Raw genomic sequence first — 60,948 nt, 5'->3', positions numbered from 1 at the left:
CCAGAAAATAAGTGGAGTAGGAAGTCAAGGAGGAGAGAGACACGGACAGGTGAGGTGGAAGAAGGAAGGCCGATAGAGGGTCATGGCCCGCTCTCTGACAGACAGAACAGGAGTGGATGTCTTTATGATTCAGCAGAATTCTGGTGGAGTGAGATGATGATGATGATGATGAAGGGCCCCGGGGGTGGATGGCGGTGGTGGTAGTGGGGGAAACAGTTCTGCCCATCTCATTATCTCCGCCTCATTTCATTATGTAATCATGCCGTCTGTTTCGGGGTGATGGTGGACATGTGTGTTGCACTTAAACCACAGCTCAATTATTTGGTATTTGTGGACAAAGCATGTGTGTTTGTACTTCTAAATAGTGCAGCAGCACAAACTTTGATTATTATGTAACTGAGGCCAAAGCACTGGGTCTGGAGGCCATTTGGTGTGTTGATTAATTACACAGATGTAGTTTAAGAATTAACATGCGTGAGATTGAGATGTTAATGAATCAGGGAGGTGAAGGTGGATCAGTGTGTGTTTTTCTCTATTAAAGATTATCATCTAGTTTTGAAAAGTTTTTTCAAAACGTCCATCTGACCAAAGCTATCGGCTTTGGTCAGATGGACGGGAAGGCTAACGTTACACATCACGGCTCGATGTAACAGGACTGGCTGCAGTGACTCCTCACTCCACCAGTCACTTTATTCTTAGACACTGTGGGAAACTGTGGGCCTTCTCACTGACACAATAGATGACTCATCACAAAATTAGACACAGTGCTCACATTGGTAAATTTCCCCACATAGTCTCAGTCTCAGTCAACAAAAGTGGCTTCAGTGCTTTCCTTAATTTACTTTTATCTTAAACTCCTGAACATGAGATCAGTGCCTGAGATAAGATAGTTGATTATTAAACACAATATTTGATTAGACTTCAATCTTTTACATTTTAAATAATCATTAATCACATTTACTTTATGGCAAGAATACAAAATACAGTAGAGAACAAAGAAAATCTTTATTTGTTTAACATTGATCAAGAGGATACCCAAAGGTATAAAAGTGATAGAAGTCAAGGCCCTTTGAAAAAGATATAAATCTGCAGCTGAACCAAAGCTCTCAGAAAAATTAAAGCGTCCCGTTGAACAGCTGAGGGATGAATTGTAATGGGACATGCGTACATGCTAAAACCAATCCATATTAGAACCTGTCCATCACTTTACAGAGACTTGTAAAACATACTTGGCATTCATAACTCTTTCAATATTTAGGCTATATACACTGAATGGATGTAAAACTTTGAAATACTGCATTTTGTGGTCCTATTGGTAATAAAACTTTGATTTCTAATCACTTACTCGCAAGACGTTGAAGATAAAATAATGGTAAATATTCAGCTTTTTGGGAGTGTCTCATTTCTCTGCTCAGAGGAAACTGAGCGACGTTAAAAATAAGCTTTAAAAACAAAATTAACAGATCATTTGACACAAAAATAAAATCCCAACTTGGTTTCAATCATTACTACCTATTTAAATGTACCTCTGCTGACTGTCTGATGCTAGTGTTTAACTCGAGAGGCTCATCAGTCATCAAAGAGGCGTTTCATTGCGTTTCTGTAAAGGAGTGCACCAAAAACAAAACGGTACAAAGTGTTTTTAAAAATTCATAAGTCATGCAATCAATGTGCCAATTAAATAAAATAAAATTACAATAGCGATGTGCCTCATTTTGAATATCCAAATATTCCTAAAATGAAAGAAAAATAAAACATTTTTAAAAGCGAAAGCAGTAACACCACAATTCATTTTCAAAACATACCCGTACATACATTTACACTGGGTGTTCCGATGGTTAAGGCACGGTAAGTGAATAATCTCTAATGGTTTAAAAGCTGAAAACAAAAAACTGTGCATCGTTGTCTAGAGGGTCTAAAGCTGCTGGACTCGGTGCAAAAAAACCCAAAAACGTCTTAACGAAAAACTGATTACAGTGACGTGAGTGCTGACATTCTTCCTTACAGTTTCTGAGGATCGCTGTTGGACTTGGGCGCTCATGGATACCATGTATAACTGAGGCTGAGAGCGAGGCCTTTTGTCAGAGAGACGCTGCTTCTCTGCTGCTGCTACAAAGTTACCCGGGTGTTTTAGAGGCGACAGCATCTTTGTATACAGCAGAATATTGTAAGTGCAAACCCATTTTGTAATCACAATGCTCACATCCATGTGGATGCTCAACCAAAGTAAATTCAAACAAAGAAACACGCTTCCACAAGAATCACAAAAGTCTACTTGCCAGCCAACAATGCATGTACTTGTGTATCAAGTATGGTCCACCAGTAATCACATATTGTCACTTGCTTGAGAGAATTCGGGGTTTTAGACACACAAGGTGAATGTCAGAGCTGAGGCACATGCATCTCCTCTTTTTTTTTTTTTTTTCCTGGTGGAAGGTGATAACTTGTCCATAAATATTCCCGTTTGGGCTACAGCATCTCCACATAGTTTTCAGGGATGAGGCCCCTCTTTCCCTCCAGCTCGCCCTCCAGCCAGCCCGGCTCTCTCGACTCGGTCACTGCAGGAGAGGACAACAGCGTCACAAGGGGGGGGACAACAGCACAGGGGAGGGTGAGGGTGGGGGACAGACAGAGGACACAGAGCCTCCGGTGTGTATATACAGTATGTGAACATGTGAAAGCGGAAACAGGGCACAGGTCTGAAGTGGATACAGTGATTGTGTGGTGACTACTGATTGTAAGTCGCTTTGGATAAAAGCGTCTGCTAAATGACTGTAATGTAATGTAATGTGACGCTAGACTCCACTGTGTCTACTGTACATTTCGAGTTCAGTTTGTGTGACTCATTTTTCTTTGAAAAATCCCTGTGCTTAACCTCAGCAGCAAAACGGAGCTCTCACAAGTCGTTTGGTATGACAGTTATTTCAGAGAAGCCGTCTCAAAATCCTCCCAGGATTCTTGATTTGCCTACAAAGTGAGCCAATTTAAAATTTTGAGTGCACTCACAAGTCAGCAGTTACACAGATAAATTGTCGGTGAGGACTTCTAAGGTCAAACCCGAGACATGAACTTCCTCAATATTTCTGTTGTTATAAAAACACGTCTCAGCCTGCCTGCCGACAGCGCTCCTCTGTGTCTATTCAACACAAAATGAACAAGGAAAGCCAAACTTTCATACAGGTGTGATCAAAAGGATTCACCAGCTACCAAAATTCAAAGCAGGATTTGAACCTGCTTTCAATCCCGAAAAGACTGACAGTTCCTCTAACACGAGGGCTTCCACAAGGAAACAACTCATTCTGCATTATGAATGTTTTCCATCGTTGTTTAGGTGTTTTAACAAAAAACACACCCTTACCTGAGCACGGTAACAAATTGCTATGAGGTTATTTTTATTGCAATTTATATTTACAACCAAATGTATTTTTTTTAATACATTTCATTCATTAGTCAATACATAATAAAGGCTATCCTTAGATTGAAGGATAGATTTTATCTACACTCATTCATTATTTCTAATAAGCACAACTAAAAACATGAGAACTGGTGTTTTATTTTACACGCTCACCTGTTTTTACATACTTTTACCTTGTGTATTGTACATGTTCACACTAAAGAAACTAGGTTTGGTCAGTGTATGTCTGTTTTATGCCACACTTAAAGTGAACTTAACCAAACCAACAAAAGAAAAGTAAGTACAGACTTCCCATTTAAGAAAATAAAAGTTGTCCTTTCAGTTTTAGGGGTCAGGAAGCATCGACATATGTTGATTTTTTCTTTAGACAAACTGGATGTACAGCCGCTCGCTGAAATATTCAGACCTCTTGACCTTTTTTGCATATTAGTTATGCACATAGTTCAGACAAAAAATACTAATAAATACATTTAGAAATAACTGAATAGCGCGGCAACATATGCATAATGTCAAGGGTCCTCAAGTTACTGCAGATGTTAAGTCAAGAACAAACACATCATGTATTAGTATTTCATATCATATGTATTTTCTTTTTGTATTCGTTATAGTATTGTGATTTTTTTTAAATATTATATAGGTGGAGGCTTCAAATAAGCCCAGTGGGCTTTCTGCCTCTTCCTGCACTGTAATATAATTTATCAATGCTATGTTTTTTATATTTTTCAATTGTGCAAATAAACTAAACTGAACTAAACTATGTAACATTTATGTAACGCGGCAGTCCCTTCATTAGAAGCCTCGGTGTGGACTGACAGACACAATATAATAAAACTACTCAAACTCTGCAGCAACTGGATATTAGAGCGGAGATCCAAAAGAAATAGACAACATCATTCAGTAATACAAAACAATTAAGATCCAAATTAATTTCAGAATAAGAGAATGGCCTTTAGAACCTAATCTAATTTAGTTTTTGAAAATGTGATACTTTATTTCTTTTATGTTTATTATTCTTCAGATAATACGAGTTCCTATTTATGATTTGGAAATCCGCTCTCTAATAAATACAATTTTGCAATTGTAGGCGTTCATCCTGATAGGAACTCTTTCAACTAACAATAAAGAAATTATGGCTTTCATGCGCAGCCATTAAAACGGGAAATAGTGTACGTACAGTAGATAGAAATGTGATTAAGGTGAAGTTTCAGTCCTCTAATCCATATCTATTAATGGCAGTTGTCAGATTTTGATGTTAAGATCATTACGTCTTTGATGAAGGATGGTTATGTCTTTAGGACAGTGGAGGTATAAAACATAAAAAAATGATGTGCACCCTTGAAGCAGAATGAAAAAAAACCAGCCAATAAACTGCAATGCATTGTGGGATCCTATCAAAGACATCACCACGTTTCCCAGTGAAGACTATAGAATATCTATAGCCAAAAAAAAAAGGCAAAAACAAAAATAGGAACTACAAAATCCTCATTTCCTCTGAGAGTGATTAAAGCTCAGTCGAGCCTCTTCCAGACACACAGAGGAGCAAATATGTGTCTCCTGCCTCCCCCAAACCCCCTCCCCTCCCCGTTCTCCTCGTCTCATCTCTGTTCGATTGAAGATCAGATTGGTTGTTTCGGTTTTTCCCTCCAAATCCAATATGCCAGGGCTGGTTCTGAGTGAGCGACTGGTGTAGGCGATAACACTTACCGGCGTTGAATATTGCGCCGACCTCGAAGGAGAGCTCAGAGTCGTGCTCAGCCACACATTGGTACACTGCCTTGGCTTTCCTGCTGGTGACACTGAAAAATGAAGGCAATCAGTGAGCTGGCGGAGCTTTGGGGAGGATTACCGCACAGTTCAATCTGGGCCCGGGGCCTGCTTGTTCATTCACTCACTAGCCTGAAACAGCAGAAATGGGCCAGGCTGGAATATAAGCAAAAGTACTAAGAGAGGAGCCGGGCCACTACACACTCTAGTCCTGCCCTATCTCCAGTCTAGACAGACTAGGGAGCTAGTCAGAACGGACCCACGTGCACCCTTGTGCGTGCACAAACACAATGAGGTGCAGCGCTGTTTGTTGCAGGTTTTGTACAGCCGGAAAAAAAAGGCAGGCACACATGAGGTCCGCACAGCAGACAAGTAACTCTGGTGAGATAATTAAAAAGTGGCGAGGGGGATTCTAAAGCAGGTTTGCACACAAACAGAGGTGGAATACAAAAACTTGCTCCACGGTGCTTCAGCTTTTTAAATTCACATTTGTGAGCTCAGAAGCTGCATTTTAAATCAACTTGATGTAAAAGGGCGCCGTCAAAGAAACCATATTCATCGCTCTGAAAACGTTTGTAAAAAAGCGAATTTATGCAATTGTGCTCTGGAAAACATAAAAAAGCCCGTTTCCACAGAAAGGTTGTTTTGCCCACCATTGCAAACCGTTATCTCGAATGCCAGCAACATTACCATGTAGAAATTGTGCCTTCAACACACGATGCCCTGATAAATATTTCATATTCTTTCTGCAGAGCAGCAACAATGTAGGATGAGAGAGGAGAATAGAGGATATACAAACTGGAAAAAAAAAGTTTGTGGTCACAGAGTTGTCAATACAACAATGTTCAGCCGAGTTTTTGAATTCAGATTTTGAAAAAAAAAAAGAAGTACTCTCGTGGAACTGCATTTGGAAAAAATGAGGATTTGTATTTCTATGAAAATAACATTAATGGATTGCCCACAGAATGGCCGAGCTGTTTACAATTTTTCTCGGTAACATCTGAAAGCACTGAAAATGAATTCATCATTCGGTCTCAAGGAAGCACAGCAATAGATCAGTGTAATGGGCAAACTGTATACACACTCCATCCGGCTTTCTCAGATTCCTCTGAGTGGATCTAGGGTTTGACTGAAAAGGGGAGAGGGTTGCTGCTATAGCCAACGCTTTGCATTAAGACCCCTCAAACCAAATTAAAGGCTGGTGAATGTATGAGAAAGTCAGGGGAAATACTGATGTGCAAGACTGCAAGAAGATGTGAGACGAGTGAGGGAGTTGGTGATTCTGTTGGGTGAACATGGAAGATAAGACGAGGGAGCGAGTTATGTGGGTGCAAACAGAGAGTGAAAGAGTCCCAGAGTGTGACATTCAGCCGGTATGTGAGTGTAAGAAATGACGACAAACAGATAAAGACAGGAGAAAAAGTAGTCAACTGCAATTATGAAATCCAGTTGGGAGAAAAACAGGCAATTAGTCCGAAAAGGGAAACCCGTCTTACCTCTCCTCTGGCTTTTCTTTTTCAGAGGCAGCTGTGGTACAATCAGGTTGACCCTCTCCTGAGGATCCAGTAGTGGACCAGGAGGATCCTGCTATGGGGGCCCTGCAGATAAAAAATAATAATAATACACACCTTAGAAATCACAGATCCTATGGAGTTGACTACTGACTGCAAACATGGCTTATCCGCCCTGAAGACTCAACTACCACTACGTAAATATGAGGAAAACACACAGAAGGCAGTAAAAATGTGGCCACATGTTTCAAAAATGTTGAACCTGGAGTGTTTTTCAGCAAAGCGGAGAAGGTGAGAAGTTCACCATGACAAACAGATGCTGTGGTCTCATACAGCTTTCTCCTAAATTGTTAAATTGTTCACTACTAGCAGCAACCTCTGTAAGTGGTGGTATCAGAACAAGAGGTGAGATAAACTGAGCAACCTGTTGTTATGGAGACAAGGTGAGAACACATTTCTAAACAAATCCAGAGCACTCGTGAGGAATTCAAAACAAAAGTCACGAGTAGATTTTGACGCCATCCTCAAGCATCATTTTAACTAGCTGCCTCCACATGTTCGTGACATTAGTGACACAAAATTGAAGCGGAATGAAATCATTGCAAACTTAGGTCAATTGAGGTCACAGGCCACAAAACATTAACATGCAGTACAGAAGTTTCAGTCAATTCAGTTATATAATTTTTTCTAAAAATAAGTACTTTATTTTAAGATGTACATTTCTTTTCTGTTATGCATTCAGCCCTTATTTTAATTAAAATGAGAAAAGAACATTTATTTAGTATATATTATTTATAATTAATCCAGTTAAATTTAAAAACTGCCTTTACATATTGTCGAGATATTATTCAATTAAACTTTTATTTATTTCATTTGACAGTCAGTTGTTGACTATATTCAGATGTTGATACAACTACTACGCTACTACAATATACATGGGACTTAGTTAAACATTTTTGTGACATTTTCTCTTACTGGACCTCGTTGAATATTAATTGAATACTCTGGAGTAATGACACTTTTTGGTCACCCATACATGTACATTCAGTTCCTACAGGAATATTTAGAACTCTGTATGTGTAAAGTCAAACGATAGCACGCCAGCACTTTCACCAGGAGCCTCATCTTTTACAGTAGTAGCTGTGCTTTACACTGGCTGGTATCAGGGCCAACGATTTTATGGTGGACCTACAGGATGGAGGTAGGGGTCCTGGTAGAGGCAGAGAGGAGCAGGAGTCTAAGCCAGGCATCCCTCTGTGTTCCATGCCTGCCCCGGGGCCAGTGCTAATACAGTACATAATGAGCAAATTGCTCCTAGCTGCCGCTCCCATAGAGACGTTAATAAAGGCAATTAGAGGAAGCAGCTGGGGAGGGGCTGGAGGTTGGGAGGATGTTGTGAGTAGCGGGTTACGTTGGCACTGGTGGGAGAGCAGGCGGGGCGGCCTTAAGGGGGAACATGGTAGGGGATCTTATGTGGATGTAGGTGAGCACTCGGCACTGGGCTCACTCTCCTGCATCACCTCCTCCCTCCATTTCTCCCCCTGCCTCCCTCATAGTGCGCTTGTCCATCCCCAGCGGTGGCTGTTCCGTTCGGGCCGGGCCTGACTGTGGGTGATTTATAGCTCTGCAGCAGTGTGGGGGACACTGTGGTGCTCAGCTGCTCCACATCAGCATGGGGGGATAGTGCGCTGCAGTGCAGCAAATCCACTCATTAACCTGGACCCAGGCACAACAACTGTCTGCCTGGGTCACAGCCAAGAGAGGGGGGAGCAGAGGAGTAACAACACTTCACCCACCTGCAGGTGAACCCACTCAGATACAAGCAAAACCCCTGACTACTATGAAATCAAATGCATGCACACACACAAACAAACAAACACAGAGTTAGGGAAAGTCGACACATCTAACTGCTTATTTCTGTTGAAAGAGGATTAAACAGATCTTTGAAGATCTTTGAAATAAACAGACATCTTAATAATTATAGAATAAACAGTAAGGGAAAAGCAGTGAATGCCACACGGCTGCCCTAGAAACTTGTTAAATGTACCAGAGGTAAATGGATTCATCCCAAAATTGCTTTCACAATTATAGCTAAGCCAAACCGAGGGAAATCGTTTGCCATTTCTCTCCAACAAAAATAGCATCAAGCTTTGAATTGCTCATCCGTTGTTTTCACCCATCACAGGCCTAGCTAAGCTTCTTCTACAAACATGATTAAATACAGTAAATGGGACTCGCGTATAATGCACTGTATGTGAGGCCCTCATGAAAACCTCTCTTGAGCTGTTTGTAACAAGTTTTAAAGAATATTCAGTTGTGAGGATTTTGGGGCATTTATACATATAATATGCAAGAAAATTGATATAACTATACATCATTGTATCCAACAACATTGAATTCCAAAGTGAAGTGCAACTGGAGGTCATTTGGTCTATAATTTCAACCATCAGGGTTTTCACACATGATCTCACACTACCAGGTTAGTAGCACGGAGAAATTCATCAACAAGAGTAGACTGCTGCTTCTCATTACTGCAGGAATTTCACCCTGCAGCATCCAGGCCTTGTTGATCCTGGCGTGGAGCTAACGCCGGGATGAGCGGGGCTATCGACTGTCTTTAGTCTAAAGACAGAAGGCCAGCGGTGGGATTTAGCAGTGTTTCTAGTAGAAAGTGGGATCAAACCGACAGCCAAGCTGTGCGCAACGCCACCGCCAGTTTGGGTGGGCAGGAAATAAGCTCTGATCCACCATTTTATGATCCACAGCTGTCTGCCAGCGAGAGGCATGGAGGGCTGAAGGTAGGGCAGGAGAGAGAGAGAGCAGGAAAAGTGGCCAAAAAAATGTAACCTCATTGGGCATGACTTGAGGCAACGGTACCGCTGGGAGAAGCTGTGACTGAATTTAGGGAGAAGAGGAGAAATGAGGCAAGACATCGAAAATGACGGAGATGATAAATCATGCCAGAGTCCACAAAAGAGTCATTGCATGATATAGTGAGTCAGGACGCACTTGTGTATGACCTGGCAGATTTTTGCTGCAGCTCTCCTGCAAGGAAACAGACAAAAAAAAAAAATGCTGCTTTCCAGGTGCACTTTTGAACAGTGCAGAGTGCAGATAATATATTTCTGAGAGCGGCTGGAAGTACTCTAGCAGTTGCCTTCCCTACTGCTCTTTTTGGCGAGGACTGAAGCTGAATCCCTGGGTTCCAGGCCAGAGAGCTGCTGTGCTAACAGGTCTCCACCATCTCACATGCTAAGATTTATGAGTGAACAAAGCCAGGGCGACACCCTGTGACATATGGCGCAAGTCTTCATAAAGGGACAGGGGCTGCGGCTATAAGGGTAAACAAGATGAATATATCCCCAATGTCAATACGATTTGCACGGCCAACGCACGGCCACCTGTCTCCCAAACAAATAAGAGCTGAGATTTACGACCTCCTCCTGGTTGCTCCTTCCGTCCTCCAACATGATGCCACATATGTGGGAAAGTGCAAAATAAAATACCCGCAGGAGAAAAAAAAAAAAAAAAAGTAGTTGGTTGCATAAGTACAATACTGTAGAACCTTGTCTATCTAATCCTGCAAGTTAGAGAAAGCACTTGATACGCACATGCCTACACACACAGGTGGGCACATACCCACAGAGGTCAAAGTGAGAAGAGAATCACATTGTCCTCTGTCAAGTTGTGAGGTGGATTTGTTTTTTGTTTTACAGCTCTTTTCAGCTGATGGAAAAGGAGAAGGGGACAGTGAATGAGGGAAATAGTCTATTTCAAGGTGATTCTGTAGACACGACACAGCAGCGAGTCTAACATCTGCAGCATAGCCCAATAATTCATCTCTCACATCAGCATTCAAGACAAGTCATGGGCTGGAAAGACAACAAAAAGGACCAAGGACTTAGTAGAGAGTGAGAACAGAAAAGGAGAAGCCAGAGAGATGCAAAGCACCAAACTGTTGAAGGTTTTTCCGTCTTGTAGTCTTACAAGAAACCAAGAGAGTACAACGCATCGGGGTTGACACTTAAAGTTAATTCATTTTATCTTTGTTAAATTTTTTGATTAACTCTTAACGACTCTCAAGAGAATTGAGACGCTTATTTGCTTCGGTTCTGAGCCACTTAACAATGTTCAAAAATCAATTCTTGTTGGTTAATAATAATAGTGACAGGTTTCTACTTGGTAAATACTCTTTTTACCAAGGTGGAAAAGACGGAAATGTGTTGCAACAACATAGTGCAGTAAATGTAACTACTATGATGCTACGTAGGAGTAAAAATGTATAAAAACTGGTCACAAGATGGTCACATGAATTAAGCGACAATATCTTCAGGCTCTCTTTGAGTGCGCTGATTTTTTAATATAGATAAATAAATATATATATATAATAAAGATTTTCTCATCATTTTATTCTGCTGCAATATGAAACATAACTGGCAGTTTAGGTCTTTATCAAAGTTACAAAATGTAACTGTAATATGTCCCTAATAAGAATACTAACAATACTTTAAACATTACTACTGTTACATTAACTTGCATAATGCCAATAATGATAATAATGCCACCAAAGAAAGCAAACAAAACCCTACAATAGAAAATGGTTTTACATTATAGATGTAGTTCCCTGTGTAGTGAAAGCACTCTTGCTTGAAGTCAAAGCTGTGTATCTTGGTTACAAACCATTTTAGTCACCGCCCACATCTCTGATATGTTCCGCAAATTCATATAGTGAATGAATGAAGTGGAAAGAAATGACAACTCAGTCTGATAATCAGGCCGACAACCATGTTTTGGAAGCAGAGACCAGTTAATATTAACATGCTCAAATCAAACACTAGTGACTGTTTAGGCAGTTTACATGTGAATGTGGTATAATTCACTTGATGCACCTTTGAGTAACATTAACTGTTGATGGTAAAATAGTGATCAAAATACTAAAAATATTCAATTCCATTTGTAATTCATTCAGTGCACACAGCCCACATTTGGTTTCATATATGACTCTACTTGCTTCAGGACCAAACACCTACATTTTCAGTGGTGCACAGTCACATATTGATTTGGGACTTCAGCAGAGTGAACCACTCACCTGGAGTTACTGCCTGAGCTGAGGCTAAGTGGGACATGTTCACTTTTCTCAGGCAACTCTGAGGCCGAGGCTGACGATGACTGGGACGACACGGACTCATTGCTGCCCATTGATGTCTCATCTGTAGCTACACTGGAACCATCTCCCACTGGTGACACAAAAAAAAAAACAGAGTTTGTTATAATTACTTACATCTTTTCATTATATTTTATTCCACTGTAAAAGATCCCAGCCTCTGCCAGCATACTGATGATAGCTTGCCTGAAAATGAATAATTTATCAATACATAAGGCAATGCTGCATCAACAGGGGATTTTATGAATCAAACTGCTGTCAAAAAAGGCGAGACTTACAACCAAGTTTGTATTGTTCATGATAATACACTTCTGCATTCATAGACAGGAAACACGAGGGAGATCCAAGCTCTTTTATTTAAATTTGACTGTCAAGTAATGATCCTGCTTTTGGGAGAACAGAGAGGCACAGAGAAACAGAGTTTGTTTGGACCATTTCTTTTTTTCCCCCTAGCAAATACATATCAAAGCATTTAAATCAAAAGCCCATATCTAATTGAGATTGAATTTAAATGCTGCTGGGTTTATGGCTGAATTATTATCAAATGTATTAACATTATTTATACATTCTAGATGGGCCATAGATGCATGGCATCTTTTGTTTCTAAACGGTACCGTTTGTTTATCGTATTTAGTTTAAACTTTGATTTATACCTTAAAAGGAATGACACTCGTTAGTTTAAACGCTTTGTATATTAACACAGGTGTTGTCAGTTGTGACTAATTAGACCTCAGCTCCCGTTTAAAGCTGGATTGTGTAACTTTTTTCTTCCCCCTCTGGCAGCGAGATGAATTACACAAATGCTGTCGACGTGTGCTCATGCCTGTAGGGGAGCTTTTTTTGACTTTAATGCTTCCTGTGAATGCTAAGCTTCATTTTATTATCTAGACCATCCATTCCCGGAACTTTTTTTGGACGCTTCTTTAAATTTTCCGCCATACTCCTTTGGCTGCAGCTCAGTCGCTATCAACTCAACCCTTCTTCCTGCCACCTTTAGCTCTTGGTGGTTCATAAAAAAACACATCAACCACCACGGCATAATGTTTGTATTTCACTTTGCTCTATGAATTTGTTCTATGTCCTTTTGTGAAGGACTTTGTAGCTCTTGCTGGAAAAACACATCCTTTTCATAATAATTATAAAATAAAAATGCATCTAATTAAAATGTGAATATAATGTGAATGGGGTCACTTGCAGTGATGAACAGACTTGATGAAAATGATCACCTAAATCTGCAGCTCCCCTTGGCTGAAAGGAGTTCTGCTGTCCGGCCCACATCTTTACTGTTTTGGTCCACACATTGCATAGTTTTCGCAGACAGATAACTATCTAATAATTAAATTGGAGCCTTTAGCATTGGAAGTTGCAGACATTTCCTTAAGAAGTTGGTAGAGACCACAAACAGAATACTAAAATACAGTTAATATTTGACATACATTTGCCGTCTACACAGAAACATGAATACAAACGAATGATAATGTTGCACCAAGATGTTTGGTGAGTAATAAGTAACTGTTCGCCAACAAGTTTGACATATCAACCTAAAAGTTTATTCTTGTTTCCCCCAAAGGGTTTAAGGGAATCATTAACAAATATACAACTGATCTGAAATCATCTATTGAAAGATTACTTGTGTTCTCCTACTCTATAACTATTGTTACGCTTCATGATACATTCTCTGATTTATGCACTTCCCTTGGCATTGTATGTTGTCATGTATGTTTATACATCTCACAAGAAGACTCACATGCATACACAACACTCTTCTCTTTCTCCCACATCATCGTTTTAAAAATTTGCTTTTACCCGCTGAAGGTCGAGACAACTTACTTTAAAACAATCATGAGGGACTCAAATAAAAGACACCAAGGTTAAAAACGGATTATGCCTTTCATCCCTGATATTAAAATACCCCGTGCTAAAAGCTGGCGCGAGGGAGGAAAAGAGAGGCAATCTGGTAAGCAGATTTAGATTCCTACTGTATTGGGGGAGGGGAGGGATTTGACTGGCCTTGGATCACAAATTGCTGAGGTCAGATTGTCTGGGTCACCGGGTCAGGTGATCAGCTCACCTGATGCACAGGAGAAAGCCCCTATCATTCTCATTTCATCAAGTATCAGAGGAAACTGGTGTCAATTTTAAGCATTTTAAAGAAATGAACACACAAATGCAAATCCCTCCACACAGTAATACAGAGAGGAGGCTACTGAGTTCAGTGTGTCATCTGTGGACACTGCTACGGTTTATAATGGTCACTAGGGAACAGACAGACTAACCAGGAGTGAGGGAATTAATTCAAAGCCAAGCAGGAATCCAGTGTAAATACACTCAGATGTCAGTTTATTAGGTACAACTAGCTAAAACTACAGTAATGCAGTTGAATACAACAGCCCTGCGACACATCCAATCTTTACGAAGGCTATAATGTTTAATTTTTAATGAAACAGTTTCAGGGAGGTGTTGATTCAACTTCATGGTCCTTTTAGAGGATGTAGTTCCTGGTGCTGTTGAACTGTATTGCATTGCACAGAGAGGTGTTTCTGTTATATCGCTCATTGAAATAAATGAGCTGTGCCTAATAGTTAACTGGCAACTGAGTGTATTTTGTTAAGTAGTGCACACGAGTTTCTCAGTTGAGATCTAAACATAACACCTTCTGTACACAAATGAACAATTAATACCCTTGAATTGCCCTAAATGTGTGCTCTCTATAAACTCTAAACAACTATAAGTGGGATTTGTGATACTTCCCACTGGTGGTATCACAAAAGACACTATGGCAGAGAGGAAACACACAAAAAACACTTAAAGATCATGGAAAATTGAAATAATAGTGGGTTCACTACATTGCAGTTTAATACAGATTTGTTTTGATGTTGGACCAGCATAATTGTATGTACTTTTAACCAGGTTCAAGGTTACCTAGCTAGCTAGCTCTCCAGCTACCTACAGTTGCTAAATCCATGAAAATAGACCCTTCACCCAGTCATAGAACGGTGAACAAGGGTTTAATTGATAACATTAATTATTATCCCATTCTGTTTAGTGTGTCAAAGCCATTCCAGTGAGCCAACATGCACAATACCGGGACCCTGGCCAATCTAAATAGAACAGGGCCATATTTAATGTTAGCAATTACACCTGTGTTTATCCTTCAGTTACATTTTAAAATGTGATCTTTGTGAAATACCGCTTTATGCTAACTGCTCCTAGCTATTTCTAGTGTAGCTTCCGTTTCAACTGATATATGTGGGACTGATATGTCAACCGCTACTGACTGATCGGGGTAAAACCAAGTACTCCCCTTCCAACCAGAATCTGAAACCCAGAACAGATTATCAGGATAAAATAATGAAGAAAAACATTATTTAAATTCATGTTGAATACCAGCCTGAATATTATATATTTCTTAAACATTTCTTACAGGATGACAGGCCGTGTATGTTCTGTTAATTTGTGTAAACCAGTATTTCAAGAACAGATATTACAAGTTCGGGCAAACCATTTATTAATTTAATAGCATAAATAAAAAATTAGCGCGAACAAATTACCGACCAGTTAACCCCCCCACTTACCTGTGGGGCTCCATATGTGAATAAATCAATATTCCAGTTGCATTCTTTTTGGATCAATAAGGTAGTTTACATCTTAATCAGTTTATTTGCTAGAGTATCTTATAATGATCTTATAAGTCTTTTGTCCAACTGAGTTCCTTTAATTTATTCAGAGGTATGAAAATATACAGGTGCAGCTGTGTACGTCTCTTACCATTCTGGATGTCTAGGGCTTGTGGATTGTAGACAGCCAGGGGCCGATTCTGTCGACTCTGCTTCTTGGACTGCCTTGTGGGAGCAGATAATACTGGGCCAGCAGGTGAAAGAGGGCACGACTCCGGAGCATCTGCAAAGATCTGAATACAAAACGTGATTACAGTAAGTCTCTAGCAAGACTTAAAGCTCAGTGCAGTTAAGAGTTTGGAACAGCAGCAGCGTGTCCTTAACTGACCTCACTCAATGAACAGGTTTGGAAACTCAAAGGCTTTATGTAGTGGTAGATTAATGAAAAAGGCCATTTGCAGCCACAGCATGTGCTCCTGGGGAGAGCCGGGCAGCTCATTGATTGGACCCTAATAACTGCATGTGAGGAGATTTTGTTTGTGCCCAAAACAAACAAGAGCAGCTCCACATGTAACGCAATCACATTCTGTCCAGAAATTTTTGGTCCATGTTAAGGTGACATTTTCTCCACAGAGAAACTGACCCACTCTCTGAAAGAGTGGAGAGTAAAATAAACAGGGTTTGGACTCGAGGAGGGCCGGCCAACTGGCGCAGCCTGTTTACACCGGGCCGTGTTTACATATAAACTTCAGATGCAGAGTTAAAAGAGAATAGGGCTGCAGTGGAGAGGAAGTCTCAGCAGAGCCTCATAAAGGATCACAGAAGAGGAGAGGAGGAAGGTAGGGAGGGGAGGAGAGAGAGGGAGAAGAGAGAGAAAGTGAGAGAGTGTGAACGAGAGAGGCAGACACAGAGGAGGGGGCCTATGAGAGAGAAAGTTTGCAGGAGAAGGCAGCTAGAAAAAGTGAGAAATCTGATATGGCTGAGAGTTTCTGCTGCCTCCCTCGCTCTCTGCAGATGGAGGTGAATGTAAAACAGAGTCTACTGTTGGTATCTGGGGGTATCAACAGTCTGGAGTGGGACTAAGCTGTGAGAGAAGTTAATGCCTGCCTGTCTGTCTGCTCAACTTTTCCCCTGCTCTACAACACGCTGTACTTTCCAAAATGCTCTTGCTGCATTCTAACACTACATCCTTTATCACCTGGACGGTGTTGGATACCTCTGGGTAGTCTCGGAGACCAGCAGTATACACCGTGTTGTTTTAGCACTTTTGTATACCCCGTTGGGTTTCACCAAGCCTCTGTATTCTCTCACGTCCCATTTTTAGATTTGTGAGCTTGGGTGGAGCTATTCTTCACAGCACACATCATATTTCATTTAATGAAGCTGGAGGAAAATAATTTAAAAAAAGAAGAAGAACACTAAAAGCTCTTTGGTTTCATCTGATTCTACGCAGAGTGCAGTGCTGGTTCAAAAAGATTAGAAAACTTATCTCAAACCTTTTTCTCTTGTGACACTGACAATTATCCCCTTTTGAGGATTGACACCGATTAATGCCATCCTGAGGAGATAACATGATCCCATAAACTACAGGTTATGAAACAACTCATAAGCTAAATAAATGCATTTAGGCAGGCAAAGGACCTTCCAAATTAAATCAAATGCATACGATAATCTACAGAATAACCAACCTACTGACAATGAACAGAATAAAATATGTTTAATTCTAGTGTGAGCACTTGGGGCTCCCCCTATTGGCCAAATCAAATATTCTGGACATTAAACTGCCGTGTCGCTCCTCTTTACATGAACAACTGGGTGAAGGGTATGCTGTCCAAAGGGTTAAAGTTTGATGTGATTCACTTCTAATTTTCTGAGAACTTAATTTCTGCTCATTATTTTAAAGAACAAGCAAAAAACAAAATTGCTAGAACATTTGCTCAAAAAGATGAATTATTAGATGGAGTAGGCACAATTTTTAGTATACAGAAGTCCAAACAGCCTTAAAAACGGGGCATACAGTAAAGAACAGCTTCCTAATTTAAACTCTTAGTCTGCCCAAAAGAAATGCTGGTGTCAGACATAGTACAGTATGTGCACTTCTCTGCCAACAGTAACTGCCAAATTGGAACTTAAGAAAAAAAACTAAACTTCTAAACATTGTAAGAAAGCGCTAACTGCTGAGAGACCAGGACTTGGAAACATTAGATCTTTTGCTTTGCTTGCACATTTATTATCCTTCAGTATCAGTATCAAGTAATTACATGCCACCCAGGTGGATAAACACAAAGGTGCTGTTTGTCTCATTCAGATATGACTTGGTGTCATCATTATACCTTTTGTTGCCTAGAGCGCCTATTTTTCAGTAAATAGAGATCTGGATGGCAAGTGGAAACATAATAATACGCACAATGTTGAACTGAAAGAATGAATCATTAATGTGAAGGAAGTGCAGTAAAGATTTGACCGATCAAACATTTTGGGTGAAAATAGGACATATTGCATCAAAAATACTTTTTCTCTGTTCCTATAGACATGGTACTAATTACTTCCACTGGAAGTTATACTGATATGACTAGAGAGTTTATTTCCAGTTTCAAGTGCTTAACTTTGTGATTGTACACTCCACACTGCCCTGCATGTTTGACAATTCCCAGTCTTGAGTTTTTTACCTTTTCATTGTGTTCAATGAGGATCTCCACCACAATGTTCTGGAACTTCAGATCCATAATGGCGGCGACAGTCTCCTCCTGTGGCCTCATTAGTGTGGGGCCGAACACCACGCCCAGGTTGGCCACGGTCATCAGATTCTGTTTACTGTGAGCCGCCACACTGAGGAAGATAAAATCTCACATTACACACATTTTTACTACAACTCACTAACTCAGTTACACGGATATGACTACTCTACCTTATTCTTGAAGTTCTGGATACAATATAACAAGTAAACACTGAACACTTGACTGAAAAAGGGAAAGATTAAATACGAACGTGTTGAGTGTTAAGCCACCTTTAGATGACAGCCTCACTCATTTAATACACAGTAAGGCATTTGCTGTGCAAAATTGCTCCTCTGCTCTTTTTCCCTAAATGTCAATGTTTCATTCATCAAATTGTGATTTAATGTAAGTGTTTTTATGATGTTAACAGAGAGGTGGTCTTTCTTTTATGCTAAGTGACTCCCTGCTGCTAAAAAGCACTGCAGGAAACTCTCAAATATGTATTGTTTCTACATAATTTCACACTTTCAAAATGGCTCAAAGAAAACAATGAGATGTTGCTATCTTTAGGGATTGCTCTGAACTTTTCTTGCTATTCGGATTCAGTGTATTATTGCCTAGTGTTTTTGTTTTGCTCACATCACAGAAGCACTGAAAACTGTGAATACATAAAGCAGCCACTGCGTTTTGAGATTACATGACAACGAAAAATGAGGGATTTAAGCACATTTTATGACATTTTTTGACAACAAAAGTAAGCTGTTGCAAAACCTCTTCAATCTAAACATTCAATTTTCCTGCATGTTCAGTTCCCATTGATTGTTCCCTACACTGAATATAACATGAAATCAAAAAATGAAGTATTTGTGCTAGGCGTTTTTTTGTCAAACATCTGTTATGAAGGTAAGGCTTTCAATAACAATTCCAACAATAACTGTGAGCACTTCCGACAGAAGCTATTCAGATTATTTACAACCTACTAATTACACTTGATAAAGAGGAATGATAAGTATTTTTTTTTTTAATGTCTTCCAAATTAGTTTTGTAAACGCAACACCTTCAGTAGATGAAACTTTATGTTAGGAGGTCAAAAAATGTTGAAAAAAAAAACTTAATTTGAAGAGAAAGTCACGTGGACAGGTGAAGAGATTTCACACTCAAAATATGATGATACGCAGTGGAGCAGCTGAGACAGTTTAAATAGCTTCAAAGGATGCCTTTGAAGACAAAAACATTGGTGACAACTCACATTTATAACATCTCTGAAACCATTTCAGATAGGAGTGTGAAATTCTGGCTTTGCTTCCTTCCCCTGCAGGACATGCACACACGCCAACTTCAGAAAAATATTCGAGTCTCTCCAGTCTGGAGAATTTCACGCTGGATAATCCAAATTCAATTTCAATAGCGCTGCCTTTTTACCAGAGCCTGATTCTGCAGCGGGTTTCTATGAAATAAGATCCACCAGACTTTCACTGCCTCAGGGAAGAGGGATTATTTACTTATCTCCAATTTGCTCATATTTAGTTTATAAAAAGCTTGCTGAGGTAAAAGCTTGTAATGTTAGCTAACATTATTTCTTAAATCTATTTTTCCTATCTAATCTCACAAATGGAGTGATGCACAATAGTGGTCTATCCAGGGGTGTATTCAGTAATCTCAAGAGAGGACTTCATTTAAGAGGTCCATTTTATTTCACTTCACTGGTGGACTGCACGACAGCATTCTAAACAGGTGCGTTAGGCTACACAATTCCCCCTCCACAACTTCCAGTCATTTCAAAATGACCTAAGAAATAGCAAAGAAAAAAAAAGAATGTTAAGATGCTAGCGGCATAATTTTTCTTAGCCATCAGTCAGTGAGTAGACAGAGAGGAGATGGAGTGACAGCAGGGAAGGGGGAGTGAAGAGAGTGGGAGTGAAGGAGAGAGAGAGAGAGAAAGCATGTGGAGTGAGAATGAGGAGACAGACAGGAAGAGCAGAAAGAGAGAGAACTGAGAGGGAGAGGGGGTGGAGATTGGCTGAACTATGACCAAGGAACTATGAACACTCACTTGGCCAGATGCTTCATGAGCAGCCCGAGGACTTGTCGATTCCTCTCCGGTAGTTTGTGGACCAGGCAGTGGACACCTTGGATGCGAGACTCTGGACTACCGCCCTCTGTTCAAACGCAGGAGCAGACATGCACTTGCATTAAACTACAAGGATTTCTCTGTGTGCTCCTCATGTGGCCAAGAGCCAACACTACTGTACAACATTAGCAAACAGAAAATTTAAAGACATGATGATACACAATGTACACTGTCGATCTGGTACACCACATTAAATAAAAGTAATTCAGCAGAATAATTGAACCCTCTACTTCTTTTAAAGTCCTGGATACATTCTGGAACACAAAAAAAATGAGAAAAACGCAGTCGACCTTTAAGGACGCAATGATCAGAGGCTATCACCTCATGGATTGGAGGATGATACATTCCAGTTAAAATAAGCGAAGAAGGGGTGTGAAAGTGATATATAGTCTGAAGCCTCCAAGAATTTGGCAGCGGGGACCACTATGCTGGCGAAGGAGATAGCTTTACGTTACTGTCGCTACCGTATAAAAGGGTTGTGTTAAAACCCCCAAAGATCATCTCTTAAACATTTCCTCACACATGGGCATCTGACCGCCCACTCACAAACACACACACACACACACACTATCTCTCACACACACACAGACACATAAAACATCATTACTATGGGAACGACAAGGATTTAAACATGGAAAAAAAGCTGCTTATGGATGCTGTCATCCATCAAAAAAAAATATTCGTTGCTAATCCATTTTTTCCCCCTCGTTATGAGGGCATTGCGAGCGCCTGATAAAAATGTCAACCTGATCCAATTATAGCACTTGTTGTAATATGATTCAAGTTTGGCTTGCTTTAAAAAAAACAAAAAACATTTCCCACATGAATGACGTTATGTGGGCGAAAAATGAGTGTCTTTTTGCTGTTCAAGGTCACTCACTGGACCATTTGAGGGCATGCAAATTACAGCATATTTATCATTTTAAAGCTTTCAGCTTTAACCTTAAATGGCTTTATTTGGCCACAGGTAGACATTAAATGAAGATGGGCAGTAGGCTCACATGGAAAACAGTGTGAAATGTCAAAAAGGTATGTCTAAGCCGTAGTCGGCTGGTGAAAAACAGGGAAACAGTGTCCTCGAATGTTGGGAGTGCACATTTCTGAAACTGATTAAGAAGGCATTAACGTACTGTTTAGCATAAAACATTACACTTTTTTGAGACCACTGTCAAGTGTTTGAAAGTGTAAAGATGAAGACAACTGTGGATAGATCCTCATCAGCATTCTAGACACACACAGACCAATAGCTTTCAGACTATGAATCTTTTACTTAAGAGGATTGGCCATCTACCCACTTTAAAATATTGGTAAAAGTTTACAAAAAGTTAATAAAAGTAATTGAGCTGTTTTTCACTTGACTGCATATTTTCAATAACTCACTGAAGGAAAAGAAACACTTGACTGCTAAACTGAAGTCCATCCCAGACTGACACAACACATGTGTACACTGTTATGGTCTGTACTCAGTGATGGTAGAAGAGGAGGTCAAACTTACTCGCAGGGCTAATAAACTCTTTGTAAAGTCCATAGGTCATCAACGGCTCCGGCAGGCTCCTTCACAGAGATAGAGAGAGAAAGAGAGAAGGGTTGGGTGTGGGGGGCATTGGGTGGAGAAGTGAGAGCTGAAGTGAGTGAGGGGGGGGACAGAAATAGCCGGCGTACTGTTTTATAGGGTCTGCACACAGCAATGATTAATGTGGCCGGGCCAGGGGATGGAATTAGATGGTGCACACGTTGAGATAACCAAGTTCATCTGAAGGTACTTCCACACTGCAGTTGGCAAGTGGCCAAAGGTACTTAGCCTCAGAGGAAAGTGAGGAGATTGACCCTGCTTTATCCCAGCAGGCCAGCCACAGTCAGAGCAATGCTCAGCATGGTTTAATATGGCACAACAATATGGATGAGCTATGTTAGCTTAAACGGTGTTTGCATGATTAAACACATCGATGATACTTTGGGAGTCGAAACCAGAGGAGACAGAGTCGTCACGTCCTGTTACAAACCAATTCCTTTAAAGGGTGAAAGCTTAAAATTAGCCCATCATAACACGATTTTAACCCCTTTTGAATAGGACTTGTTGTTTACAATCTGATCAGAATGCTTGTTGATGGATTATAGTCTAATCCCACACTGTTATGCAGCAGTGGACATTTCAGATTACATTTCATGGTAGCACCTATTTAACTTTAATGAACTGAGAGAGAAACTAAATAAAGCCTCAACGGCTTTGATGCGGTTATTCGTTATTTAAACTTTTAGCACTCTCAATTTTATAGTTGCTACCAATTATTGGAAAAAATATTTTACTTTTTCAATGTGACATTTTGATCTGTTTATTTTCACAATGATAAAATCTGACAGGAAAATGAACATAAATAAACAAGATTAACTGTGCCGGTTAAGATGTATTGCTTTAAATGTTTCTTTTTTATAATTGGATTGTTGTTTTCTGATTGGTTAGTTTTTCTCCTTATTATGTAAGCTTCTTGATGTCATTTTTTCTTTTTCTAAATTATGTTAGCTTAGTTTTTTCCCCCTTCCTTTTATGATAGTTTTGCTTGAGAGGTTCAGGGGAGGTGCACTGTATAGGCCTGTGGCTTCTTGACCTCTCCTGTAACTTTTTAGATTTTTGTCAAAAATCTGGATTTTTTTGAAGTCTTGTGTGTGCACTAAAAAAAAAACTTAAAAAATAGAGCTTCTTGTGCCTATTTTTACTGTGTTAATAAGGAAAACAGGCCAACTCCAAACTTAGAAAACACATCATTGATTTAATTTTAACAAGCAAAGCCAACTAACTGCATACGTTTACAAAAACAAATTGGCATTTAAATGAGAACTGCCTCATCTTCTTGCAACCAAACTACATTTTTAATCTTTGAGCTTCACCCACTCTATCTGTCAACCAGGAAGGAGTTGGTGAATGTGGAACAGGCATACAGTAAGCAATGTGACCTCGCAATGAGTTAATTATTCAGTGGCACTTTGCATAATTAACTCATTTTATATAAAAGACAGAGACGAGAAGGGATTGAACGTTTCATATTCAAGTGAACAGAGCCTCCATCATATTCATCAAAAGAGGGATATACAAAGAAAATGCTCCATTAACCACTGGGGTTGTCTGAGGTCAGAAGTGGATTTGCTTCGACACACAGCAACTCAGAATCAGTTATGCACCAGGAGTCACGTCATAACCTCCGTTTGAATGCATGAATACAAGGTTACGAAATCACGAAACTTAACTTACATCTCAACATGTGCTCAGGGGTAATATTAACCTGAATGTACAATCTTGTGAGTGACAGGAAGAGTTAAACTGATCACAACAGATAACAATATCATCAATTGTTACTGGGTAGAAACTGAAGATTTTAGGGCTATAATTTAGGATTATTTTCAATATCAATGAAGATTTTACTGTTTTGTCCATAAAATGTCCAAACATACTCAAAGATTGTTTGTTTTATTTGTCAAACAGTCCAAAAGGTATGAAGATATTCAGTTAACATGACAAAGAATCAGCAGAAAACTGTGAATATTTGAGAGTTTTTGCTACAAAATATCTAAAGCAATGAATCTATTAACAAATTAGTTGCCAATTAATTTACTGTCAACCACCTAATCTATTATTAGACACCTTAAGATGGTTTGCATATGTTCGTGTGTCTGTGTGAGAGTGTCGTTCATCCCGCTGATCCTTACCTCAGATAAAGCTTCAGTGCACTCGTTACGGTCTTAACGTCCCAGTCCTCGCTGGTAGACAGATCAACTTCATTGCTCTCCTCATCTGAATTAATCACAATCACAAAAAATATTCTTAATGGAATATTAACACGACACAATGCACCAGCTAACTATTGTTCTTCAAATTAAGCAGCCAAAGACTCTGTGTGATTTTGTGGGCAGCCTAGAAAGTCAAAATATGTAATATAAATATGTTACTAGTAATAAGTCATATGAGGATAAAAGCAGAGCTACCAGCCTTGGAGGTCGAGTCTAGTCTAGCCCCAGTGGATATTGAAGGAAGCTACAGCTTCTGCAGAGGGCTGCTGGTTCTATACTCATTACAGGTTTAATTAATCCCTCACTACTTCGCTGGCTCCACAGGGACTCCGGAGCTGTGTTTTGCTGAGAATTCAGGTGGCACATTATCCTGACAGTCACTAACTTAAGTCACCTCTGATTAATTACAGAGGATTTGGAAGTGTAATGTGTCAGTGAGGTGCTGTGAGTCAGTAACATGTGCTGCACAGGGCTCAGGTCAACAGGCAGATTTGAGCTTGGTAGGTGGTAGGGGGTCTGTGTTACATGACATTTTTTAAAATATTATTTCATCTAAGCACCGCAGCCAGGAGGACTGTGTGTTGCTCAGCCGGCTCTGTCCAATATCAACTTCTGAGAGCAAATGTTTTTTGAAGAGTGTTTGTAGTCAAAGCTGCGCCTCTGCATGTGTGTATGTGTTGAGATTAATGGGGTTTGCACGGGCTCTGTAGTCTGCTCTCGCACAAACAGCCTCGGACATGGTTAGGTCAAGGACACAAAGGAAAATGATTGGCAGTAGCAGTTGGAGTAGCATTGATTATGAAACGGCTGAACACAAAGCAGTAGCATGTTCAAAGATAGAATTATTTGTTATTTTACCTCAGTTGTCGGCATTAAGCCCTTGGGGACACAACTGTACTGTGTGGTGACTGTAGCATAGCAGCTAAAGTTAGAATTGCAGCTCCCATGACATCCTCAGATGCAGAAAAACATGTTGCCATACAAATCCATCAGGCAGGTCTGTTAAACTAGAAGAAATCATCTTGCCCTTTCAAAACTAAGGAAAGGCGGAATGAAAAACTGGTCTTATTAATGTGCAATTAAGTCCAAGATGAACCAAATATCATGCATTGATCTTTACCCAAATAAACAATGGGGTGTAGAAATCTGTGTGACATGTGTGCTATGGACTTGCTGAATTTATTGAAAGAAAGATAGATGTAATCAATTCTAAAATGTACAACAAGTTTTATCCAAATAAATATTCTGCTTCAGTCCGTATTTGTTGGCGTTTAGCGTTTAAAAAAACAACATTTTTGCTGCAGTCAAAGAACATGTCTCCAGCTTGCACTAGCGAGGCACGGGTGGTGCAGCAGCAACTAACAGCACCATAAACTACATTTATAAAAATTCATTGGAAAACCTCAATCAAAGCTTCAAATGTAAAAAAGTCCTATGCATAACGTTAACTTCTCTTTAAGAGCGCAGAGCAAAGTCTTGGTGAGTTGGCATATGGAGAACGGGATGCAAGTCGTCAGTTCCAAAACGAGAGGGCAAACTGGTTTGTAATTAAGGATTTAAAATGTACCGTTTGTGATTAAAGGATCACAACAAGCAGACATGCCTCTCCACCAGAAAAACATCACTAAATGCACAGTAGGGCGAAGATTCTATAGATTACTTTTTATAACATCTTGGTTCTGTTTGTAAATTTGTTAAAATCCCCTTAATATCTTTGACTGTAGGAAGAACAATTGGCGATCATCCCTTCAATTGATGATAAACGATCCAATCGCCAAATCAGCAAAAGCCCACTGTGTGCTTCCGGATTAGGGGAGCTTTGTCTGACCATTACTTCAACTTTCCGACATTCACGACCACATCACACTTGGTTGGCCAGCAGTGTGGAGGTCAGTAAAGAGGCAGAGTTTTAACTTTTCTCTCTCTAGCTCCTTTTATTTCTTCTTTATGGAACCATTTCTGTCACTTTTTATGGGAACAAATGAGTGCAACCCTATAAATGTCCTCCAAACGAAACCGTCTGAAAATGCATTCTGCAATATTGAGTCTCTCTCCTCTCTAAGGCCGCCAGCATCTAGCTCCTCCTTCGTGTGTGGCCATTCGTTCGGTTTGAGCAAAACCCGATTTGCTTTGCAACCTCTTGTGGGAGTCCAGACCCTCATGCTGGAAACCACCGGCCTAGAGGGCCCAGGCTGACCCGGTATGAACTGAGCTCAAAGAGGCGAGCCCACTAGCCACAGTGTGAGGGGCGTCAACGTGGGAAACTATGTTTCTTGGAATTTCTGTCAATTAACCGTTTAAAGTCATCAAGAGTTGTTTCAAGATTTTGTTTTGAAGCGGATATTATTTAACAAAAGTAGGAAGGAACAAAAACATTTGAGCATCTGGTCAGCTCTGTGGAATAAACCCAGTAATGGTCCCCATTAAAAGTAATTTCTGCCCTAAAATGTGAAATGTATCGAGCAGTTCTTTGGTGACATCTCACAGCATTCCTCGAATTTTGCCTCACTCTGCAATTATATCTATAGAACCAAGAAGTCTAACTCAGCTGATAGCAATATCCCGACCAACACCACACACACCCCTGCCACTTACTGTCCAAGGGACAGGTCAGAGACAGAACGCAGCTCACTTCTTCTTCCTGTTATAGTGTTGCCTGACATTCAATAGGGGCCGCTCTCTTTGTTCGTACTGTAATGTGATGGGAGACTCGTTTTCTATCACTCTGTCCTCTCTGATTGGACCGCGGCCATGCCGGTGGGTGAGAGATGAAAAGAAGGAGGAGTGGGAGGATACGAAGACTTTCTTAAGGGTTTAAAGCTCGCCTCACCCACTCACTGTGAACTGTTGTATAAAGGAAGTGTTTGCGAATGTGTTGGTTTGTGTAGAAGTAGTACCACCTCTGTCATTTTAGGGATAAAATATAAGTTTGTTTTTATGAAAATATCTTATTCTATATGGTCAATCAGTGGACAAACATTTGCAAACATAAAAGTGCAAGCAATATCTGTATTTTCCCCTCGTTGACATTTATGTGGAATGTCCACAGCCCACAGACAAATGCTTCTTTTACTTAATTCAGGTTTTAAATAAACTTCTTAGAATACAGCAGCAGAGTGTTAATGGAGTCTACAGCATGAGTCGGCAGGTTGGGAGGCTGGAAGGTTTTGGAGAGGAAGCTGAGACAGGCTGACGGCTGCCCGAGTTTGTTGTTATTCTGAACACAGAGCTGAAAGTGAGCTGGTGTCTGCTGGAGACGGCAGGAAACCAGAGAGCAGACAGGGAGCAATGGAAAGGACAAAGGGACCGGCTCTATAGAAAACGAGTTGAGCGAAAAAGGATTCGAGACAAGTGAGAGGCATAAAGGAAATCGAGAAAGACGACTGATAGCCTGTCACGAGTACATGAGAGGCGGTTTTTAGTGGTGTGTTAATGAAGCAAAAGCCAAAAAGTGCAAGGACATTGGGGGGGGGACCCTGTCTGGTTGTCTGAGGGACATAAAACTGAAATGAAGTGGGGAAAAGATGCACCCAGGCACTTGTTGCACATTAGAGAGACATGCTTCTGATAAGCTGAGTCATGGGCTGATTGTCAGTCACAATCTTTTTAATATCGTCCCTACAGACACATCCATTACGTCAGCACATTCAGCTAACTGGGGGCGACTTCATATCACAGAGATAGTGCAGTGGCATATAAATTAAAATTTTAACTTTATTCAGCTCTTACCAGAAACAAAATGTATTTTAAGAGCAGAAAGAAAAGAATAGAGTTCAACTTACCAATCATTAATGAGAGGAGCTTCTGGACCTTGGAGCTTACCCCAACAACTCTGTACAAGCCTTGGTCATTAATACCTGAAAACAATAATGAAACTTTATTTGCATTGCGCCGCTCTTAATAAGGTTGTTAAGTGCTTTACAGGGAAAAGAACACACAAAGCAGACTAAATGAAAAGACAAACAAAAACAAACAAGAGTAAGAACAGAAAACAACGCCATAATTGCAAACTATACATTAGATACATGAATATGTCACTGCAATGTAACCAACTTTAATAAATTAGATAGGATAATTAAGCAAATTGTGTAGCACTTTGGTGCTACAGAATGAATGCTATTCATATTATCTACAGTACATGCTGCCTGCAGTACCTCCCAGTCAGCCTTTATTTTCAATATTGGAGCAAGTCTGCCCCCTTGTGTACAGATAACAATACTGCACCTTTGTTACTATTCACCAACTGTCAGGTTAAAATTCCCCAAATAAATAACCTTCTCTCAACTGAGCTTTTCCTGTATTGACATATCTGAGGCTCACCTCTCGTCTCTATGGCGCTGATGGAGTTCTTCATAAAACGCAAACCCACATCATCCAGCTGGGCATCAACTGCAGTTGGAAGAAGAAAAAAATAAAATAAAAAAAAGGTGGTGAAGCATTGTGCTCATGAAACTTTATGAGATTATTTTACAGATACAAAGTCTGGTACAGCTGGATTGCTTACTTCCTCTTTCTTTAGAAAAAGTCCTTCCAAGAAAGTGCCCAGTCTAAAGAAAAAAAAAAAGTATACTTTTATATACTATACTAAAGTATACTTGAACATTGTGATACACATTAAAGTGAAGGTATGTGGAAGTATGTTACATTAAAAAGAATAGTTTTGATGCCAGTTGCACAGAGTAAAGGGGGGCTACATGACTAAAGTGTGAGTGGTGGATGATGACACAGTGCAGGCGGCTGACTCACAGCTTCCTTCCCACCCATGGCCTGCATCCAGAACTTGTGGTCATCCTCTGACAGAGCCTGTACTGTCAGCACCGTACCCGGCCTGAAAGAGCCATACCACATCAACATTATGCAAAGCATTAGAAGTACAGTTCAGTAAGGAAATAATCTTTGTCAATATAAAACATAAAATGAGTTTAGCAATCTTTGAAACAAAAAAAAAACACCCTCTGGCAAGTGAATTTGCAACTCGGACAACTACAAATATCAGCCGTATTAGTCATCCCTGCAGGTTTATGAGACTTCTATCACGTCAGATAGATATCAAGTTACTCATCCAAATCAGATGGATGTGTGGACTCAAATTACCATACTAAATCTGGGGTATTGCTCTTCTATTAATACTACATAAAAAAAGGCAGGGCAGAGTTAAGTTGAGTGACAAAATGAGATATCTATTACAGCACAGCACAGCAGGGTGTGACAAATTATCCTGGCTAAGTGTATGAACTCAGCCTTCCAACACAAATCATGCTGTTCCGCCCTCAGCAATCCAAAACACATAGAGCAGCTACTGAACAAGGTTTTGGGAGCTATGATCTTTAGCAATGCTGTTATTGGGGAATATCACAGCAGATAATCCATGTGCTCAGTGGCACATGGGAATATTTATACAAGAGTCATCCAGAAGAAATGTTCAAACAAGTTACTGTGTGACTTGTGACATAAAGTAAAATGATAGCTAAAACAACAAGCACCGTTATCATATCACAAATATCGTTTTAATGTGTTTGGAAAAAAGTGTTAGGCGATGATGTACCGATCTGTTATGTCAAGTTCTAAGCAGAACCTCCTGTCCAACACGTCTGTCGTTTTGCGGAGGCAGGATTTGAGCGTGACAGACTCTGTTTCACCCTGAAAAAAAGAGAAAGCCTTTACTGTACAAAAAAAAGCATATCATTCAGAAAAGTGGTTGAGATTTCATAAAAATGGTGCGGCATCAATAACTCTGCTACATATGTTTTAGGATTACTCACAATCTTGCCACCAGATCTGTGGTCGAAGGTCACCATGTGCAGAATCTTCTGCTCTTTGACAAATGTGCTGTAGCGTTTGACCCAACTAGAACCAAAGGGAGGTGGCCCTGGAGGAACAAGGGTGTGACACAGACATTCAACACTATTTGCATAGTAACAATCAGAAATTCTTTTCGCAGTTGTATCAGGGAAGACATCCGGAATAACAATGTGTGACGCAATTAGAGCCACTTAAAAAAAGAATAAATAAGTTGTTCAGTTTGTCTGTATTTCAGCAACATTTTGCAGGTGCATCATGTTGCATCAACGCCCACATTTTTTTTCCATTATAGGGATGAAGAGAATTACTTGTCTGTCCAAACTTCCTCTTCCACAACAACCCTTTAGATAATGTCACTAACAACCCACAGTATGTGAAGAAAACATTTCATAAGTTATGCTTTAATGGTCAAAAAACACTCCACTTCCACACTTTTACAGGAGTTAAAGGAAAGCTAAAAGTAAAAGACCCCTTCTGACCATGACATTGGACTATGTTCCCTCGCAGCAGTGCGTGTTATGAATGGGTGTAATATGACACCCCATAATAAAACACCTTTGAAATACATAGAACTCTTACGTTTTTCTTGTACATAGAGGTAACCTTCACAACTGATGGGGCTGGTCTGTCTGTATTCTTGAGGTGTCTCCCTGATCCTCTTCATTAGCTCGTACACCTCTGACCGCGCACCCTCAAATCGACCCCTTGTCTGTGGAGGAGGAGGAGGAGGAGGAGGAGGAGGAGGAGGAGGAGGAGGAGGAGGAGGAGGAGGAGGAAGTAAACAAACGCTCCAGGAAGTCACTTCCCGATGCTCAGTGATCACATAGCAAGACCTTCCTAATGAGAGGTCAGGCAAAACCAAAACTTATGAGCTTCCCTTGGAAAGGCCCTTTATCCCCATGACAATTGAATGAATAGTTGGCAGTAATCGAAAACTAAGAATGAAACCAAGAGAAGACTGTAATGAAAGTGCAGAACAAAAAAGAACCAAAGTTCCAAGGAGGTGGTGGCCAAATCAAGACAAAAAGGCAAGTAAATATTGGACTTGCATCCAACAGGTAGAAAAAGAGGACTTTAATGCCCCATGATGCTCTGTTTTTAGCTTTAGTGGTTCTGTTAAGTAGGAAATGATTTTCAAACAGGTTAGCTACAAGATCTTGATAAGCTGATAGTATATCAAGGTTCTGTATCACCGTCCTTTCTGCCCTTGAATTATCAACATTTTATTTTATTCACTCTGGCTTCCATTACGCCCAAGATGTTTTCAATTCTTTGGGCATAACAAGAACACACACATTGTATACAAGCAATTGCTGTCATGCTTATGCAAATTTAACAGGAAAACTTTCATATTTCTTACATTCTGAATATTGATCTGCAGTGCTCTTTTATAATGGTCAAAGTCCTTGGCGAGCTCGAAGCCCTGGTGATAAAAGGTGAAGACTGTCTGAAAGAAGGCCAGCATCTAAAAAAGATCACAACACAGGAACAAACCGATAAGAGATGTTAATCTGACGAGTCAGCAAGTGACAGAGAAATTCACAACAAAATGACTCATTGGTTAACTCCATGGGACATATCCTTGATTACCATCTGCTTTTATTAATGTGAAAGACAAGCCACATCAGTGCTGACAAGCCACAAGGAGTCACTCACCGGCTCCACACACTCAAACTTCTTTCTCTCCTGGATCTCCTGCAGTTTGCACACATAGTCCAGTGACTCCTCCTGAAAGTGCTGCCTCATGGTTTCCACCTGGATGTCTGCCTGCGGGGTAGAGAACACACATCGTGATGATTATAGTGAACGACAGACACAGGGAAGCCTAGACGAAACACTGACATCTCTGTGACACAGTGGAATTTGGCATTATGTTCTTACAAAAAGGGAATATTAAAGGTGGTTAGGTCTATATCAAATACTGTTGATGTTCAAATCATGTTCATTTATATAGCACCAAATAACAAGTTTGTCTCAGAGGGCTGTATGATCTGTACAACATACCACACCCTATAACCTTATACTGCCGATTCAAATAAAGAAAAGCTACACACACTTGCTGTTGCGACACCAACACTAACCACTGTGCCACCCAAGAATTACAGTCAACATCCAAAAAAGTTTGCAATGTAACACAACTAAAGCATCTTTAATTGTAATACTTGATATATCTTCTTACTACAACAAGATAACTGGCTGATATCCTTTCTTACTAAATAAGAGCTACTGATAAGTAACATTTTCTATTCACTGTGAGATGAGTTAAATCAACAATCACATGGCAATGCTTTCATAAGATGAGCTACTGTTCGACAAGTTGACCAACAAAACTGATGATGTGTTGATGAAGTGGATAACTCTTGCTGCTGTGGATGCATCAATGGGTCCATTTATTCAAGTCTGATATAAATCAGTGTTTGTAGCACACGAGTCACAGAGAACAGAACAGCCTGCAGTCATCATGTCAACAATTTCAAGTGTCCTCTCTGGTTGGTGTATACAACATATGGTTAAGCCTTAAATGGCTACATGGCAAAGACGAGAAGGCAGGAAGGTTGTTTAGTGAGGAGGTTGCTAACTTCCCCACAACTCAAAATGCCCATGCTTTGGTACTGTAGCGTGGATTGTTCTCCAAACCACAGCAACCAGTTTTGACCTCGGTATCACAGCACAAGTGAGCACACATTTCCTTTCCCAACAAGCCAGGAAAACTGTTGCTGCAAGGCATGTCAGTGGAAACTCTCATGGTCCGACGGGCTTTGCAGCGAGGCTCTTCCCCCGCGGCACCAAAGTAAAGAAAACCAAAGCTAAACAGGGTTTCTCAAACTACACAAAATACCCGTTTCCATCCGTTTTGCTTTCATTATGAATTGTTATATTCTGCATGTTACAAGTCTGTCGGGAGAGTTCAAGCAAGAATAAATACCTCTTGTAGCTGTGGCTCTTTCTTCTTTGCTGACATATTCAGAAGCTTCTCCAGAGAGCTGTAGTACTTCTCTGTTTCTTTCTCATACTTCTTTCTTTCCGCCTTAAGAAGGAATATAAGGAGAACAAAATACTCAATTATTCTTGGGGACAAAGGAATCAAAGCTGTGTGTGCAGTACAATTTATATGTTATTAGCATCCAAATGTAAAGTTGTAGATTGTTTTATTTGTTTAATCATTAGGGTACACCAAACATGTCAACTAAGAGCTTCAACACATTTTGGGAAGAGAAACCATCATACATTACCCTTACTACACCAAGATGGTCTTTCCTGAACTTCTCCAGAGGTTTCATTAAGGTTTCTGTGATGTTTCTCATCTAGACAGACACCATAACAAAGCCTTTTATTATTGCTCAACTTAGTGACAAACATTGATCTTTCATATGACACAACAACATTTTCCCAGTACTGAGTGTTTGCTGACTCCGGTGAAGAGTTGCTAGTGCTAGATTACATAACTGCAATATGACGCAACTATGAATATAAAAAGATCGTCTTCTGATAATGAACCCGTCAAGTCACTGTATTTTCTCTCTTTCCTCCGGTGGTTCTGCTGTGCCTGCTGCAGGACATGTCTGTGCCTGCATGCCCATCCTACTTTTCCTTACTTTGCACTGTGATGTCATCCCACTATGATAAGCAGTGCTGTGCAGAGCAGTGTTTATCCTTATGGTCTGAGCCAGGCGCTAAAACAGTCATCTCAGTCAGCCACTGATGATGGGCCCACTCCCTAAGCTCAGACACGACAGACAGACAGACAGACAGACAGACAGACAGACAGACAGACAGACAGACAGACAGACAGACAGACAGACATTACAACAGAACGGCTGTTCATAGAAAGTTCCAGGCACTTTATTGTGTGTCCCAGTCCAAAGAAGTGGAATGTTTTAGATTAATTATTTTGAAAGTATTTTTCCAAACACTGCCCATCAAACTACTGTCTAAACTAAAATCAATCGTCAAATTGACAAAGTACATCTACAGAGGCCACAAATAAATCACAGAACAAGAAGGTGCACCCTCTCCATACCGCAGTATAGTGCACATTCTGACACTTTTAACTCTTTAGGGTAGCAGTTTCTAACCCACTGTCACCATTCAAATTAAAGATCCTTTAAGCATGTTATACCTTCTTCCATGTGGGATGTTGTGATTTTCTGTGATTTATAAATTAGCAACTTAGACAGCGCTGCATGATTGCCCTCTGCATGATGGTGTTGTGTCGTAAAGGGCTGTATTGTTGTGGGACCTTGGTGTAGCAGCTTATGTGAGTCTGTCTTGGTATTTAAAGCTTGGCTGTGATAAAGAGGATCCTGTCCTCTTGGCAGCCACTCCCAGGCAAGTGCTGTGACAGTGACCATAAGACAAGCACAACTGTTTGAACACTATCAACAGATATCCACCCACTGGGGAACAGGTTTGCTCTGCCTGCTGGATGCAGTGGTTGTGCTGTAAGTCGGAGAAAATGATATTCTGAGTGCCTGTCTGGATCTCTGGCGGATGACCGAGTCAGACATTAATAGATGCAAGTACCAAATATGGGCAGTGATAGGTGTAGGCTGGTTGGAAATGCACAAAGTGCCGGCATACAAAGTTAAACAATTCAGGTTTAATACACCACAGACACACACACACACACAAAGGTATTTCCCCTGGCGTTCAAGCAGGTTCTGACTGGTTGTTCTCACCATCAGCTCTCTTTGGTCTTCGAGGTTCTTGAGGAATGAGGAGAACTCTTGCAAAGATTCATCTGAAGAAAAAAAAAAAATCAAAATCAAACTGAATCTCTCTCTCTCTCTCTCTCTCTCTCTCTCTCTCTCTCTCTCTCTCTCTCTCTCTCTCTCTCTCTCTCTCTCTCTCTCTCTCTCTCTCTCTCTCTCTCTCTCTCTCTCTCTCTCTCTCTCTCTCTCTCTCTCTCTCTCTCTCTCTCTCTCTCTCTCTCTCTCTCTCTCTCTCTCTCTCTCTCAGACACAAGCAGCTGAAAATACATTGTGATTCACGGCTGTTACCACCACAGGTACACACATTTACAGTGCAAGTCTGCGTGGTGGTTACAAAACCTGTGGTAAGTTTCCATCATGTTATGAGACAAACCTCAAACTGTAAAGCTGATTGAAAATCCCACACTTACCGATACATTTCTCATCATCGGTCTTTGCATCGCCGATGTACTCAAACTGAAACTCTCCCAGGCACTGGGCAAACTTTCGCTGTGCCATCCCAAGCTCTGAAAGAAAACATAAAACATTTAAAAATGAATTAAATGATAAAAGAAGTGCATTTAAAGAGGGGGCAGAATGGTTCATATGATCTAAACGTTTTACTGTCCTGCCTTGAGTTTGTAAAAATGGTAACACAATATCAGAAACCATGAAGAGCAGGTCTGATGCTCGGCACAGTTAACCACTTAGCAAACATCCTGTTAGTCTGCATCTGCTACATCCTGTTGCACATCAAGCCCTGGTGTATCAGGAGGGTAGTTACCACAGGTTAGCAAACGCCGAGAGAGCAAACTATATTCAATCCTCTGTGTGTGAGTCATAGCTTATGCAAATAAAGAGAGAGAGGAAAATAGTATGATGATACAAACATATGACCCAAATGCTGTATAACCCCAGAAGTGGTTATAAGACCCTACAGTTGTTCAATATAGGCAAAATATCATGTTTATTTTTTGGGTTATTAAGTAATATGTTAGTATTTAGCTTTTACAGCTTAAGTAACAAAAATGAAATATAATGCTAGCCTTCCTTAAATAAAATGAACACTACATTTGAAACATTTTACTGAAGCAAAAGTCTAATCCTATTTGTTTTTTTTACCACACATCCCTTCGTATTGCCAGTATAATATGTAATTTGACGTGTGTAAAGGACATGTACATCCATACCACTGATCACATAAAATAAAAATTGCATTGCATTGCATATCTAGCATCAGTAAACCTCATATTACAGTGTATTTTCCAGCCATAATACCCTAAAAACAGCATAAATCCTCCATTAATCAAAAGGAACACTAAGCAACACAACCAAAACATCTGTTATGAAAGCCCCTTCCTGCTTTTACAAGTTGTTCTGCACTGTGGCTGATTTCGAAACCAAATGGCGTAGATCTACATGTAAGGAAATCACTTTACATCCATTTAATGGTGTTGCTGTTAACCTCTTCAACAAATGAAAGAACGATATTGCTATGAATGAAAAGCCTAACCTCAGGTGAGCACTTAGAAGGGTGACTACTATCACAAAAGCGGACACAGCCATGTAAACCCTGCATAAATGCTCCTAATGCTGCATTAAAAGACATTTCTGATTTTGAGAGGTGGATACATGCTGTTTAAGTCCTCCCTCTACTACACCCCATTGCACACAGCAAACCAGATCTATTTCCAAACAGTGAAGAGATTCCCCGAGGTGGGATCTGTGACCCATGGCAGTCCCCCTAGGGAAGCATGACAGAATGCAGCATGGGTATTTTAAGACTGGAGCTGTGAGCGGTACACTGAGGAGCAGTGTCATTAGATTGGGAAGCTGGGACTCTACGGGGAACAATCAACTCAGCTGCACCATTAAATAGAGCTCTGACTCTGAAAAATCATCTGTCACTGGTAAAAAACGATCACAACAGCTGGTTGGAATGTAGAGCTGCAACTAAAGACTATATCTCTAGTGATTTCAGAAAATATTCTGCATATCATTTATTCAGTTGACAGAATCCTTAAAACAATTGTATATCTCATTGGTAAACTACATTGTTTTGCTTTTCCTCCAACAAACGTCCCCCCACTAGATTTAAAGTGTGAATGTTGTAGTAACGTGGGATGCATCTTGGTCAACAAGGCGACACAACACCTTGAATCTGTTTTGTTAATGATGACACAGGCCTTCCAATATTCTATGATGGAAAAGCTTTGAATTCTCAGAATCTTAGCGATTCCCAACACTTCTACAAATAAGGTACTTTCTTTGTAGAATAGCTATTAATAAAATGTCACAGTAATTATTATAATAACATTTAGATAAAAGCAATCCAGCACAATCATTTTTAATTCATTTATTTGAGCTATGTCTTTTTAATTTCAATCCCTGTCTGGCCTGCTGCTTACAAACACTCCAGGTTCTCTGAGCGGTGTGTGTACACATGCTATGGATTAAATCTACAGTCAGGGCCCAAAGCCCAAACATGTGAGAGGTGTTGGACAATGTCTCCCTGAGCCTGGCACAAAGGGCAAACCCTCTGCCTCAATGATTTATTTCAAACAGCCTGAAATCCACAACTGGTCGCTCATCTCAAATCTTTACAATCCCAAAGCACACAAGGAAATATGGGCAAGCAAACACCTGCGGTTGATTCCTTTGGCCAATTTGTGTAAATCATCGAACTGCAGGAAGCTAAGGGACGCAAAGCAGACAATGGGACGGCTTGAGTATTACAGCATTTACAATTGTTTGTCCTTTGAGGAGGTCTTAATATAGCACTTGGAGGAAATGTTACTTCTTTACTTAGGAGTGAGGTCATTGTTGTTCTTAAGAAATGAAAAGTGTGAGCAGCAAAAAAAAAGTAGTAAGTTACATAAGCATATAAAAAGCAAACTGACGCACTATTAAAACTACAAATCAAATACAGCTTTTGCAGGGGAATGTATTTAGTACACTAATAAGTATGCAAAACAAAAGTATTCATAACTTGTTTATTGGTCCTGATAACTCATTTATTGGCCAATGGACTTCTGCAAGACACAGCACAGACCTAACTTTAGATATTTATTCAAGAGTGGCGAGGTTCTACATTTGTGGTTTCCGCAGAGACCAAAGAGACATGGTAAACAAAAATCAGGCCACTGCACAAGCAACATTTAGAGACTGACAAAAGCAGTAGAGCGTCTCAGGCACCAGTTTAACGGCAGTATTTTAGTGAGGTTTGTTGAGCAGGCAGTGTTATGGGAGGCCTTATTATTGTCAGCTTATAATCAGATGTGAGTTTATTGCAAGAATTCATTAGACAATAGTTTAGAGTAGAAAAGTTATATTATAAACTTGTGTCAACCACACCAAATCATTTTGGAGCTCATATTACTTACACACTACGAATCCATTAAGGGCTTGTCACTTTGTGGCCAATATGTTTCTGCCACAGAGGTGACTTCTAGCTGTTGTAAACACAACCCGATGAACTGCTATGTGGGAGTATTGAAGTGCGGGTTACGGGCGTTCTTTCCAAAATAAAGGTATGGCAGCTATACGCCTGTAAGGTCATTATTTTGGGAGCAAACACTTACTATGCTGAATATTGCAATTTTCTTTGAAGTGACTGTAAAATCTAGAAGGAATCCAAATCACACAGACAGCTAAAATCCAGACCAGGGTGTGCAAATCCATAAAAGGTGATTCTGGTCACTCTCTTGTAGGCAATAGTCCATCATTTGCAGCACATGGAGTGACTGCAAATCAACCTCTCCTATGGTAGTATGGTCTGTCATAAACTATCATTTTATAAGTCCGGTAAGCAGGAAGGAGATAAGACTTTGTAATTGGTTCAAGCATCTCATACCTCTCCTAAATTTAAATTAGGAGTATATATATATATATATATATATATATATATATATAGATGGATGCATGACCTGAATTCCTCTAGTGCTGACTGCTCCAATTTGAATAAATTTCAACCTTGCTTCTGTTTTTATTGTCCACAAGTGAAATCTGATTTACACTTCTTGACTTTTCTTTTTCTCCCGTTTATTCCCCCTTTTCTTTTTATTTATTTATTTTTACAAACTTTTTTACTAACTTTATCAGCATGGAAAATCCTTAAAAAGGTCTTATTTGTGGTAATAGGATATTCTAACAAATATACTATTAAGGAAACCCTGTATTAACCTCATTTTATAGCTCACCACATTAGTGAGACTATTTAGCCAGACAAACTCAAAACCTCCTCATCCATGCAAACCCTGCTGACTTCTAGAGCTTCTCTTGACTCTTTTCCCCCAAAGGCATTCTGGTGCTGAAGTCGAGCCACATGATACTACCAGTTTCCTTAAAGCTGAACAAATCAATATTTTTGTAATATTATTATAAAACCATTGGATCAAATCGACTGCCTTGTTTCCAGACACAGCTGGTAAACATATTGGAGAATTTAGACTTTAAAGAGACAGATTTGTTGTAGCTCAAAACAGATAAAAAAGGAGGGTGTATGTTGGACTTTGTTGGGTTGCCAGAAACTGAACTCCAAATAAATACCAATGTTGCTCAGTGATTGTTCAATGTGTAATTAGGCAACTGTTTGCTTACTCTTGTTGTTTGCCATCACTATACCCCATCATAGTGACATCATTTTGAAAATATAAAATTAACTTTAATTGCTGCAACTCAATAGTCTTCGTTTTCCCCTCTAATGATCCTTCTATCCAGGCTTAAAACTAAGAGTGACCAGGTTTCTGCAGTCTGCGGCTCTCTGTGCTTTGAAGCAGTCAGAGGAATGTGGGAAGACGAGTGTGTCATCTTTTAATTCCCTGCTTTTATAAAAAAGCAATTTAAGAAGCTGTACGTTGTTTTATCTTTTGCTCATACCATGTCTCTACTACTCATGTCTTTTCTAGTGATTTTTGGCTCAGCTATTGTTCGTCTTTGTAGCAATATTTCTAAAAAAGTACATGTTATTATCTGTTTTGTTGTTAGCAGCAGCAGTAGTAGTATGTGAAGTTCTGTAATGGTTTGTATTGTTAAATTGAGCAACAAAAAAAAAACATAACATATCATCAATTCTCCCCCTATGTTAACCAGATGGGTAATCAGTGATTGTTATGGAATCATTGTTGGTTAACTGCAGTGCTCAAATGATCAAAACTCTCATGAATGTAGAGTGGAAAGTTCAGCTACACCCCCTAGATAGTAGAAAACATGTTTTGGCAACATCACACTGAACCTTGGCACGCCTTAACAAGGCCTCGACACAACACATTGTATCCGACGTAAAGTCATGGCAGTATCCAACCGCTCTCTATATTGTAAAAGATAATGAAGAGCTGATGGTATTATGACGGTAAAAATGAATGCCATTCACATATTCTTCAAGGTGTTATAAGAGTCCTACAGTGTTTTACCGTGCTAGTTTTTTTTATTATCCAGATATATCTAAAGCAAATTTGGGTTTAATACATTTTACTACTGCACATTATGATAATGTTAAGGGGTTTCTCAAGAAATATGGCATAAAGGTTAAGGTCACTGTGGACAATTAGTGTGTACTCAAAGAACAGTGATGTCAAGGGATAGATTTGCAAGCTCTTTATTGGAGCCATATGTGAGCGTGGCGCACAGATCACACCCATCCACAATCTGATTACACAGGCCGCATGCATGTTTAACTCACTGCAGGGTGGACAGTTAATATGAGAATATATGAGGCCAAGCTGTGTGGACTTCATTACATAAGGCATGAAGAATGAATGTTATCCGGTTACATGTCGCTCCAGAGTTAATCGACGGCAGGCAACATTCACAGAAGGAAGGAAAAAAGAGAAACGGCCACAGCATCGGTGTCCCTGTGCAGCGTCATGTGAAGCTAAAACAGCATAGATCAACTGGATACAATCAGCCGGGCGATAAACAAAAGTGTCGGATGAGAGGTCTGCATAACAGATTGAAATGATAGCTGCTGTACCGGAGGAAAGAACTATCACAAGATAGAAAATACCACACACGCTAGGGCTCACAAGTCCAACGCAGAGGCTTCGTCTGCTTTTTGCCTTTTAAAGCAAGGCATTTCAGAGCAAACCTGGGAAGTGTCAAACTTGGCTAGTTTCTCTGCAGAAAGCCAGAGACCCCAGTCTACTGGCTTCAGAGTGTGCGTCATACAGACCCCACCTTGCATATATCTGATATTACAGGCCAGATTGTTCTGTAATAAGAAAAACATGAAACAAATGCATACTTCTGTGATTCTGTGATCTGCTTCTGGATCAGATTATCACGTAAATTCAACAATCAAATCATAAACATTCAAGGGTCTTGTTGGACAACGTCATGATTATGACTGCTAGTGATTATTATTTAAAATAACTGATGTTTTACTTCATTTTACTTAAACTACACTTTCACTTAAATCCACCTAGTACTTGTAATAGTAAAGTAAAGTACACCCTGGACAGGTTGAAGGACTGACACATAGAGATAGACAACCGATCACGTTTACATTCAAATCTACTACAGTTCAGGGTTGTAGTTACCTAAACAGACACCAAGTCATGAGCTAGACCAGAGTGCATCAAGGCTGAGACAAGACCAAGACTCTGAGGGGTTGAGACTGAGTCAAGACCAAGACCAGACTAGGGCGAGTCCCACATTGCATGACACACTTACGTTTAAATGGAAAAACCCGAGGAACTCCTCAAATTGATCCGAAAGATGAACATTCCCATAAAAACACCCACAGAAAACAAATGAAGATCCCTATGTGTTCACATCTTTTATTTCCATATATACTGCGTGTATGAATGAGTTTACAATGAAAAATGTCTTGATTAAATAATCAAAAGGCATTGTAGAGGGCATTGCAGAATAGATATGTATTCATTATTTTCACATAACTACGGGTTCCATTAAAACATTTGATTAAACTGGCTTGGGATGACTATAGGAAACTGCTTTTCAAACAAGGATTGGCTTGCAACTCTGTCCATGTGTTTTCCAATATGTGACCAACGTAAAGTAGTAGTTTGTTTTTACTGTGAATACTCTTGAATTTAATTTGCCTTTTTCTATGCTTAAACTCCCAGGCTTCTGTGACATTGGGCTTTACATGGAATATAACATTATTGTAATGTTTACTTAATTACAGTTGTGCTGCAAAACATCATATGCAGCACATTTTCATATGAAATTGTTATTTCCACATAACAAAAGTTATTGTACCCAGGATATTTTTCCACTTTATGTATCTTAAAGCAGGAAACTCAAACTTGCATGTTATGCTGCTGCAGAAGTTCTTCTCCAAAAACAAACCAGAAAAGGTATGTGCAAGTCAAAGTTCAGCTGCTGAAGATGTCCACAGTGTATTCATTGGCGCCTGTCACAGTGATGTTTGTTATGATTTCTACAGTCTCATCAGATGTGCCACTTAGGTCACAGCTTGCCTGGTCCAGGCCCTCAAACAGCAGCTAGCGTTTACATGCTGGGCCTTTCCAGCATGTAAGTGGAACAGCCCTTCCTGTTCCACTCTCCCATCTTTTCCAGTCCCAACCCCAGCTCCACACTCACCTCCCACCTTTGCCCTTTACAAGGCCTTCCCACCCATCCCCTCCCACAATCCCCCTCACCCCAGATCCCTACCCACAAAGCTTGCATTACTTCATTCAGGACTTCCTGATCCTCAAAACAAGTTTGCAGGGTGAGGCTGCACTGAGCAGGATCCTGTCAATAATGATCAATTGGCAAATGAAAGATATATCAGAATCTGTTGGCACATATTCAAAAAGTTACAGTACATGATGCAACCAAAGTGCCTCAAATAGTTCTCAACACTTTGTTTGCACCAAAAAAGGAGCCCCGAAAGCTTAACTGTGCCATCAAGCATTACTTTTTATAGTAGGTCTTGTTCTCTCTGGAGTGAGAGATGAAAAAAAAAAAGCCCTCCTCCCACATGACTTTGTCTTGTGCTAATGCGATTTTAATGAAAGATTGTGATGTGGCTCCTTGGCAGAATCAGTAACGTGATTACAGAGAGAGCAGCAGTGAGCCAAAGCAAACCGTGGCAGGCTACTCTTAAACCGGGCTGCCAATGAAAAAAAAAAAAAAAAAAAAAAAAAGACCTTCACATGGCTGGGTTTGTGGAACCGAAAGTGAAGACAAAAAAAAAGTATTAATCATATTGCTTTATGAGCCAAAATGGTCAATTCACCAGAAGAAGTCCAGCTGTGGAAATGACTATGATTGACCCCAGCGCAACTCAATCCAACTTCACTTTTTCAATGATTGTAGCAATAACAGAACATGCAATACATCAACAAAATGAGACTAACACTGTAAGAGAAATTCAGAAATGGAGAGCTCATATTTTCGTACACAAATGAGAAATCAATGCGTTTGTTGAGGACAACAGCGAGGGGTGATTGGGAGGGTACAGACGGGACACAGTTCCTGTGTAGGAAACCCTCTGAAACAGAAGCACATCTGCATGTTGCTCCACTAGTGGGCACTTCCATGTCATGGCTCACTGGCCCAGGGCCCCAGCTATAAGGTTTCCTCTCAGAACCAAGGTCTTTCCGTAGTGGGACATCCTCCCAGTCACTGACGGGCTGAGAAGGGAATGGGATGTGGAGATCAACAACTGTCTTTGGCAGGCCAAAACAGCAGATCATTCAGAGGTCAAACAAAAAGTAGTAGAGCAATCCACTGCATTAACTATAAGTTTTAAGCAAGACTAAATCTGTCAGTGTTTCAGAATGCTAGATCAACAGTGAGTGTCGGATCTTATAGTGTGATCCTTGTATACAGAGAGGATTACAAAGCTCAGCCTCCCCAAATCAACTCCACTTATCAAAAACAACTGTCTGAGCTTCTAAAGCTGCAAACCACAAACAAGGGAGATGTAGAAGGAGAAAAAAAAACAGCTGGGCTATTTTGTATGATCTCTATGAAGAGGAGAACCAAACACAGGGTCACGTTCTCATAAAACGAGATTATCAGAGTACCGTTCCACTAATAAGAGCAAAGCAGGAGGTGAGCTCCACCCAGAGAGTGTAAATTAACAATGCTGTCAGTTTATAAATGATTTATACTTGAGATATCGCTACACTACTGTGAACTTTATAATACCACTGTGCTTACTGAAAATGTAGGACTACAAACTTCAATCCCCATTAGCTCATTCCACATTATAATAAATGATCAGGCTGAAGGTCCTGGAAATTAAACCAGGACTTGTTGAATTGTAAACAAAATCACAATTGGAAATTGTTCTCACAAGATGAAAGATTTCATTAGTTTTTTCTAATTTCTGGTCACTGGAAGCTAACAATTATGTTCATTATCAACCGTTTGGTCTCAAGTAACCAAAGCAAAAGGTGACATATTATTGTTCCAACAACAAAAACTTAAAAATGTTAAAGTTACTACCATATAAGACTAAGGAAAGCAGGAAATGCTCACATTTAAGATGTTAGAACATCAACAATGTTTTTTCCATTTTTCCCTAAAAATATATGATACATTTTTTGATGCAGATTATATTTATTTACTAATTGTTTCAGCTCTACACGCAACATGAGTTTTATCATTCAAACACATACAGATGACAGCTACTCAGCCCATAATAGATTAATCAGCCTCACCTTAAATGAACCTTCAAGGTATGAAACACCCTTTGTAAAAAAGTAGTGTACATTTTTTACTTCTGGACAACTTTGAAAAAAACAGCCAGGCCATGTATTTTGCTGTGGTAGCTGGATAATGTTTAAGTTTCCCTCCCACTGCTATTTTAGGAAACACCTCTTGATAACAGTTATCAAAGAATGTAAAAAACAGTCATTTGCCATAAGAAGGGAGAAGGGACAGGACACATTTTCAAAAACTATTTTCACAGGCTGGGAAAAACATCGTTTATGTCCGAACATGAGAACATGACCATCAGTTCCTTCCTGAATTTTTTACTGACTTTACAGCACTCCCAGTGGGAGTGTATGACCAGGGTTCCTCAAGTCTTGTCATATTCTCATAAGCAAGAAGCTAACACCAACCAAATGAGGGTTAACAGCCTTGTAACGAAACTATGTGCTATACGTCACATGTTGGATACATAAAAAGTGACACATAGTTTAGCAACAGTCATTTAGGGAATGATATACAAGACATGACATGTCTTCCTGAAACGGGATACGGTGTGTCAGTTTACACCAACATGGCAGGAGCATCAGTATCAACTCATCTGGGAGCGACAGTGAATACCAGTGTTCAACATGGTGCTCCTTGGAAGTTTGCCTGGTAACTCCACGTGGCTGCAAAAAACTTGAGGCCGAAGAAAGTGGCATGTAATCTCCCGACTGTAAGTCAGAGAAGGTAAATGAATCACAAGTAGAAAGGATGAAGATAAGGTCAGGAGGCTATTTACTGCTTACTAGAAGGTTACGAAGGCAATGCTGAAAATGTGGTTTAATCACTAAGCTTAAAAATCAACTGACCTCCTCAGAGTTTTACACAAATTTATGGATCAAAAGTGTGATGAAGTTGCAGTTTTGGGGCAATATTCAGCTTGATGGGAGAGGTCATAGGGAAAATGACAAGACTAACAATAGACCACAAGTATGCAACATAACAGCTTAGCACAGCGGTAACGTACAGTACAGGAGGACAGTGTGTATGCCTGGTGTCAACAGTGCAGAGGTTCATTTGACAAACATGAGGATCATAAATACCACTCCTGCTTCATTTGAATACAACACACCTAAACAACGCAGCTAAACAGGCGAATCCCATCAGGACCTTTTGACCCTGTGTCAAATGTATACTTTCCACCAAATCGTGGAGCACCTGCTGATTTGAGATGTTTGTAAGGCCTGACGGTGATTTCAAGTGAATGCAGAAACCAGCAACACTCTCAGAGCTCAACCTTACTAAAAAAAAAAAGCCTTCAGGATGAAGCTGCAGCATAAATCGGCCTGAGGCTGAGGATTACTGTTGAAATCACCATGACAGCCTAAAACCTGAAATATTCCAGGTGTGCTGCAGCTCTGGATAACATCAAACTCTTTAAATAAGTAAAACTAACTTGAAATGGAAATAGTTTTAACTACCATTTGCTCCAAATCCTTCATTTGGAAAACACAATCTGGTTGATTGATAACAGGAAATGATTATATCCTGAAGACATAATAAATGACTAAACTAAATTGTTAAGGCCGGGTAGGGACTTAGCTGAACTTTCACCAAGTCTGAAGAGGTTGACGTTATTGTCAACTTTACAGTCAAAACGACCCATTTGTGGCCTGGACCCCGATGTAGTTCTTTAAACTACAAGTGTTAAATTGTTTCCAAATATGATGAAGTAAATCTCTCTGGTGATTTAAGAGTAGAAAAACATGCTGTAAGCACTAAGCAATGTTAGCAATGCTGCTGGAACAAGCCTGAAGCCCTTTCCGTCAACACTAAAGCAGAAAAAAATGTAAAGACAAAAGAACGGTGTCAAAAGTTACATTTACACAAGACTGAAACTCTTTAACATTTTTAAAATGCTTTTAAAAAGACTGCCTCAATAGTATACGACTTACTTCTGCAATACAACTTTCAGCAGCTGGAGATGTTTCACTGCATTTTGATTTAATACAATTATAAAACATTACAAGAGGCTGGGAGGGGGTTTACAACCAGACAGTTTGATGACTGGGTGTTGAAGACTGAGCTGTAAGCACTGTGTGCACCTTTAGAAAACAAGCCCAGCCCACAAGACTAGAGTTCAGAGAGATAACAATCTAATCATTTAACCCTGTGGAGGTATGTGACTGAGAGCAAATATAGCAGGGGGTTATTAAAAGACTTTGGGGCCTTTTGGTTCTCAGGCTCACACGTGAATAACAGAAGAAAAGCATGCAACAATCAGACAAAAGGAAGGATTACTCTGTGGTCTAGTTATCATGACAGTCTTATTTGACAATCCTCTGTTCTGTAACTCTTAAAACAAGCTGTTTTTGCCCCGGTGTGTGAAGGAGAGGTACCACAGGTCCTTCACTCCTGCTGCTGTCAGGCTGCACAACCAGCTCTGTCTGCCATCCCAGTAGACCACAAAACAAAACACCAATACATCTGTGCAATACTATAACTATAATTATTCTGTCTGCATTTATAATTAATTTTTTTTTTTTAGTTATTGTGGATTTTATTTTTTTTTCCTCTTACTTACTTATTTAAAAATAATTGTTAGTTTTTTCTACTATGTACCTAATAAATTATCTCATCTTATCTCTTTCATAACATCCACAAATGGATTAAAAAAAAAAAGACAATCAAGATGTTGCACACAGGAGGACCCAAAGACTGTCTCCTCAGTCAAGAGCGTGACGTCGTGACCGCCCGCGGACGTTCCTGAAACCAACTCACGCTTCGTGGCGTTGATGAGGTTCTTCCCATCCTTGTACAACTCTTTGATGAATCTGTTGGTCTTGTCCAGCTCCGCTTCGTGAGCCTTGATCTTCTCCCTGAAGCCGGGGCTGTCCAGGTAGCACTCACTGAACTCCAGCGGGTGTAGTCCCATTTTGTTTCTGTGACAGATTTGATAGCTTCGTTTTTTTGCAATAAACCGGTCCAAACGAGGCTGATTGTGAAGCTTTAAGAAGCTTTTAGTCCGACGGAGACGACATAGCTACGTGAAACAGCGACAGCGGCTAACGGCGGTTAGCATTTGGAACTCCTGACACGAGCGCGCGGGTGTCGTTCCACAGTTGTCATTAACAACAAGAGTAACCTAGTAACCAGGTAAAAGCGTTAAAAGCGGGTCGCCACACGCTGACGGGTGAAGTGTTCAGCGGGAGGCGGCTCACAGGAGTTGTCGGGCAGTCATGGAAGCCTGTATCCTATTTTTTCCCTCCCTCCATCAGGCGTACTCCACCTAGTAAAGTGACAGATTGAGAAACTCTGCTGACATCTGAGTAAGTGCAGCAAAACTTTAACCAAAGACCGGGTGGCTACCGCAAGATGGTAGAGTCCTATGTACTTCCGGCTTCGCTTCGCGGCCCTGAATCTGCAGGGCGAATGATGTCAGCAGTGGTGGAAGAAGTATTTGGATCTTTTTCTTAGTTAAAAGTGACAACAACAGACTGAAGTATACGCAAAAACATCTTACACTTAAATATATAAGTATATAATATATAAAATATATAAACAGATATATATAGTATTTGGATCTTTTTCTAAGTTAAAAGTGACAACAACAGACTGAAGTATACGCAAAAACATCTTACACTTAAATATATAAGTATATAATATCTAAAATATATAAATATACAGTACCAGTCAAAAGTTTGGACACACCTTCTCATTCAATGGTTTTTCTTTATTTTTATTTTTATTTTTTTCAAACAAACAAATGCTCAACAAACCAGAATATGTTTTATATTTTAGATTCTTCAAAGTAGTTGAATGAGAAGGTGTGTCCAAACTTTTCACTGGTACTGTATATAGTATTTGGATCTTTTTCTAAGTTAAAAGTAACAACAACAGACTGAACTATACTCATTATTAATAATTCATTAATGTGTAAGTAGCATTTTACCGTAAGCACCATTAGGTAGTCATAGTAGTGCAATTTAAGTAGAATGAAAAGTACAATATTTTCTTCTAAAAATTGGGTAAAGTTGAAGTATAAAGTGGCAGAAAATAAAAAGTACTAAAGATGTGTACCCAAATGGGAGGCCCTAACCACGGCCCTGGGGACTGCTAAGCAAAGGCTTATAGTAAGGCAGGGGAAACATAGCAGAGAAGGAGAGGCTCTCCAGTGATTACATTTGATCTATAAGATGCAGTACCAAGCCAATATGGATCCTTCAGTGCATACAGTGGCTCTTTGCAAGGCCAACAAGCAAGGTAAACCAAGAACACCCGAAGCCAACTCAAAACCACTTACAGGGGACATAAAAGTGTTGCATTTAATAATCAAACTACAATGGGTTACGCACTCAAGCTCCAGAATAGTCAGTCAGATCATCACAAGCAGTTGATGATCGCAAGGTGGCCGGTTCAAACCCTGGTCTCTTCAGTCTACATGCTGAGGTGTCCTTGAGCAAGACACTGAACCCCAAAGTTGCTCCCTGGGCGCTTCTTAGCAGCCCACTGCTCCTCAGGGATGGGTTACATGCAGAGGGTTAATTCTGTAATTCCATAATGTATTTACAGTACCAGTCAAAAGTTTGGACACACCTTCTCATTCAATGGTTTTTCTTTATTTTATAAATAATAATACTTAAGCGAGCACGAAAGGGCTTAACCTTATAGAATGCAACATACAAGGCACACAACAAGGGTACAAGCACATGGACTCATTTGTAGTCAAACACTCATTTTAAGAACGTTTCTTTCATGATCTGCTTTAGGCGTTTTCACGGGTGGGAACTATTCAACTCTGTTGTACTCTTTGATTGTGTTTCAGGATTCGCCATACATTGGTTCCATCAGGGGAAAATCTAAGGCGGGAATCTTTACTGTGGCGTAATTTGTCAATAAAAACGGATATTATTGTTCGCCATGTTATCTACAGATGATATAATAGTTAATATGGAATGTTTGTACATTTCAAATATATAAAACTTCATTACAATTGCACGTGGAACCTTGTCTCATCACCATGTTTCCGACCGAGCTGTTAAGCCCGCGGACACGGTCCTTGTTTAGCGGTAGCAGGAATGGGATTTACACATGTAATCAGCATCTGGCCGTTGAAGCGTGGACGTTAACAGATGCAGTTTTTATTTCTCTTACATGCAGTTTCCTCTCGTGAGCCCTGTCAGGACAGATATGTATCACGTGCTGTAACGTGGGGCTGCTACCAGAGGAAGGAGAATGATGCTAACCACTTTATTGGACACATCCGTAATGTAAACGTGAATTAGCGCCATAACTAAACAGCAGTGATCTTTATCCGTGTATCTCCCTCCATCCCATAACTGAGCCCAGCCTGAGATCTAAAACAACTTACAGTAAGTCAACCTTAACTGTCAAATATTAATATTATTATTATTATTATTATTTTTATTATTATTATTATTATTATTAACGTATTTAACAGCCCACTTACTTCTTACTACGTTATATGTCTTCTTCATGCTTAAGTTATTATGATGATTATTGTAATTACTCCACAAGATGTTGATAAGCATGGAAGACCATTTCCAGGAAAATGAAAAAAAAAAAGATAAATATAATGGAATAACAAAAATAGAAGAGCATGTAAGTCAAAAAAAATGAGATCGCCTGAGTCAAAATTATTAATTAATTTGTCCACATTTTGACTCCTTTTCATCTGTTTTTGTCTTTTCTTGTCCGAAGCACGCTTCCATAGTCTGTGGGTCATACAGTGCAGTCATATGTGGAACCTTGTAGACCAAAAGTGGAATTAATCTGTATATCATTTTATCAGACATCATTTTCTAATAGACTCTCTACTCTCCTTTTTTCTGCAAGGGATGCCTAATGCCAGTGCGAAGCCGAAGCATGGCAGGAGGACACGGAGGCGACGCAGAGAGGACCCTGCTAGGAACGAGCTGGTCTCTAGTTCCCTAGAAAGTGCCCAGCAGTGCCTCTTCAACCAGGACTACGGAACCGCGTTCGTGCACTACCTCCTGGTCCTCAACCTTGCGCCTATGTTTAAGGACTTTGCAAGGGTAATGACTGTTTACACTGATAACCTGCCTGCGTACAATCACTGCCCAACATTGTGCACACTTAATGACCACAATCATACACACTGCAGTCTGTTTTTTTACTGCTGCTATTTTTGGAACCTCAATTTTGTGACATCTTCCTTTTTAGGAGTCCTTCAGGTTCACGCTCTTCAAATGGACGGAGGAGCTGGACTCTGTGGGCCGCATTCAAGACCTCTTTGACTGCTATGAACAGGCACTGGAACTGTTTCCTGCCGATGAGGTTATCCTTAACAGCATGGGTGAACACTTGTTCAGGTATTATCATCTGCACAAATGTTATCAGTGCTTGGATACATGTGTTTTTTAAATTCCATCACCATTTTCAGAGCACAATTAGGCTTTATATTATTTTCATGCATTATCTGCTTGTACATTTTTTTAACCTTTTCTTATCCAGAATGGGCTTCAGAGACGAAGCCGCAGGTCATTTCCATAAAGCCTTGAAGCTGAGACCGGACTATCCCGAAGCCAGGGAGAACTTCTACCGCGTGGCCAACTGGCTGGTGGAGCGCTGGCATTTCTTAATGCTCAACGACCACAGGAGGAACCAGAAGTACCAGCAGGCCATCCAGAAGGCTGTTCAGAGCGGCTGCAACACTGTACTTGACATAGGTACTGGCACTGGGATCCTTGGGTGAGATATTTTCCATGAGTTTAGAAACTCTTTATTCTTTAAGTTATGGAGTGTAGCTTATTTTAAAGTTAGAACTCCTTATCAACCCAAACCCGTTCTTATTATTTTGGCTGCAGCTATAATAGGACCTGTGTTTCATTGCATCAGTATTATTGTTCTGATTTTCTTATTCTTTTTGGGAAGTATGTGTGCGAAGAAGGCTGGGGCTGCTGAGGTGTATGCCTGTGAACTGTCGAAGACGATGTATGAACTGGCCTGTGAGGTGGTCACTGCTAACGGAATGGACGATAGCATCAAGATCATCCATATGAAGTCTCTGGAGATGGAAGTGCCAAAAGACATCCCACAAAGGTACAATTTATAAAGAAGTATTTTACTAGAACAAAATCTTTTGTTTGTGCTGTCATAAAAGGCATGTCTTTCTTGTGTTTTTTTCTCCATTAAATTCTTTGTTTCTCTTAGAGTATCCTTGGTGGTGACGGAGACGGTGGATGCGGGGTTGTTTGGAGAGGGCATCATTGAGAGTCTCATTCATGCTTGGCACCACCTCCTGCTACCTCCAAAGGTAACTTCCATTATTTAACACAAACACAGAACTTCATTCTGCAGTTGTCACAGTGCAGCATTAATGTTTTTCTGAGTTTGTGGCACCCAAAATATATGATTGTTTACCACTAACATACAGTGTGGAAAATTCTAAGAAATTATTGAGAAATTTTCTGAAGTTTGTTAGATAGAATTTAATCTCTACAAATACACATGGAGGTGTACATAATGATGCCAGAGCTGTGTAACGGTTCAGGGTGTGGGCTTGCAGGACAGGAAATGATTTAGCTCAAACTAATGACGGCTTTATAGCTGCAGTTGATAACTACTGTAAAAAAATAAAATAAATGTTTATCATATTTGCTCAAGCTGTCTATATCCTGGCAGTGGTGCATGAGACAGATAATCTTGGAAGAAGCATGTTCCTCTGCTTCCCTCTAGTGCTCCTAATGGTATTTGCAAGATTCCAGCACACCCAAAGAAAAACAACCAACTCGTGAACTCTGATAAAACTGTCAAACTCTTGGTTTTGGCTCGAGTGTTTTCAACATGGCGGACGGATCACAAACTTTCTCATTTTACAGCTGAAAAGTACTCTAAAATGTTTCTGAACATATTTTGAGACAAGTATTAGGTAATACAGAAACATAATCTTGGCTCATATTTGATCAGCGCTGCCTAGTTTGACATTTTGATCAGACTTTCTTTTGGGAGGGGGAATTTTGCAAATGTCAATAGGAGCACCAAAAGGAGGCAAAGGAACCAGATTCTTTTGCAGATTATCTATCTCATTCACCACTGTCTAAGCAAATATCATAAAAAATATATTTCCTTGTCAACTCATAATGTAAAAAAAAAAAAAGTTGCTTATTGAACATCCAGAAAGTGCAAATCTCATTTGCAAACTGGGGCTAGTTCCATGATACCAGACTTTAGAGTCCGAGTTGTGACATTTTACTCATTTCAACCCATACAGTATCCAGGTTAATGGTGAATGTATCCAGTTCACTTTCATGTTGTGTAGTTTCATTTAAAGCTCATGTTTGTCGTCCTAAAGAGTGGTGAGAATGAATCCCAGGATCAGTCTGCAACAGGACGGGTCATCCCGGCCGGAGCCACCGTGTTTGGTATGGCTCTGGAGAGCATCGAGATCCGCAGGCATCACAGGTAGGCCCTGGAGTCCATCATTGCTTTGAGTAGGCTGCGTGTGTCCGATTAAAATATGTTTTCCCGTAATGAACTTCTCAGAACACGTAATTAGATCGCTGTTTGTTTGTCACCCAGGATTTGTGTGTCAAAGGTGGGCAATATGTCCATAGCTGCAGCTGGGGAGCTCCGTAGCCCGGTGAGCTGCAGCCCAGAACCTGATGAATCCATGGAGCCTTACACCACTGAGAGACTGAGCAGACTGCCAGGGGGATATAAAGCTCTCACTGAGCCATTCACGGCCCTCAACATAGATTTCAACAGCGTGCAGGTGAGAAGAAAAACAGACGCAACAGATGCTGATAAACTATGATAACTGATTTATTCAGCTACTGTTAATTTAATGCGATTTCAAATAACTTTACTTTTGCATTTTCTTTGTGTCTGATACACGGCCATGTGAGAAATCTTATTACTGAATGTGTGTTTGTTGCCTTGAGTCAAGCAGAATAATGTAATAATTTATTTACCTGACCATATTTCTATTGGTCCCATGAAACGAACATATTGGCTGCCTCACAGGCTAAAATATTGCACGTCAGTGGCAGCTTATTATTTAACTAAAGGCCTGCAGGGATTGTTTCCTGATTTATTAGCTCACAGTGAAAACCTGGCAGATTGGAGACACCGTGTTTATCTCCCAAACAGCACCTGAACGATCATTAGTCTATGTTTCTCCACACACGTCCAGTGGAGACTGTCGGAAAAACTAGAATCTAGAATCAGTGAGGCAAATGCTGAAGTTATGCACATCAGTTTCAACCTTCAGTTTTATGTCTCTGTCCCAAGAATATGATAGTAAGCAGGAGTGAAAAATAGTAAGCTTTCCTTCTGCATTTTTGTTCTTCCCCATTTGAAGGGTTTCCATTTGTCTTGCAATTTCCTATTCATGGGTATTTCTGTTTTACTCGTTTGAAATGTCTCCAGCTTATTTGCAGCGCGCCACAAAAGAGTGATATATTTACTCTGCATTGGTAGTTGTCGAGACGATGCTTGCTGTATTGCATACCATGCTGTTGTGAACTCTTTGTGACGGATGTGTTCTCGGTGCTTGCCAGCAGCGAGGCAGGCCAGATTTTATATCATATCGGTGTTACAGGCAGCCTGTCACGTTTTAGAATTTATTTATTTATACACACTGTGAAATACATTCGTATATCTTAAATCTTTTGAGCTTTCTTAATTAACAAGTAAGTTGGCCTTAAAAAGCTACAAGCCCGTAATTCTCAGAGGCCAATAACATTCACAACTCCTTTTTCAACATCAAACCTTCTGCAATCAGGTCTTTTATTTTACACCCCTATTGCATATTTGTACACCTATTTTTACAACCAAGCTTGATTTCTTTTTTTTTTTTTTTTTTTTTTTTTTTGCCGATAAACCTGTAACAACTCCATTGTCCCTCCTTTAACTGTTTTGTTTGGGTAACCCTTAGGATCTGGAGGGGCTGAGCTCCAGGGAGGTTCAGCAGATCCGCCTGCCCGTCACTCAGGAGGGGGAGCTGGACGCTCTGGCTGTTTGGTTCCAGCTCCACCTGGATGAGGAGAGCAGTCTGTCTACTGGACCCAAAGAGGACACCTGCTGGGAGCAGGCCATCTACCCCGTCCACAGCACTGATGGTAAGATCCAACGGACACACAGAGAGGGGGGAGGTTTGACAAGACAACAACAATTTTACACAGATGTACTCATTTTAAATCAGTTTAATCAGCACCGTCTATCTGTTACAGTGTGTCCAAGGAATTGTCCTTTAACTGTCGCTAGTGGTTTCAAATTCTCATGACTTAACATTTAGTTTGAATAAAATGTATTTTTATTTTCTGCTCAGCTTGTAGTCTCTACTCCGATATGTCATGCATTTCCATGTTACATCAGACGAGGGCAGTGTGTGCTGAAGACTACACACACTATTTAACATTATTAACTTCAGCTCATAATCATCACTATTGTAATTGATATCCGTGTGATAATAGTGAAAATATTTTACCACAATGAGGATGAGGATACATAAAGATTTAGCTCCATGAAAGTCTTTAAAACCTCACACTTCATTACTTAATGATCATCTCTGAAGTCCACAAAATGCCAGTGTAAAAATGATATTTTAGAGTAGACTGAATAAAATTCACATTTGTTAAGCAACAAACTCAACAAAGAAGAAGTGTAAGATATTTTCTGCTATCATCCCAGGCTTCTGTGAGCTTGATAGCGACTGACATGAGTTGACATGTTCCAGTTGGCATTGCGGTACATCATCTCTCAGACAGGGCTCACCAGCGTTTCACTGAGCTGCTAATTGGCGGCGGCAGTGTCGAGGGAGCCGCCACCTTTCCCGTTGATCACCGACATCCGTTTCCCCGGTCGCTGTGACGTGTGCGCCGTGATCGCCTGTGACACTCTTTAGTGTTCATGAAATTCTTATAGGCAATAAATATGCATTTTTCCCAAATGCCTGTGACGAGCGGCGCGCTGACATGAAGACGTGAGCAGATGTTATTCCTGTAGGAATCCTTTCTGGGCCTCTCCCCCTCCCTCTGTGCACCCGGTCCCATGAATCTCATTTCTCTGTTGGGCTCCCTCTCCCTCTCTGCATCTCCTGATTTTTCTTCTCTCTCTGTCTCTTTCTTAAAGTGTTTTAATTGTCCAGTCAGTTTTATTTATATAGCACCAAATCACAAATTAGGCTCAGAGGGCTTTACAGTCCGTACAGCATGCGACACCCTCTCTCCTTAGACCCCTGTCAGCTAAGCGTTAATAAAACCATAAGCATAGCATTATAAATTATAATGTTATTGTTCATTTATCTGCATTTTTTCCCTTTCTGTTTGTCATTTAAGATGTTCATAAGTTATTTAACTTTTTTTGCAGCAGGTGTAGATAATCCCTTGTTTTAATACTTAAAATGCCGATCCATAACATTTGGTCCAGGTGGATTTTGAGTTTATATTTGAGTTAAAACAATGGAAGTTTTCAGAATTGTGTGCATTGTTCAATTTATTGTATTTTTAAAAGTTAAATATGCTATAGAAGAAGCTATAAAACAAAAAAATAAAGAGTCTAAAACGGGCACATTTTTTATTGTTATTGTAAAAAAGAAAAAAAAAAAAAAACATTACAAATAAGAAGAGACAGTTTTTCAGTTGGTCCCAAAACTTAAGTAAGCTTCGCTCAGCTCAGTCAGTGTTTTCTTCTTTTGATTCTTTTCAGGTTTTGTCCTGAAACCTCAAGACGAGCTCATTGTTGAAGTCTCCTGCAAAGATTCCTTCCTGAGGCTCAGCAGCGTGGCTGTGCTGAGAGATGGGCATGAAATCCCTCTGGACAAGCGTCCGGATACGCAGGACTCTGGAAACCCCATTTCAAATCAAAACCAAGAGGCTGAGCTGTGCAGTGCGCTAGCATGTCTTCAGACTGACCAGAAACCAACTAAAGACTTCTGCATGCTGGAAAGCTCAGAAATGGCGCTCCTGAACAATCAGGATTACCATCAGAGTTTCTCCAACGCGCTGGCCAAACTCATCCCCGAAATGAGGGCTAAATGCCAAAACAAAGAGCTAGGATCAAGTGACTCCACAGACGTTAGTGACCTGCTCTACGTCCTCGACGTGTCGGAGGGCTTCTCTCTGCTCTCCCTCCTCGCTGCCAGCCACGGTCATGTCAAAGCGTTCAGCTCCGTGGAAAAGAAAAACCAGCAGGAAGTCCTGAGGAAACTGGCTCGCTCCAAAGATGTCCCAGAAAAGCATCTTGAGTTTTGGCTCAACCACATGGAGGACGAGCAGGGGATGCTGAAAAGGCCGTCCAGAGAGAAGCTGTGGAGCGCCATCATGCTGGACTGTGTAGAGACCTGTGGTCTCATTAGACAGAAGTTGATGGAGAAAGCTTCACTGGCCAGGTAAGGAGAAGCTGCCATGGTGGGGCATTCAGAAATGTTCCATCACTTTTGTTTATTTTGCTTTTATTATTTTAGTGCTGCACTTGTAAGTATTTTAGAGTAAAATGAAATTCTGTAATCTATATCAGGTGTTTGTTGGAGGACGGAGGACGTATTTTCCCGTCAAAGATCATGGTGCACGGTATGCTGGTGGAGTCGGACACGTTGCTGCTGGAAAGTGCTGTCCAGGGTCAGGAGCCGACTCTGGGATTCAACATTGCTCCCTTCATTAATCAGTTCACTGTAAGTAAACCTACATAAGCTACAATGAATCAACGTTAAATTATTCATTGTAATTACTCTAGATTCAAAGATCTTGGAGGGTAACTCCTGGTCACTCATTTCCTGTAGCTCTGAGGCTGTGGCTCTGAGGTAGAGCGGTCGAAAGATCAGGTCCCGAAGGCCTTGCTTGGCAGGTCTTTTGAAAAACAAACATGTTGGCTACTTGAACTTTGGCAAACTGCAAAGGATTCCAGATCATGGTGAGCTGGCCTCTCTCTTTTCACTGAGAAAAGGTTACATATTGAGCAACAAGGCAAAAAGGGGAAAGGTAATGGCACACTGGTCTGCAGACCATGAGATAGCAGTTGAACTGTTATGTCATACAGATTTGTTAAGCATGACTTATACAAACAATACTTCCAGGGCAGGGACAAATATTCTTAACAAATTCATTTAGGGGGGTTTATTGGCAGAAATGGAATATAATACTCATTAATATGTTTTCCCAAGTGTATAATCACCTGAAACTAAGAACGGTTGTGTTTTATTACCTTAGAATGAGCCCTTCATTTCCATATAGCCAGCAAGACCTCTTCATGGAGTCAGCCTTGTTTCTACAGTAGCCCAGAACGGACAAACCAAACACCGGCTCTAGAGAGGGCCTTACACGTTTTTCTTTTTTTTTCACTGTAGTTCTCCGACACGCTTTGAGAAGGAGGGATGAGCAAAGGAGTATTCAGTTAATGGTCCATCTGAAAATGTAGAATATCATGACAGGGAAGCTGATTATACTCACCTAACTTCTGTAGGTTTATGAAGTTAATCATTTTAATCATACTTACTATTGGTTTTAAAATAATATTGAAATAATGCCATATAATTAATAGGAAATCTCATTGAAACACACTAAAACCATGTAGTCAAGATGACACTTCTTCAATCTTCATTACAAAAGTTGCCGAATCTTACATTTGTACATCTCTGGCCACTAGTATCTCGTATTCTGTCTCATGTTCGTGATGCAACAGTCAATATTACCAGTTTTCACAGACGGTATGCTTTGTTTGTTAGCTTGCCTCATTCACTTTTAAAGTTATTTCTTGTTAGTTTTGTTAAATATGACAGGTACAAAAAAATGTATGAAAAATTGTAGGAAAGGTGCAAAAAAAAAAAAAAAAAGAGACCAGTTGTTTTGTTATGTATGGGTTGTCTTTTGTCGAACAAGGTATTTCACTTGGAATACTAAGGTCCAGGACTGTGTTTTCTGTTGTGCACTCATCTTTGATGTGTGATTCCCAGCTGTGTTCAGAAGCTGCAAAATCTCTTTGAATTCTTTTTTCTTTATTTGGTCTGGAAATTATCTTTTTTTTTCCCCCCTCCAGCATCATGTTTGTGCTCTAATTTGGTGGGACCCACGCGGGACGGTCGTTTGTTTTACCAGATGTTGTCTTTGAAGCCCTCAGTGGAGGGCACTCTCTAGCACAACTGTCACACAAGGCACAACACACAGCTTGGCCCAAGACACTCCTACCTGAATCCATCAGTATACATTACATCAACACATCAAACAGCAGGATCTGAGGTCTACACAACTGTGACAGGGAGGAGGAAAGATTCTTTTGTTCTGCAGTAAAGGAATCTGTGACACTTTCTGTGCCGCCACTGTGGTTTCTCCCTCCGCCTTTTAAGTCTGCTCCCCTGCAGCCACGGCCTCTTTGTCAAGTTTTGAAGAGTTGGAGTTGGAAATATTAGTTTACAAGCATTAATCAGTGATTGAATAATCATCCACTGACACTATGAATTGACAACTAATGTGAATAAATGATAGTTTGGGACAAAGAGTGCCAGCAACAACTGTGAGTCAGCACTGGCATGATTTTGAATATAATTATTTTGTAAAAATCTGTATTATGAGCAAAAATAAGCAAAACTATTTTCTTTTTTTTTTGTAGCTAGATTAAAAAAACATAAATAATCAATACACATGGCTTTGTTAAAGTACACCATTTTCAAACCTGAGGAAGCCACAATAATAAAGTCTCCTGTACTAGTGTACTGAAACGAAGCAGTGTGCCTTGATTTGTTTTGGGTGGTAAATCCATTCCGTCATGAGCACCTGTTTTGTTACATCCCAGTAACTCTTCTTCCCAGGTCTTTTATTAGTTTTCATATTTTGTCGTTTCTAATTGATGTCACCAGATTATTTTATTCAATTCAAACAAGACGCTAACACTGTGTTTATCTTTCATGTTCTTTAGGTACCGGTCCATGTGTTTTTGGACTTTCCCACACTGGAGTGCAGACACCTCAGTGAGTCTGTGGAGCTCTTTGTTCTTGACCTAATGGAATCCACCGCAAACTACACTAACAGAGAAGTGAAGGTAAGAGATGCATCGGTGCTGCAACCATGATTGGAATTAATATAAGTTAACCGTGGTAGAACAGTACTGAACTGCTGAAACTTAAATGCGTTGACTTTGTAAGCACAGAAAATCCCAAACTTCTTTCTTGTGCGCAAACATACTGCACCAAAAACGTAGATTTGAGTGCTATTTACTAAGACACATTGTCCACATCTCCCTCAGAAGAACCTTTAACTTTACTTTTTTGGGTCACAGCACAAACCCACTTTTTGACATTTTGGATAATTATAATATTGACAGACAGTCGTCTCCAGAAGACCTCCACATTCTCCTCATTTTCATACAGCAATCTAACATCAGGTGCTATGTGAATTAATCACATTCAAGCTTTTTCCCCTAAACTCATAAATATTAAATGCAAAAAAATCGAAACATGACTAGCTGACTGTTCAGGTGTACATTTGTATCTTCTTAAGCCTTACTCCCTGTTTCCCAGGTCCAGGCTACGTCTGCAGGCAGAATAACTGCGATTCCCTTCTGGTACCAAATCTACCTGGACGAGGAGAACAGTGTCAGCACGCTCAGCCAGAACTCTCACTGGAAGCAGGCGGCTGTTGTGCTGCAACAGCCGGTGGAGGTTCAAGACGGAGACTGGGTCCGCCTCGCTGTGAAGCTTCATAAGAGCGCCATCTCCATATCAGCCCATGTAGAGAATTCACCCGGGTCGATGGAGCAATAATCTCCTACACTGCAGTTTAGCAACTACTTAAATTTCTATGTATTTCATGCCTCAGTCACACAGAGGCTACTGACACATAGGAACATACAATGAATACTCTGCATTCCTTTTTCTGGTCCCATTTAAAGAGTGACTTTATCCAGTGTTATTTTTCATAACTGTATTAGTCTTCAAAGTTCAATCTCTGATTTGAGATTAAAGTAGAAGCCTGCATGAACCAAGCCTTTGTAAGCATTTGTGGGAAGCTGAGTCATCACGATCTTAAAGAATTTGTGACAATGAATCTTCCAAGTCATGTTTTCATTTGTAAATTGAGCTATAAGATTATAGGACATTTATACTTGGTACTTAAAAACATAGTACTTGTAAGTATAAAATACATATTCCCATGATTATTGGCGGGGTAGTTTTTGTGAAAATGTTTGTCATCAGAAAAAAAACAATAAATGTGACATTTTCTTAATAAATGTAAAAAAAAAAAAAGAAATCAGATAATGTGGTTAATCCGATTTATTGAAGTGACTGCCAGAGACAGAATAAATTAACATGTTGAACCATTTACATCAGCTCTAATGCAATCCTGTCAGTTTTATTATAAAAAATAAAATCAAGTAAGGCAATGCAACATTCTCTAACTGGACATGATAAAGATTATGTGGTTGATGTGATAGATATGTTTTATTTTTGTTTTTTTTTACACAAACTGATATCCAACACTGTACATTAAACATGTCAATAACCCTGCACAAATCCAAGTAAGTCACAAAGACAAAAAAAACTATGGAGGAAAAGGTACATGGCTTAGGTGTAGTAGCTGCAAATAATTCCAGCTAAAATCGATGGAGAACATCTCAACAACACCAAACCGATCCTGGTATATAAATGCTGAATTGATGTAGTGGACAGACCACGGCACATAGAACAAGGCATCTGATAAGACTAGTGAATGAATTTCTATGAAACACTTCAGAGTGAGCTGAATGCAATTAAGCATTAATAGAA

At 40.0% G+C, this 60,948-nt stretch overlaps 3 protein-coding genes across 4 annotated transcripts in view; 1 reads left to right on the top strand and 2 right to left on the bottom strand.

Moving 5' to 3' along the window:
* Positions 1–1,004: 1,004 nt before the first annotated feature.
* Positions 1,005–47,534, bottom strand: arhgap10 (Rho GTPase activating protein 10). Of its 2 annotated transcripts, XM_054604626.1 has the most exons (23): positions 46,992–47,534; positions 35,027–35,122; positions 34,584–34,645; positions 33,138–33,209; positions 32,831–32,932; positions 31,561–31,671; positions 31,265–31,369; positions 30,484–30,613; positions 29,865–29,971; positions 29,648–29,742; positions 28,849–28,930; positions 28,607–28,649; positions 28,423–28,491; positions 27,885–27,959; positions 24,022–24,106; positions 21,815–21,873; positions 20,242–20,347; positions 18,141–18,300; positions 15,623–15,764; positions 11,780–11,927; positions 6,676–6,777; positions 5,120–5,211; positions 1,005–2,558 (listed from the first exon to the last, which is right to left on the bottom strand). In XM_054604626.1, the coding sequence occupies exons 1-23, from the start codon at positions 47,143–47,145 to the stop codon at positions 2,470–2,472; spliced, it is 2,286 nt and encodes a 761-aa protein (XP_054460601.1). In that variant the 5' UTR covers positions 47,146–47,534; the 3' UTR covers positions 1,005–2,469. The 2 variants fall into 2 exon arrangements, with proteins under 2 accessions (XP_054460601.1, XP_054460602.1); XM_054604627.1 differs by lacking the exon at positions 5,120–5,211.
* A 1,755-nt stretch (positions 47,535–49,289) lies between these two features.
* On the top strand, positions 49,290–60,451 carry prmt9 (protein arginine methyltransferase 9). The gene is made up of 13 exons (XM_054604496.1): positions 49,290–49,582; positions 50,067–50,266; positions 50,415–50,563; positions 50,706–50,942; positions 51,126–51,293; positions 51,405–51,507; positions 52,546–52,655; positions 52,773–52,965; positions 54,130–54,313; positions 55,902–56,583; positions 56,712–56,865; positions 59,103–59,225; positions 59,704–60,451. The coding sequence occupies exons 2-13, from the start codon at positions 50,069–50,071 to the stop codon at positions 59,944–59,946; spliced, it is 2,544 nt and encodes an 847-aa protein (XP_054460471.1). The 5' UTR covers positions 49,290–49,582; positions 50,067–50,068; the 3' UTR covers positions 59,947–60,451.
* A 154-nt stretch (positions 60,452–60,605) lies between these two features.
* tmem184c (transmembrane protein 184C) overlaps positions 60,606–60,948 on the bottom strand; it is a 5,405-nt gene continuing 5,062 nt past the window's right edge. Inside the window, exon 10 of the mRNA XM_054604497.1 lies at positions 60,606–60,948. This exon is cut by the window's right edge and continues 1,069 nt beyond it. The gene's annotated coding sequence lies outside the window, so the exon portion shown is untranslated.

The sequence above is a fragment of the Anoplopoma fimbria genome, chromosome 9 (assembly GCF_027596085.1).
Source record: "Anoplopoma fimbria isolate UVic2021 breed Golden Eagle Sablefish chromosome 9, Afim_UVic_2022, whole genome shotgun sequence".
Taxonomy (NCBI): Eukaryota; Metazoa; Chordata; class Actinopteri; order Perciformes; family Anoplopomatidae; genus Anoplopoma; species Anoplopoma fimbria.
The sequence above is the reverse complement of the archived record's forward strand: the minus strand, read 5'-3'. Positions and strand labels throughout refer to the sequence as shown.

Bases quoted from the DNA above. Each gene is read 5' to 3' on its own strand.
- prmt9 (XM_054604496.1), top strand. From the start codon at position 50,069: ATGCCTAATGCCAGTGCGAAGCCGAAGCATGGCAGGAGGACACGGAGG. The intron at 51,294-51,404 runs GTACAATTTATA...TGTTTCTCTTAG, and splicing joins CCAAAAGACATCCCACAAAG to AGTATCCTTGGTGGTGACGG. The intron at 56,584-56,711 runs GTAAGGAGAAGC...AATCTATATCAG, and splicing joins GAGAAAGCTTCACTGGCCAG to GTGTTTGTTGGAGGACGGAG.
- arhgap10 (XM_054604626.1), bottom strand. From the start codon at position 47,145: ATGGGACTACACCCGCTGGAGTTCAGTGAGTGCTACCTGGACAGCCCC. The intron at 34,646-35,026 runs GTAAGTGTGGGA...TTTTTTCTTCAG, and splicing joins CGATGATGAGAAATGTATCG to ATGAATCTTTGCAAGAGTTC. The intron at 28,931-29,647 runs GTACATCATCGC...TGGCTCTTTCAG, and splicing joins GAACTTGACATAACAGATCG to GCCGGGTACGGTGCTGACAG.